General features: G+C 39.2%; 1 long non-coding RNA gene across 1 annotated transcript; it reads right to left on the bottom strand.

Annotated features, from left to right (window-relative positions):
* Window positions 1–48,239: 48,239 nt before the first annotated feature.
* On the bottom strand, window positions 48,240–63,923 carry LOC131276312 (uncharacterized). The gene is made up of 3 exons (XR_009183798.2): window positions 63,848–63,923; window positions 61,099–61,244; window positions 48,240–48,821 (listed from the first exon to the last, which is right to left on the bottom strand). It is a non-coding gene; the product is annotated as an uncharacterized lncRNA (long non-coding RNA).
* Between the last annotated feature and the right edge of the window lie 8,166 nt (window positions 63,924–72,089).

Below are 72,089 nucleotides of genomic sequence, written 5' to 3'. Positions count from 1 at the left end.
TATTCTGATGTGCCATGAAATTTTGCGCGTATTTTCAAATGCTGATGCAGAACTTAGCTAGCGGCCTGTTTGGAAAAGAGTCAGAATGTGCTAGTTTTCTGGGCAAGATATTTAACAAACCACCATTTTTTTAATATAAAGAAGTATGGTTGAATTGTTCTGCTTAATCTAATATTTCACAGAGAAACCACCACAAAAGAATTGCTGTGTGGACCCTATAAGCATTTTTTGCTAACAACAGATTGGACTGGAATGAGGAAAAATCATCTTTCAGCAGGTCTGAAACCCATAAAAGAATAGCTGTCAATTTCAGAAAAAAATTCATTTCTCTATGAACTTGCCTGTTGGTGAAAAACAAGGAATCCTTAACAATGAACCACATACTCCTTTTATTTTTTTTCTCCTTTAATTGTCCTTCAATAATTAGTTAGAGCTACTGAATATTTTATTCAGTTTGGGGGTCTGCCCCCTTCTTACCTCTTACTCTTTCTTAACTGCTTTTAGACAGCAAGTATCTATCACAATAAGACTGTAACATTTATTGCATCCTTAATGGGTATCAGGTACTGTGCTAAGCACTTCTCATGTATAGTACTTAATGCGCACAAACATCCTATGAAGTAGGCACTATCGTTAGTCCTGTTTTGCAAATTAGGAAAATGAAATAAACAAGAAAAGTAACTTGCCAATGCCACACATGATAATATGATCCCAGAGCTTGCACCACTTTAGCTCTGCCTACCCTTGTTTAGATCTGTATTCCTTGGCATTTAAAACTGTGCTTGGTATATAGAAGGTACTCAAGTTTGTTGAATAAACAAATGAATAGGTACTGGAGTTTGCCAGGTTTGCTATAACAAAGTACCACAGACTAGTTGGCATAAGCAACAGGAATTTATTATCTAACAGGTTTGGAGGCTAGAAGTTCAAAATCAAAGGGTCAGCAGGATTGTGCTTTCTCTAAAGTTTGCAGCATTCTGGTATGGCTTGCCCATAATCCAAGATTTAGTCTGCCTCCATCACATGGCCATCTGCACCCTTCTGTCTCTTTTACTCGCCTGTATTCATTGTATCCAAGCTTCCTCTGTGTATAAGGACTCCAGGCAGACTGGATTCAGCTTGGCCTCATCTGAACTAACAGAAGCTTCAAGATTCCATTTTTAAGAAGAGCTCATTCACAGGACTGGAGTTTAGGACTTGAGCATGTGTTTGCGGGGGATATGGCTCAATCTACAACAGTAAGTAAATATTTTGAAGGGATATGAATGTATAGTATACGTGGTATCTTCATTCAGGCACCGGTTTATGAGAGAGAAAGAAAGAGCACTAAATCAGGGATTTTTGCCAATGGGTTAGCAGAGAAATAAAGAAAATTTTAGACTCTATTATCCTCTGTCCTCCTTCCTCTACAATAGGGCTCTAGCTGAATGGGTATAATGCCACAACTCTGGTGGTCTCCTGTACAATTTGCAAAGCACTATTACTGTTTTATTTCATCGGAATGCCCAGCACCTAGAACCTGGAATATAGTAAGCCTTCAATAAATATATGTGGACAAATGAGCCTGCATCCTCTCATTCCATTCCTGAATTACCTGCTGAGGTAGGCCCAGGTAATATCATTCTTATTTGATAAATAAGGATGCAGATCATCAGATCGTTTGAGGGTTTGGTTAATTACAATTGAAAGTCGTAAAACTGGAACTATATCCCAAATCTTCAAACTCCTAATCCAGGGCTCTCCCACCAAACCAAGCTCCCTCACCTGGTCTGACCCCAGATGTATAGTCTTGTCAAAAACAGGATAGATGAACATAGGCTATGAAAGGAATTGACTAGATTTGAATAGCAATCAGCATTTATGTAACAAACTTAACTTTCCATTGTTTTAGTTCCTATTATCTCATTTTATCTTCATTGGGTCCCTACTTTCTCCAAGTCCCCATAATTATTTCATCCCAGCTCTTTCTTCCCTAGGACCAATGCATTATATTGATTGAACTTTTTACTCTGCCTCAGCAGCAAAAGAAAAAGAGTTTTACTATACCTCAAACTCTCAAGTTCCATCAACAAATTCCACTCAAGACACACACATACATGAATATATATATATATAGAGAGAGAGAGAGAGAGCACCTGTGAAGTCTTATGCTACATGTCATTAGAAGAATAAAAAATAAGGAATTTCTACAGTGAACAGTTTTAAATTTTCTTTGTGCCTTATTCCTGAGAACTAAGTCTGTTCAACAATAGAGCAAGAAAAGCTCACCTCTCGGAGATAGTGGAAGTGGCACGGTTCTTGGGGCTCTTGATTCTCCCAGATTCCTGACATAGAGTCTTCAGTAGATTTCTTTTCCACTGCAGGTCTTAGCCAGAAGTTAAGCCCAGGTGGTAAAAATATGGAGATCTAATTTTAAATACTCCTTGCATTTCTGTCTACAAATACCATGCTCTAATTAAGGACTATTCCTGGAGAACAGTTTGGACTGATCAGAAAACTCACAAAGAGAAACTGATTACTCCTTGGGTGGCAGCAACTGAACCTTATCAGGAACATAATGAGACCCAGGCAAATTAGATAAACTCCAAGGAAACTGGCAAGTTTGAGAGTATCAGGTGGTTCCCCGAAAAAACAAACTGTAATCCCAAGGGGCCCCAAATGCCTTCACAGTCCCCTGGTGAGGGGGAGCCACAGGAAGCCAGTGGTAAGCGTTTGGTCCCAATCTGCTTCACAGTGAGCATGGTGACTCCACAAGCACATCCTGTGGCTATTTTTCATTTCATGAGTGCATCGTTGCAATAAATTCGCTGGGCCACTGGCAAAATTCCCAGAGTCTTGCTGATCCTTGGAGAGACTTATTTCAGAGAGAGCCAGTGGAAGCCTCTGGAGTTTTCCTTTCTTACCACAATAAGCCAAATGTGAAATTTCATCTATCGAGTAATTTCAGAGATGAGTGTCATCATCAAAGGCTTGAAAGATACAGAGGGAGGGAGTTTTCTCGTGCCCACACATAACTTGTCTATTTGTACTGTGCAGAATAAATATGGGTGTTTGAAAATGACAGTGGAGTATCAAAAACGATCAAGTAGTGGCCCCAGTTGTGGCTGTTGTTGCTGATGTGGTCTTAGAGCAAATTAATGCACCTCCTGGCCTCGGCAAAGCAGCTGTTATTCCGGCACATGCTTTTCCTCTATCCCAATAATAGAAACACCAGAAACAGTTCATTGTCACTTGCCATGGTCAACAGTACAACTCTTGTCAACCCATGGGACATGATACTGGTCTACTATATTGGTGACATAATGCCCCTTGGCCCTAGATATGACACACACATTCCAGAGGATATGAGAAAAATTCCGTAAAACCCAGGGTCTGGACATGTCAGGATATCCCTTTTAAAGCACTCTCTGCCCCTAAAAAAGAGACTCTGGTTCTTGGGAATCTGGTTTGATGTATGTCATGACATCTCCTCCAAAGCAGTCACTTCCTCTAAGAAAAAGATACGCAGTGTGGCCCTCTATGAATTTTTGAGGTAATATATAGCAAAGTGGATTTACTGCTCCAAATTAACAAGCAATCCAGGCTGATGCTGCTGAGAGTGGGACCCACAGATGGTTGAGACTTCAGTACAAGCAGCTCTGCTACTTGACCCTTATGAGCCAGGGGATTCTATGGCTCTTCCTGGGTCTGCAGCTGATCAGGATACTGTATGGAGACCGTGGCGGTTCCAATTGGTATAATCAATTGGTAGCCTCAGTGGAGGCTCACAACGTTTTGAAATATAAATGGTTTTGACTGGATATCACATTCAGTTAGAGATCAAATGCTTGATCATGCGATATCAGGGGAGAATGCAACCTGAGTTGATTCATAAAGCAGGTGTTGGCTGAAACAACAATCTATAAAACAAGGTGTTCATCGGCCAAGTGTCACTGCAAGAAAAAGAAAATCACTCTAGTTATTTGATCTAGAACAGAACTTAACACAGGAAATTAGTTGCTCCAAAATCATTGGAAATGTTGGAAGGAAGAGTTCTAGTTTATGCCTCCAAAATTTACTTTCAAAATACTATGTAATTGAGTATTAAGATAACTTCCTCTTAGATTGCCACTTACAAAATTGAGTTCAAGAGCATAAAACAGTAAATGCAATGTAGGAATCAGAAGGCCAAAATCAGGATGGCCCCATCGCAGCTGCTACCACAAATGGCTTTAACACCCAGGCACTGAAGATTAAACTCTAGAATTCTCCTGGAAGGAGAAGTTTTATCTCCACCAAATTGATTCCTCAAAGAAAACAGCCAAAAAGCACTGCAGATGGCCTTTGCCTTCTCCTTTCCAACCCATGTGAGACTGCATTTGAAACATAGTCCTAAAGCAGTTTGGTATTTGTAGATTTTATCTTTACAGTTTCTGCAGATCAGAAAGTCATTCTCTGAGGAGGGTGAAATGGAATCTGAGTGAGCAAAAAAATTCAGCAGCATGCAATTACCAAGGGAAACAGCTACATATGCGATAAAGCTTGAAGGTTCTGAAGGTGTGACATTTGAGACTGGTTTATGAATTCCCAAAAGAGGAAGATTATGTTTGTAAACTGATCTATTCCTCTGGGTGTGATACCCTTTGATTGCATCAAATTCAGCTGAGGTGTCTTTGATTGGCTTACCTTTTAAGACCCAATTAGGGCTTTTATAATTCGAGGACATCAGTGAACGTAATTCAGGTTAAGTCCTCACTCCCTTGCTGGGTCTGATATAAATGAACATGCACAGGACAGAGAGCCACCAGAAGACACACGGGAAGAGAGAGAGCTCTGTTCTTTTTTAACCTGGGGCCCAGGGAGAGCTGAGCCTTTCACCTGGTAGTTGCAGTTGACCTTGGGAAGAGAACAGAACAGCTGAGACTGATATAGAAGGCCCAGAAAGAAACGAGTTCTATGCCAGGAGAGAGAGGACTGGAAACCCGGAGGGGAAGGAGAGACCATGCAGAGATCAGCCACCATCGTGCTTCAACACATGGCAGCTGACTTTGGTGAGAACGGACCTCTTATGATACCTTGAGCTCAGACTCTGCATGGTTTTGGGACTGGAAGCTTTTATCCTAAATAAATACCCTTTATAAAAGCCAACAGATTTCTGTTATTTGCATTGGCACCCCTTTGGCAGACAAATACAGAAGGCAAACTTATATTGCATGAGCAGGTGGTTTACACTCCCTGTGTACCAATCCATGCAGCACTGCTAGCCCTTCCTCAACCTATAACTATGGCTTCGTTAGGAGATCCCTTAAATGAAGACCCTTCACCACGAATCTGTAGGGATTAAAGTAGCAGCCATATGTAAATTCACTACATCTCTGGAGGAAGTTGGGCTAGACTTGAGAGATGGCTGCACTGAGATGAGCAAACTATACACTTTGCCTCACTAACAAAGGTATATGAAAACCTTTTATTATATCATAATGGTGTAAATGTGTCCACATGATTAGTATTTGAGCAGTACAATGGGTGAAGCCATTACAGGTTTACCAATAATTACTCATTGACTGATGTGTTGGTGATCAAACCTCTTTGATAAAGTGGCCACCAGAAAGCAGCTCTGCCACTTCATTCTTTTTTATTACCTCACTTTTATTATATAAATTATCCATACACAGAAATGACCAGGTGACTAATAAAATACATGTAGCATAAATTATTCATATACAGTATAAAGTAGAGTATGCCAATCTTGTTTTATCCATTTTCCTACCCTGGATTTTCCCTCTCCTGGGTGACAGTATCACTTCATCCATAAGTAGTTCATGTATTTTTAAAAGACATTATCTTTGTAAAATATAATCATAATTCCATTATAACTAACTTCTAAAAATCATATAATCTCTTAATATCATTAAATGTCCTCCAAGCATTCACATTTCTTTGATTGTCTCATAAATATTTTTTAGTATAGTCATTTAAATCAGGATCACAATAAAACCCACAAATCGTAATGAGTTGATATGTTTCTTTTTTAATCCTTAGGATTTCTCTCCCCTCACATTGAGGATACAATGTTTAATAAAAACAGACTTACTATATGCCCTCATGTACTTTTTTCTATATACATTCATAACTGTTTTTATTTCCTTACAATCTCTTTGTTGAAGAAACTGACTTATCTGTCTTGTAGAGTTTCCCAGTTTGGATTTTGCTGCTGTAAGCATTATCATGTTATATAAAACATTGCTTGACCTCATAATTTCTGTGAATTGATAGGTCTAGAAGATTGATCATATTTAGGTTAGAATTTTTGGCAATAATACTTCAAAAGCAATATTACCCATCTCTGCCATGTGGCACTTATTTTCCACTTGTCTCTCTTTCCGTGACATTAGCAATCATTGATGATCATTGCTTAGAACCGAACCATTAGTTCATGAGGCACTGCAAAATGTGATCTAATTCTATATTCCTTCTCCATTAATTTGTCTAAATACCCCTATAAAAAGAAACCTTTGCTCATCAACCTGAGGAACAGTTCTTATAGGAAATGCAGATAAATGCTTAATTCTTTCCCTTTATTATCATTTTTCAAAATAATGAATCTGTGTATGCTCATCTTTATTTTCCAGTTCTTTAAGGTGTCTGGCATGAATTGAATTGAGTTGCTTTCCTATTACTTTAATCAAAAATACTGTATTAAGAGAAATTCCAGGAAGATGTCAGAATTGTAACATCCAGGACTTGCTAGTCCTCCAAAATAGCTAGTGGACAGGCAGAAACCATCTGAAACAACTGTTCTGAGCTTAGAGTACTTATAGCACCTGGGAAAGAGTGGGAGGAAGAGGCTGAGAAACCGTGGTAAAGAACTGTGAGTAGCTCATTCCACATGGTTGCCAGAATCTATCCTATACTACTGAGGGTTTCATACCTGGCTGCTTGCTGAGGAGGGAGAAGGACATGAAGCCCTCTTCCTCAAGAACGGGTGGGGACATGGCCAGGCACTGATCACAGCTTGTGATTTGAATCACTGGGTCCTGGCTCTGAGCCACTGTTTCAACCTCCCACCCCTCAAAAAGGGATGGTACAGGGATGGAGACAATGGAGGTTTCATGACATAGTACCTTCTTATGGATGTGAGAAACACTTTGCTAAAGAGCACCATACATTTGACACATCAGGAGAGTGCAGTTTGGGAACTCATCAGAAAGATTTTGGTATCTTTCCTCACCCTCTCCCCAGGGCTTGTTGGAGCTGGCCTGCACCCCTTCGAGGGTCACTGGCCCTGTTTTGGCTCCAAAATACTAATTTGGGAAAATTCTTTCCAGGGTAACCCTCCTCTTAGAATTTGCCCTCCAGGCAAAAACAGCTAGAGGCATTGAAAAAATTATTAAAAAAAAAATCTGTAGATGGAAAACAAAAACATGCAGAACAGATCAATATTGCAGGAGAAGAAACAGAGGCAAGGAGGCTTTCTCCTGGGGTGAAACAATTGCACAAATAGAGCCATCTTTTAAAATGTACCACCTATTCAAGGCAAGGATAAAATGAAGAAGAAATGGGAAAATCTGATCAAACACAGAAAATTCTAAAAGCCTAGAATAAGTTGAACCAAGAGTCAAAGAAGAGTTTAATACAAAGCCAATCAACAATAAAGCCCCAGATGAGAGAGAAACTAGCCATCAGAATAAACTCATCAAGATAAGCAAATGCCAAGACATTAGCAAAAAATTACAAGCCACACTAAGAAACAGGAAAATAGGACCCAGTCCAAGGAATAAATTAAAACTTCAGAGGAGACACAGAATTTAAAACAACTAATCAATGTTGTTCAAACAAATCTCCTAAATCAAAGGATATGAAGGAAAATATAGCTAATGAGATCAATGATATGAAGAAGACACTAAGTGAGCATAAAGAAGAATTTGAAAGCATAAAAAGAAACCTAACAGGAAAGCAGCTGTGGCTCAATCAGTTGGGCTCCCATCTACTATATGGTAGGCCCTGGGTTCATGTCCCGGGGCCTCCTTGTGAAGGCAAGCTGGCCCATGTGCTGTGGAGAGCTGACAGCCCATGTGCCATGGAGAGCTGTCACAGCAAGATGACGCAATAAAGGGAGACAAGCAGATACAGAAAAAAAGCATAGTGAATGGACATAGAGAAGAGACTACAAAGAATGGAACAAGCTGCAAGGAGGAATTAAATAAATAAATCTTAAAAAAAAAAAAGAAACCTAATAGAAATTATGGGAATGAAGACACAATAGAAGAGATTAAAATACACTAGAGGTACACAATAGGAGAGTTGAACAGGCAGAAGAAAGAATCAGAGAACTAGAAGACAAGAAAATGGAAATCTTACAGACAAAAGAACACATAAAGAAAAGAATGGGGGAAAACTGATCCAAGGCTCAGGGATTTTAATGACAGCACACAAACATACACATCATGGGTGTACCAAAAGGAGTAGAAAAGGGAAAGGGGGCAGAAAGAATATTTAAGGAAATAATGGCCCAAAATTCCCCATCTCTTTTGGAAGATATAAATATACATGTCCAAGAAGAGCAGCACACTCCAAAAAGAATAAATCCTAACAGACCTAATCCAAGTCACATACTAGTCAGAATGTTAAATGCCAAAGATAAATAAAGAATCCTGAAAGCAGCAAGAGAAAAGCAACTCATCACATATAAGGGAACCACAGTAAGACTAAGTGCCAATTTCTTAGCAGAAACCATAATAAAGGTGAGAAGGCAGTGGTATGATGTTTAAGTTACTGAAAGAGAAAAACTACCTGCCAAGAATTCTTTATCTGGCAAAACTGTCCTTCAAAAATGAGGGAGAGTTTAAAATATTCACTGATAAACAGAAACTGAAAGAATTCATCAACAAGAGACCTGCTGTATAAGAAATACTAAAGGAAGTTCTGCAGGCTGAAAGGAAAATATAGGAAAGAGAGACTTGGAGAAGAGTGTAGAAGTGAAGATTATCAGCAGGGTTATTAAAAGTCTTAAAAATAAGATATGAGATATAAAAACAATGCATAAAATGGTTGAAGTAAGTACTGTCTTTACAATAATAACACTGAATGTTAATGGATTAAACTCCCCAATTAAAAGACACAGAATGTCAGAGTAGATTAAAAGTGTGGTCCAACTATATGCTACCTTAGACCCAAAGACACAAATAGGTTTAAAGTGAAAGGTTGTAAAAAAAGAATTCCGTGCAATTAGTAACCAAAAAAAAAAAAAAAAAAAGCTAGAGTAGTGATAAAAGCATCAGATAAAATAGACTTTAAGTCAAAAGCTGTTTTTAATAATAATAATAATGTCTATTTTTACAAATCCAAAAAACAATATTCTGTTATTCTGAAATATATAGACTTATCATGCTCTGAAATATACAAGAAAGAAAATAACTTTTACTAATGTGTCATAGAAAATTTTATATACCTAGTTATCAACACCCTTATATCTAACTCTGTTCTATTTGTAATATTTGCGTGATCCAAGGACAATCAAACCAGGTAATCTTTTGATTTTTTTTTATTGTATTTTTTTGAAGACACATAGATCACAAAAAAAGTTACATTAAAACATATAAAAGGTTCTCACATATCCCACACCCCACCCCACCCACTCCTCCCACATCAACAACCTCTTCCATCATTGTGGCACATTCATTGCATTTGGTGAATACATTTTGGAGCACTGCTGCACCACATGGATTATAGTTTACATTGTAGTTTACACTCTCCCCCAGTATTTAGTGGGTTATGGCAGGATATATAATGTCCAGCATCTGTCCCTGCAATATCATTTAGGACAACTCCAAGTCCCCATAATGCCCCCACATCACATCTCTACTTCCCTCTCCTTGCCCTCAGCAACTACCATGGCCACTTTCTCCAGATCAATGCTACAGTTTCTTCCATTACTAATTCTACAGCAGAATAAAAGTAAGTCCACTCTAATCCATATTTTATTCTTCCATCCTATGAACCCTGGGATGGTGATGTCCACTCCACCTCTATATTGAGAGGGGGCTTAGACCAACATGTTTGATGGATGCGATTCTCCTGCTTGGAGTTGTAGGCACTCTCGGTTCCCTGGTGTGATGATTGACCACCTTCACCTCCCTGTTAGCTGACCTGGGTAAGTCCAATGAACCAGAAAGTAGAAGTTGCAACTCTGCTGTGGCTCAGGGCCCAGCTGGCACATGGACAGTCCAGAGATTCAAGTCTCCTGGGCATATACCAACCCCAGCATCAACCACAGGTTCAGTAAAGGTGACAGAAGAGGCATGTGTAGAAAGGTCACATCTGAGTCCAACTCCATCTCACTCAGGAACACAAATTCCAAAGTTGGGCTCACTGACAAGGCACTGAACTCCAGAGCCAACTGCCATGACCGTAGAACCTGTGTGTCTCCACAGCCCTCAGGAGTACCAGGACCTGGTGTTGTATCTACTTTGGCTATCTCTGGGATCCTGCTGAAGTGTGCATAAGCACAACCCCTTTGATGACCTCCCAACTGTTTTTTGAAGACTCTTAGCCATATAAATTTACTTATCTTTACCATACCCCCCTTTTATTCAAGGTCTTTTTCTAGTTGTATCACCAGTTAGTGATTGGTAGTAATCCCTCGGCGCCAGGGAGGATCATCCCTCGGAGTCATGTCCCACACAGGGGGGAAGGTAATGCATTTACATGCTGAGTTTGGCTTAGAGAGTGGCCACATTTGAGCTACATGGAGGCTCTCAGGAGGTAACCCTTAGGCACCCAGCAGCTGTAGGCCTAGTTCAAATTTCAGGCACACAGGCAAGGACTCAAAAGCTGTTATAAGAGACAAAGAAGGACACCATATATTAATAAAAGGGAAAATCTACCAAGAAGAAATAATAGTTATAAATATTTATGCACCATTATGCATCAAAATATGCAAGGCAAACATTGGCAAAAGTGAAGGGAAAAATAGATGTCTCTACAGGAATAGTTGGAGACTTCAATAAGCCATGCTCATCAATAGAACATCTGGAAAGTGTATCAATAAGCAAACACAACACGTGAATAATATGATAAATGAACTATACCAAACATAGTTTGGAGCATTGCATTCCAAAAGAGGATGATATACATACTTCTCAAGTACTCACAATCATTTTCCAGGATAGACCATACATTGGGTCACAAAACAAGTCTCAATAAATTTTAAAAGATTGAAAGTATACAAAGCACTTTCTCTGACCATACTGGAATGAAGCTGGAAATAAATAACCCATGGAGAACTGGAAAATCCACAAATATATGGCAGTTAAACAACACACTCTTAAACAGTCAGTAGGTCAAAGAAGAAATTTCAAGAGAATTCAGTAAATATCTGGAGAAAAAAGAAAATGAGAAGCCAAAATATCAAAACATATGAGATGCAGCAAAAGTAGTGCTGACAGAGAAATTTACAGCCCTAAAAACCTACATTGAAAAAGAAGAAAAAGCTAAAATCAAAGACCTACCTGCACACCTGGAAGAACAAGAAAAAGAACAAATTAAACCCAAATCAAACAGAAGGAAAGAAATAACGAAGACTGGAGCAGAAATAAATGAAATTGAGAACAACAACAAAAACAGAATTAACAAAAGCAAAAGTTGGCTCTTTTTGAAGATCAATAAAATTGACAAATTCTTAGCTAGATGGAAAAAATTCAAAAAAGAGAAAAGATGAAAATAAATAAAATCAGAAATAGAGAGGGGCTTTTCTGCTGACCCCATAAAAATAAACAGGATCATAAGAAGATATCATGAACAACTGCATGCCAACAAATTAGACAACTTAGATGAAATGGACATATTCCTAGAAACACACGAACACCTACACTTACTCTAGAAGAAATAGAAAACCTCAACAGACAAGGTATAAATAAAGAGATTGAGTTGGTCATCAAAAACCTTCCAACAAAGAAAAGTCCAGGACCCCAGACGGCTTCACAAAGGAATTCTACTAATCATTCCAAGAAGATTTAATACAATCCTGCTCAAACTCTTCCAAAAAATTTAAGGGGAGGAAATACAGCCTACCTCATATAAAGCCAACAACCCTAATGCCAAAGCCAGATAGAGATACAAAAAAAAAGAAAAAGAAAATTTCAGACCAGTATCTCTTATGAATATTGGTACATAAATCATCAATGAAATAATTGCAGATCAAATGCAGCAGCACATTAAAAGAATTATACACCAAGGGGGATTTATCCCAGGTATGAAAGGCTGTTTCAACATAAGAAAATCATTAAATATAATATGCCATATAAACAAGTTGATGCAGAGAAACCACATGGTCATCTTGATTGATACAGAAAAGGCATTTGACAAAATCCCACATCCTTCTTTAATAAAAACTCTTAGAAAGATAGGAATAGAAAGATAGGAAACTTTCTTAACATGATAAAGGACATATATGAAAAACCCACAGCTAATATTGTATTCAGTGGTAAAAGACTGAAAGATTTTCCTGTAAAATTGGGAATAAGACTAGGAAACACAGAGTCACTATGGTTATTCAACATTGTGCTAAAAGTTCTAGCTGGAGCAGTTAGGCAAGAAAAAGAAATAATAGCCATCCAAATCGGAAAGGAAGAAGTAAATCTTTCACTATTTTCAGACAACATGATCCTACCTATAGAAAGTACCAAAGAGTTTACAATAAAGCTAGTAGTGCTAATAAACAAGTCCCACAAAATGGCAGAAAATAAGACCAAGACTCAAAAACCAGTAGTGGAAAACAGACTTGGCCCAGTGGTTAGGGTGTCCGTCTACCACATGGGAGGTCTGCGGTTCAAACCCCGGGCCTCCTTGACCCGTGTGGAGCTGGCCCATGCGCAGTGCTGATGCGCGCAAGGAGTGCCCTGCCACACGGGGGTGTCCCCCGCGTAGGGGAGCCCCACCCGCAAGGAGTGCACCCGTAAGGAGAGCTGCCCAGCGCGAAAGAAAGTGCAGCCTGCCCAGGAATGGCGCCGCCCACACTTCCCGTGCCGCTGACGACAACAGAAGCGGACAAAGAAACAAGACGCAGCAAAAAGACACAGAGAACAGACAACTGGGGGAGGGGAATTAAATAAATAAACAAATAAATTTTAAAAATCAGTAGTGTTCCTATACATTAGGAATGAGCAATCGGAAGAGAAATTCAAGAAAAAATTCCATTTACAAAAGCAATTTTAAAAATTAAGTATCTAGGAAAAATTTACCCAAGGTTGTAAAGGATTTGTATACAAAAAACTACAAAATATTGCTAAAAGTAAAAGAAGATCTAAACAAATGAAGGACATTCTGTGATCATGGATTGTAAGATTAAATATTGTTAAGATGTTTGATTTACAGATTTCTCAATCCCTATGAAATTTCCAACAGCCTATTTTGCAGAAATGGAAAAGCCAATTATTAAATTTATTTGGAAGGGTAAGGGGACCTGGATAATGAAAAACAGCTTGAAAAGAACAAAATTGGAGGGCTCACACCCCTGACTTTAAAGCATATTACAAAGTTACAGTGGTTAAAACAGCATGGTATTGGCACAAAGATAGATATATTGACCAATGGAATCAAGTTGAGAGTTTAGACACAGACCCGTACATCTATGGCCAATTGATACTTGACAAGGCTGCCAAGTCCAATCAACCAGGAAAGAATAGTTTCTTCAACAAATGGTGGTGGCAGAACTGGACATCCATATGTAAAATAATGAAAGAGGACTCCTACCTTACACCTTATACAATTATTAACTCAAAATGGATGAAAACCTTAAATATAAGAGCCAGGACCATAAAACTCCTAGAAGAAAATGTAGGGAAGCATTTTCAAGATCTTGTGTTAGGCAATTGTCTCTTAGACTTTACACCCAAAGCACAAGCAATGAAAGAAAAAATAGATAAATGGGTCCTCCTCAAAATTAAACAACTTTTGCACTTCAAAGGTTTTTGTGAAAAAAGTGAAAAAGCAAACTACTCAATGGGAGAAGAGAAACTATCTGGAAACCACATATCCAGTAAGGGTTTAATATCTAAAATACATAAAGAAATCCCATAACTCAACAACAAAAAGACAATCCAATTAAAAAATGGGCAAAAGAATTGAATAAATATTTTTCCAGAGGGAAAACAAATGGATAAAAGCACATGAAAAGGTGTTCAACATCACTACCTATTATGGAAATGCAAAGCAAAATCACAATGAGATATCATTTCACATCTACTAGAAGAGCCACTATTAAAAAAATATATAAAAACTACAAGTGTTGGAGAGGATGTGGGGAAATAGGAACACTCATTCATTGCTGGTGGGAATGTAAAATGGTGCATTCACTGTGGAAGACAGTTTAGCAGTTCCTCAGGAAGGTAAGTGTAGAATTGCTATATGATCCAGCAGCTCTGCTACTAGGCATATGCCCAGAAAAAGTGAAAGCAGGGACTCAAACAGACTTTTGTATACCAAGGTTCATAGCAGCATTAGTCACAATTGCCAAAAGATGGATGCAACCCTAGTGTCCATCAACTGATGAATAAACTAAATGTGATATATCCTTTCAATGGAATATCATTCAGCTGCAAGAAGGAGTGAAGACCTGATGTATATAACAACATGAATAAACCTTGAGGACAATATGTTGAGTGAAATAAGCCAGTCACAAAAAGACAAATATTGTTTGATCTCACTGATATGAACTAATTATAATAAGCAAACTCATAGTTAGAATCTAGAATATAGGCTACCTGGAGATAGAATGGGGGTTGAGAATGGAGAGCTGATGCTTAATTTGTGCAGAATTTCTATTTAAGATGATTGTAAATGTTTAGAAATGGATAGTGGTAATGGTAGTACATTATTGTAAGTGTAATTAACAGTGCTGAATTATGTTTGTTAATGTGGTTGAAAGAGGAAGTTTTGTGTCATTTATGTTACTAGAAGGAAAGTGAGATGATAAAAAAGTAGGAATGTATAACAGTGAACTCTATTGTAGATGATGAACTGTGATTAATAGTACAAATATAAGAATGTTCTTTCATGAATTATAACAAATGTACAACACTATTACAAGGTATTTATCAATATAATAGGGTGGTATATGGGAAATCTTACACTTAATGTAAACTATGGACTATAGTTAACAATATTTTATTATTCTTTCATCAATTGGAGCAGAGGTATCACACTCTGCTACAAAAGTAGCAAAGTGTCAACAATAGTGTGTATATGGGAACACTGTATTTTTACATGACTTTTCCATAAACTAACATCTCTAATTTTTTAAAAATTCAATAATTTAAAAAACAGTATGCTAAGTGAAATAAACCAGACACAGTATTATATGTTGTTTGATTTCATTTACATAAAATGTAAATACAAATACATTTTTAGAGATGGAATTAGATTAGTTGTTATGTAGGGCTGGGGAAGGATAGCGGGATCAAGAGGTGACTGCTAAGGGGTGTGGAGTTTTTCTTTCTGGAATAATGAAAATGTTCTAGAATGGATTATGGTAAGGAGTGCACAACTCTGATTATGCTAAAAGCCACTGATTGTACACTTTGAATGGATCGTATGATATTGTAAATATATTCTCAATGAAACTACTTTTAAAATACTACATTAAAAAATCAGTCATCGTGAGCAAAACATTTTCTAACTTTTCCGGCAGTTCTCAAATTCCAAAATGATTACAGTTAAAGAGTTCAATGGATAAGATCTATTCTTAAACCCTTAGAGCCAAGTTATCACATGATGATACCTGATGGAGATCTGAGGCCTCAACCCCTTATTCTTTTGAACAGTAGATCTCAAGGTGCATGTAAAGAGGAAATGCTCCAAAGCGTAGCCCTACAAGCTCTTCAGCATAATTGATCACCCCTCCGTCTGCCCTAGGATACAGCCCAAACTTTAAATTTTCATGCCGTAATGTAACATGTTCCCTTTACACATTGTAGAAACTAGGTCCAGCTTGGCTAAAAGTCAGGCAGGACATTAGCAGAGAGGCACCAGTGAGAAGAAGAGGAAAGCAGGGACCATATGTACAACAGCTCTAGCCTCAATTGAGGAAAAGTAACCCAGTAAAGAGGAGGTTCCCAGTGAAGACCACTAGGAGGTTAAAATCCAGTTGGGGGAAACCGACTTTGGCCCAGTGGTTAGGGCATCGGTCTACCACATGGGAGGCCCGCGGTTCAAACCCTGGGCCTCCTTGACCCGTGTGGAGCTGGCCCATGCACAGCGCTGATGCGCGCAAGGAGTGCCCTGCCACGCAGGGGTGTCCCCCGCGTAGGGGAGCCCCACGCGCAAGGAGTGCACCCATAGGGAGAGCTTCGCGCCTGCCGAGGAATGGTGCCGCCCACACTTCCCGTGCCACTGACGACAACAGAAGCGGACAAAGAAACAAGACGCAGCAAAAAGACACAGAAAACAGACAACCGGGGGAGGGGAGGGGAATTAAATAAAAATAAATCTTTAAAAAAAAAAAAAAATCCAGTTGGAAGTGAGGACCACCAGATCCTAGGGCTGAGAGCCAGCTATTAATCCCAAACCCCCTTCTCTACTCCCAGAATTTAAACACAGACACACACACACACTTACAACCCCATGCACACAACATGTTCAAGTATTTGCATATTCCCTGTAGTCTGAGGCTGCGAATAGATTTCCTACCTTTGCCAGAATTGGCACTGCCAGGAATTAAACCTAGGCCTGTGTGATTTATCACCACACTAGACTGCCCCACTGTTTGCTTTTTAATCTCAGCTTCTGCAAGCTACCTCAAACCCTTCCTCAAAAGGGAAGACATTTGAAAATATGAAAAACATATATATAATTTTCTATTCCTTGTCCAATCTCCTCAGTATCTATAAGCAACTTGAAGACTGGGGTAGTAGCTTCTTCACAATTGTAGCCAAGGATTAGATATAGAATAAATGTTTATTAAATGAATGAATCAGTTGAAGCAAATTGGCCTGAATGAATGAATGAACAAAGGAGTATAGGAATAGAAGAATGAAACTGTGATAGTCCATCTACTTTCAGAATTACTCACAAAAGATCTGTTTTAACAATTACATGCATTCCATAAATATTTTGATCAATATATAATAAATGAGTGATCCTACTGCATGACTAAAATGGCTTACTCTAGCTAAGAAATCACCTGAATATAAGACCATTCAAACACCTCCTGTAGAAAAAAAAAAAACATGTTTTATTAATGTTTGTGTTGTTTTGCTTTTGTTTTCCATTGAAAAAAGACAGAGAAGGTAAGTTAGGTAATATTCACCTGCTATGAGCCAATATTCACCTGCTATGAGCCAAACACAGTGTCAGGTGATTCCTTCCAAAATGACTCTGTCAATATGTGCTAATATAATCATTTTTAATTAAGAAAATTGAGACTCTGAGGTAGAGCACTTTGCTCAGGATTGTAAAGCAACTTAAGTGGTAAAACCAAGATTTGTATACAAGCCTGTGGCCTGCCAAGTCCCTGGCTTTCTTACACACCATTCAACACTGATTCTCAGCCCACAATCACATTTTCCCCTTAACAGATTTTGTACTTTAGAACAGTTTTAGATTTAGAGAAAAATTGAGAAGATAATACAGAGAGTTCCCATATAGCCCACATACAGTTTCCCCAATTATTAATACCTTATATTGGCATTTAGTTCTCTTGTATCCTTAGGCTCTTCTTGATTGTGACAGTTTCTTAGACTTTCCTTGTTGGTGAGGAGTACTGGTCAAGTTATTTGTAGGATGCCCCTCAAATGCAGTTTTTTTTTCTTTTTTTAAAAATTTATATTGTGGTAGCAACATAAACATGTTCAACATACATATACAAGGTAAAATTTCTCATTTTTAAGAGAAATAAATGTAATTAATTTTCATTATTAACTATAAATTAATTTTTCATGATTAATACCACTTGAAAAGTGGTATTACATTCACAATGCTGTGCTATCATCGCCACCATTAAATGTAGTATAACCCAGTAATCCCACTTCTTGGTATAGCCTAAAGAACTGAAAGCGGGGGCTCGAACAGATATTCACACCCCAGTGTCCACAACAGCATTATTCACAATAGCTAAAAGGTGGAAGCAACCAAATGTCCATCAGCAGACTGGATAAACAAAATGTGATGTATGCATAAAATGGAGTATTATTCAGCCATAAAAAGGCTACATGGATGAACATTGAAGACATTATTTTGAGTGAAATCATCCTGACAGAAAAGGACAAATATTATATGATTTCACTTACATGAAATAACTAAAACACACAACTACTTTTTATCTCCCTTTGAGAAGACTATCAACGGGCTCAGCGTTATCAGTTAGTATTTCATAACTGCCTCTCAGAGTTCAAATAGCACTGCGCAGATGCTTGATAAAATAGACAGGCAGCTCTGCTCCTTCTGTGAGCTTCCTAATGACACATAGGAGAAAATATGGATATGAAAATAGGACTAGAAATAATATGATACATAGTAAAGCTTATGGATGAGAAAATAGGTGTGTGGAGGCCACAAGGAAAGCAATTATGTTCAAAGATCATTGTTTATCTTTTCAAAGTACACAGGTTTGCATACATGTATTAAGACTGCTTTCTGATCACCTTAAATATGTAAGTGTTCAATTTCTGAAACAATCAACATGTGAATAGTAATGCTTTGGCAAAATCAGCATGCCAACCGTTTCAGAGTGTACTGGTCAGCCAAAGGAGTGCTGATGCAAAATACCAGAAATCAGTGGGTTTTTATAAAGTGTATTTATTGGGGGTAGAAGCTTACTGTTACCAGGCCATACAGTGCAAGTTACCTCCCTCACCAATGTCTATTGCCACATGTTAGAGCAAAATGGCTGCTGACACCTGCAAGGGTTCAGGCTTCCCGGGTTCCTCTCTGCCCAGGGCTCATTTCTTTCTGGGCTCAGCTGCTCTGCTTTCCCCACAAGGCCAGCTGTAGACTTTCAGGCAAATGGCTTGTTTCAGGCAAACTCTTCCCAGGGCCTCTGCAGTGTCTAATCAAGCCTTCTCTCTGCTCCTCTGTGTGTTTACTTCCCAGGCTCCAGCATTAAAACTCAGACTCTCTTCTCTGCTCTGCTGTTTTTCTGTGAGTCGCTGCCCACCAAGGGTGCGGGGACACAACGTCCTACTGAAATGACCCAATCAAAGCCTCAATCATTATTTAATCAAGTAAAAGTGAAACCTCTGAATTCAATATAATCTAATATGCCCAGAGGGACAGACCAGTTTACAAACATAATCCAATATCTATTTTCGGAATTCATAGACAATATCAAACTGCCACACAAGCAAAATTGCTTTATTATCAATGATATTCCCAGGGAAATAAGTTATTTTAACTGAATGGGTTTCCTATCACCTCTGTTTCTAAAATATCTCAATATAGAATACAGTTATCCCTACAATTATTCTTACCCAGTGATGACACTCGTTAATCATTCAGCATAGCTATGCAAGCTAAAGTGGGCTTTGTTGGTATTCAAAAAGCATTTGACTGACGGTGAAGCTTTAACTTTTTATCACTGAACATTGAAATGTAGATATATCTCTTTTCAAAACATTCAGCCTTAGTAAAGGAAATTTTTTATCTTTCATCTACCCCTAAAGAAGGTTCAACATTCATTCAGGCAACAGATTGTATTAAGATAGCTTATTTATGTCATTTATGGCTCTCACCACAATCTGCAGATTAGGTACGATCATTTCCATTTACCCAAAGTCACCCAGTCATTAAGTGGCAGGGTCAAGACCTGAATCCAATCTTGCTTAATACCAAACTACCACATTACCCACCTTTCCTAATAGCTTTGCCTAATATTGAAAAATTGTGCATGAGAATTTTTGAACTAGGAATAAAAAGGTAGAATCAATACCAATTAAGTAGCTGAAAAGATTTTTATAACTTTATGTAAATGAGGACCCAAAAGAACTTGTACAAAATCATTTTTTAAATGTACAAATTCTAATCCCTAATTGCCTTTGATTCCTTTTTTGGAAACATCCGCATTGTAGGTAGAGCTAATATAACCTTGGGCAGATTTTAGGGTGCTGAGTGCCTGAAAACTAATAATAGGAAGGAATGGACTACAGAAGACTCCAATATTCTTTAAGCCAATTCAGGAAAACAGCTCTCTAACAAATGCAAAATTATTTTTCCCCAACATGATTAAACCCTCCCATTATTTTCATCTCCCCACCAATATCTGAGAGAAGCGAAGCACTTCAATCCTCGTGGCTCTGGCTGCCAGGTGCAAGCGGGGACAGAGACCCAAAAGGAGGGGATCAAAGGAAACTCTTAGGTCATCCTGTGGATCTCAAACAGCAGACAACTGAGGGAAGCTGCCTGGAAGGCCGCGCTGGGGAGAATTCTGAGCTTTACTGGAGTTCACTGAGGAAGTGGCCCTGCCTGCCACGGGCCCCATGTGGGATCCTGACTGCATCTCTCTAACTTAAGGTCTGTCACAGTGAAAATACAAAAGAGCTGGGACTTGCTGGCTGGCCCCCTGGCTCTCGTAAAGTGATGTGCTGGCTTCCTATGGATTTCTCTATAAACTTCAGCTACCTTCTAACGGACAGCAGAGAACAGAATGGAGAGGAGGGCAGCAGAGCACCAGCCCTGGCAGGTGTGTGAACGTGGGGTGTCCTGGTACACCAACCAAAGGGCAGGGAAGAAATAGCTGCAGTCAAGAGCAAAAATTGGTTTAAAAAAAAAAGGGTCACACCTAAGCAAACATTAGAAAATTAAATATCAACCCAAAAACTTAGAGCCATTGCAGGGAGACAGCACAGCAGAGAGGTTACCTGCATAGGCTCTGGGTCCTCCGTCCTAGTGGTCTGACACTGGGAGAGCTGTTTAACCTTCCTGTCTCTGTTTCCTCGCCTGGAACATAGGCCTGAAAGAGCTATCTTAGGCCTTTTGTGAGGCTGAACTGAGATAACGCACAGGCAGCCTTCTGAAGGCGTCTGGCTCCAGGTTCACATTCAGCAGCGTCAGGAGTTGTCACCATTAGTGGTCTTATCAGCACTGCTTCCAGAACCATGATCCAGGGCGCCGGAAAGGAGCTCAAATAATAAGTACACAAGCCAGAGATAGAAATCTGCAGGGGGTGCCTCCAGCTGTCTCTTTTTTTAACTCCTAGCTATTTTATTTCTCTCCACCTGGCATTAAAAGGGCCAAACAGTTTCTGAAAATTTTGGCATGCCATTGGGAGAGACCTTTGTGCAGGCATTTCAGCAGACACCTGTGGTTGTCGTTGGTCGACCTGGAGGGGGATGGCGGCGTCTATCTAACGCTGGTGGTGCCCGCACACAGAGGAGCGGCCCCAGCGACCCGGGTGTGGAGACTCTGCCTTTTGTCCCCAGACAGCCCTCTAGGTCGTCATCTCCTTGAGCTCAGTTTAGCTGCCACAAAGATCATACAATGTCCAAGAACAAACCTGCCAACCCTCTCTCCCTGGCTACAGAGATGAAGATACCCAAGCCCAGGTAAGAATAAAACTTGCCAAAATTCCACATCTAATAACCACAAAACATGAAGGTTTTTCAGAAAGGGGTAGGAGAAAAACCTTCTCTGAAGAATTCTATCCACTCCCCTCTTCACTGTCAAGAGGGAAAGGTGACAGCAGCCTCACCTCTATGCAATCCAGCAAGGCTGCAGAATGCATCAACCTGAAAGAAAATTATTCCTAGGATGAAAATTATAGCAAACTATTCCAACTTAGATTGCTCTAGTGTAATGTTCACCAAATACCCAGATACTAATTATACTGTGAGCCTGAGCAGTAGGCAGGGGCCATGATCTTGAACAGCCACATAGGCCTTTAAAATATAGGATTTAATCTAAGAGGTAATGGGCAATAAAATTCAGCAAGGTGCAAAAAGTCAAGAGTGATGAGAATCAAAAGCAAGGACGGCAAATAACATCCTCTAGAGTCTTGCAAGTGAAAATTGGAAAGAAATATTGAGAGGGAACAGGAGTAAGTGAAATCACTCTTAAATAATTAAAAATATCAATAAAACAAAATGTCATAGGAGAGCACCTGCTGTTAGAGAAATGAGATAAAATTGGAGCACTTATCTTCATAGTAGGAAAATGTGTGCTGAAGTGCTAATATGATTTGTCTCACCAAGAGCCATTTGGAAATGCCTCATTGAAAATATGTGGCAGGACAACACTTTACTCTTAAGGACCAAACTGGCAGGAACTTTTTCCACCTACCCTTTAGGACAATAGCAGCTTTGATTTACAAAGGTCCAATTTACCTTCTTGTTGAATCCCAATAGTGTATTAAATCAATGTTTATTTGTAAATATAGGTGAAAAGACAGATTTCATAGCTTTTTTTCTTGCCCTTTCCACAAGTAGGTGGCATTTTATGAAAAGTTGGGGGAGAGGGGAACAAATAGTATAATCTAAATCACTGACGTAGTTATTAATATGTGAAATTAATATATAATAATTAATTCCAAATAAAATCCAAAACAATTCTCATTGTGTAAACTCATTCATGCTTCCTTCTTAGCAATTTGGTCCATTTTTCTGCCTTATTTCTCTCAAGTCACTCAAGCCAAGAAAGCCGGTATCAGTTGCCTTTCACTTATTTGACCAAATTAACAGAAGGAATTCTGTGCTTTTTCCATAATTCATGCCAAGACATACAGAGAGGAAGAAGAGATGAGCTTTAAAGTGAAGTGGATCCTCCTAAGCACACTGTCCTCTTTTCTAAGATTTCTAGTGGAAATGCAAAGACTAAAAAGTCCTTGACATTTGACAAAACCCAGCACCTCTATTTGATAAAAATAGTTAGAACACTAGGAATAAGAGGAAACTTCCTCAGCATGATAAAGGGCATTGTTTTAGTTTACTAAAAGCTGCTTGAGGGAAGTGGACATGGCTCAACTGATAGAATATCCATCTACCATATGGAGGGTCCAGGGTTTGATCCCCAGGGCCTCCTGACCCATGTGGTGAGCTGGCCCATGCGCAGTGCCGCCTTGCACAAAGAGTGCCGTGCCATACAGGGGCACCCCCGTGTTGGGGTGCCCCACACAAAAGGTGTGAGCCCCACAAGGAGAGCCGCCCCGTGTGAAAAAAGTGCAGCCCGCCCAGGAGCGGCGCCGCACAATGGAGAGCTGACGCAGCAAGATGACACAACAAAAAAGAGACGCAGATTCCCAGTGCTGCCTGATAATACAAGTGGATGCAGAAGAACACACAGTGAATGGACACAGAGTAGACAATGAGAGGGAAGGGAAGAGAAATAAATAAAATAAATCTTAAAAAAAAAAAAAAGCTGCTGGCGCAATATGCCAGAAACATGTTGGCTTTCATAATGACAATTTATTAGGTTAAAACCTGACAATTCTGAGGTTGTGAAAATGTCCAAATCAAGGTATCATGAGAGACACTGTCTTACTGAAGGTCAGCTGCAAGCAATTCTAGACTCCTCTCTCAGATGTCAAGGCACATGCTTCCCTTTGGGGTCTCATTGCTTCAGCCTCTGGCTGCTCTGTCTGTGGCTTCCTATCTCCCAAATTCCTCTCTGAGCTCCTGGGTTCCTTCTCTCCATCTCTGTGCTTTTTTCTCCTTGTGTCTGCTGCTTTTAGTCCTCTCAGCAAGAAGACCAAGAACTACTCTGGGTCACACATTACTAAAATAATCCAATCAAAGTCCCCCCAATTGAATCCAGACAATTAAAGGTCCCACAAGCACAGAAATGAATTTGCTTCAAGAATATGATCTTGGGAGCCACAAAAATCTTCAAACTGTCACAGGCATATATGAAAAGCCCATAGCAACCATCATTCTCAATGGTGAAAGACTGAAAGCTCTCCTTCTAAGATCTAGAAGAAGACAAGTATGCCCCCTGCCACCACTGTTATTCAACATTGTACTAGAAATTCTTACCAGAGCAATTAGACAAGAAAAAGAAATAAAAGGCATCCAAATTGGAAAGGAAGAAGTAAAACGTTCTCTATTTGCAGATGACATTACAGTATATACAGAAAATCCTGAAAAATCCACAATAAAACTCCTAGAACTAAATGAATTCAATAAAGTGATGAAGTACAAGATCAATACCCCAAAATCAGCAGTGTTTTTATACTCAAGCAATGAACAATCAGAAGAAGAAATCAAGAAAAGTATTCCATTCACAAAAACAACTAGAAGAATCAAGTATCTAGGAATAAATCTAACCAAGAATGTAAAGGATCTATACACAGAAAACTACAAGACCTAAATAAATGGCAAGACATTCTGAGTTCAAGACTGGAAGACTATATATTGTTAAGGTATCAATCCTACCCAAACTAATTTATAGATCCAAAGCAATCCCAATCAAAATTCCAACAAGCTTCTTTGCTGAAATGGAAAAAACAATCATCAAATTTATATGGAAGGGTAAGGGGCCCTGAATAGCTACAGCCATCTTGAAAAAAAGATTGATGTTGGAGGACTCATACTTCCTTATCTTAAAACTTATTACAGGGAAGTGGATGTGGCTCAGGCAGCTGGGCTCCCACCTAAAACATTGGAGGTCCTGGTTTCAGTTCCCAGTACCTCCTGGAGAAAAAGAGGAAGACAACAAGCTGATGTGATGGGCTGGTGCGGTGAGCTGATGCAACAAAATGATGCAATGATATGACACAACCAAGAGACACAGCTAGGAAACACAAGGAGAGATACTACAAACCAGGAGCAGAGGTGGCTCAAGTGATTAAGAGCCTCCCTTCCACATGGGAGGCCCTGGGTTCAGTTTCCGGTACCTCCTAAAAAAAGAAGATGAGCAGATGGTGAGCTCAAACAATCAGGAGGGGGAGAAATAAATAAATAAAAATAAATCTTTAAAAAAACTTATTACAAAGCTTCTGTAATCAAAACAGCACAGTACTGGCACAAAGATATATAAACCAATGGAATAAAATTGAGAGCTCAGAAATCAACCTTCACATTAATGACCAACTTATTTTTGACAGCGGAGCAAAACCCAGTCAACTGGGAAAGAAGAGTCTCGTTCAAAAATGGTGCTGGGGAAATTGTATCTTTATTTGCAAAAAAAAAAAAAAAATGAGGAGCCCTACCTCATGCCCTATACAAGAATCAATAAAAAATGGATCAAAGAAGGAAGCACTGGGCTCACATCCCAGGGCCTCCTTGTGAGGGCAAACTGGCCCGCTGACAGTCCATGCCCACGGACAGCTGATGACCCGTGGAGAGATGACACAACAAAGGGAGACAAGCAGACACAGAAGAATGCACAGCAAGTGGACATAGAGAGCCGACAGCAAAGCAAGTGGCAAGGAGGGGGCAGTTAAATAAATGTAATAAATCTTTGGGGAAAAAAAGGAACAAAGACCTAAATATAAGAGCCAGACCTATCAAACTCCTAGAAGAAAACACAGGGAAGTATCTTCATGACCTTGGATTAGGCAATAGTTTCTTAGACTTTACGCCCAAAGCACAAGGAACAAAGCATATTGGTAAATGGGTCTTCATAAAAACTAAAAACTTTTGCTCCTCAAAGGGCTTTATCATGAAAGTAAAACGGCAGTCTACACAATGGGAGAAAATATTTGGAAACCACATAACCAATAAAGGTTTAATAGCCAGAATATATTAAGAATTTCTTCAACTTAACAACAAAAGAAACCCAATAATGGGTAAAAGATGGACATCTCTCCAAAGAAGCTATATAAATGGCAAGGAAGCACATGAAAAGATGCTCAATATCATTAGCCATCAGGGAAAGGCAAATCAAAACAACAATGACATTCCATTTCACACCCAGTAGACTGGCTATTAAAATTTTAAAATTGGAAAAGAACAAGCGTTGGAAAGGATGCAGAGGAATGGGAACACTCATTCATGGTTGGTGAGAATGTAAAATGATACAGCTGCTGGGGAAGACAGCTCAGCAGTTCCTTAGAAAGCACAGTGTAGAACTATGACATTATTCAGCAATCCTACTTCTGGGTATATACCCCAAAGAAGTGAAAGCAAGGAATCAAACAAATATTTGCACACCAATATTCATAGCAACATTATTCACAATTGCCAAAAGATGAAAGTAACTCAAGTGTCCATCAACTGAAGAAGGGGTAATAAAATGTGGTATATACATACAACAGAATATTATTCAGGCAAAAAAAAGAATAAAGTTCTAATACATGCAACAACATGAATGAACCTTCAAGACTTCATGTTGAATGAAATAAGCAGATACAAAAGGAAAAATATTATACAATCTCATTAATTTGAAATAATTAGAATAAGCAAAGAGCCAAAAACTAAAATAAAGATTTCCAGGGATGGGGTGGGGATAGGGAATGGGATACTAAGTTTTAAGACGTACAGCATTCCTATATGGAATGATGGAAATGTTTTGGTAAAGAATGGCGGTAGCACAATATTGTGAACATAATTAATAGCCCTAAAATGTATATCTGATTATGATTAAAAGGGGAAATATTAGATTGTATGTATTGTAACATTTAAAAAATTTTTAATCCATGGAACTACATTACACAATAAGTGAACTCTAAGTTAAAGCATGGACTATAGTTAATAGAACAATTATTTAAAATGCACTATAATAAATCGCAACAAATATTCCACACAAATGCAAGGTGTTAATAATGTGGTATATGGAATTCCTATATTTTATGCATAATTGTTTGTAAACTCTCAACTTCTCTAATAAAGAAAAAAAATTTTTTTCAAACAAAAGATGGGGCCATCTTGTTTGAAGACTTTATTGTGGACAGGAATTCCTGCCACTACAGAGGACAACTTTCTAAAGGCAACCAGATTTTTCAAATACCTTCAGCCTTTATTATTTTATAGTTTAAAAATAGAGAAGATAAAAGGGCTATATCTTTTTAATCCTTTCTAATTTAAACATGGAGCTTTCCCAAATTACAGACACTAGTCCTAAGAGCCCTACAGTGAGAAACACTCAGATATATGCTCCTTTATTTTCCCAACTTCCCAAGATATTCAGGGTACCTACATTGGATTCAGAAAAAGACACAAGAGTCAAAGTCCTCTCAAGTTAAAGACATTTTGACCCTTATAAGAGAGTGAGTTATGGCCTCTGCCCTCTGTCTGTCATCTGGACTGAGGGTTGGGTTAATGCCTTTCTGAGAATTAAGCTGAGTCACTGCATTTCCTATTTCCCTGGCCCTGCCATACAAAAATGCTGCCATCTCTGCCCACGTTTCTGAGTTTAAGTCCAATTGTCCACTTTGAAAATGGGCTCATTTCAGTTAAACAAATAGGACAAGATAAAGCTTCATTTACTCCCTTATTTCATTCCTCTCTTAGTCTATTCCTGAGTGCATCTTCAGAAAGAGGCAGTAGACGTATGATGGTCATGGAGATGCACCAGTCAGACACCCTTCAGGAGAGCCCGCTGCAGGGAACGTGGTTGACTGACAGCCCCGAGCTGCTGCCCTGTGAACCCTGAAGCCATGCTTCTACCAAACTGCCCACAGTCCAAGAATGAGCACAGTATGGAAACAAGCTGTGTCTCATTCCTGCCCAACATGGTGCCCTTCTCATGAGCAGCTTTGGCTTGGGGACTCCCTCTCATTCTGGCTGATGCTTTCTAAGAACTGCTCCACAAGCTAAGGTTTTTCCTTTTTCTCCTTCCCTCTCCCTTTCCACAGGTATCAGACCCGGATCATGGTCCGAAGGCTCTTTCTGCCTACTTCTCCCCATCCCCTTGTATCCCTCATAGGAAACTTCCCCAATAAATTTCCTGTACATCTAATCCCAAGTAGACATTTGCATTTTTGAAGGATGTTGACAGTAAGTGACTTTGTTAGCATAATAAACTGTGTCTTAGCCTCCTAGGGCTGCCACAACAAAGTACCACAAACTAGGTGTCTTAAAACAACAAATGCATCGTCTCTCAGTTCTGGAGGCTATTGGTCCAAAATCAAGGCACTGGTGGCCATGGTCCCTCAGCCTCTCCTAGCTTCTGGTTCTTACCAGTGGTCCTTGGTGTTCTTTGGCTTTAAGCTGCAGCACTTCAGTCTCTGCCTCTGGAGACACAAGGTCTTCTCCCTCCTGCCTCTGTGACTCTTCTCCCCTTCTTACAGGGACACCCTACTCCAGCGTGACCTCATCTTAACCAATTCCATCTCTAATAACCCTATTTCCAAATTCTGAGGTAACAGGGGTTAGAACTTCAACATATGTTTTTGGGTGACTCAATTCAAATCATAATACCCATAAACAGTATATTATGATAAGGGGTCAATATTATCAAAAGAAAGATTTGCTTGTATTGTAGATATTTCACTTAGAAAACTGTAAAGGACCACAGCTTCACACAGTGCTTAAGAATGGAATATTGCCTCTTCAAAGACCTGGAAGAAGGAAGGGGGAGGAAGGGATAGAAAAATAAGGGGTAAGCATCCATGGAAAAGGAGTAAAAAAAGGAATTTCCATTATAAAGCCATGTTACTGTTAGAAAGGTAGGTCTGAAGTATAGGATGTGTGAGTAGGAGAAACAGTCTTTCCATGGACATAAGCACTAACCAGGTCCTTACTAAGCGATGTTTTCTATCACAAAGTTGGTCAAAAAATTGGTAAAAGGAAACCAATGAAAACATAAATGAATATGGTTTCATTTTTTAAAAGAAAAACTGTAGGCAATTCCTCGGTGTTCCTCAAAGGAAGTCACATAGCATAGATATTAAATAGATATTAAAAGAAGGATATTAAGGGCATAAGATGTAAGCAACTGACCTCTGTGTGATACATATTTCTCACTCACTTTGAGTACATTATTTAACTTTTCAGCTCCTCAGTGTCCCCATCTTTATAGGCTATTGTGAGGAGTCAGTGGATGGCATACAGAGAAAACAGCAAATAAAGTTAACATTTATTGAATGCTAACTATTCATCAGGTTTTGTGCTAAGGAATTTATATAGAATATCTAAATTAATTAACAGTGATTATTACTCTAAGTTATGTAGTGTCACAAAGGAGTTATTAATGTAAGTTATGAAACTAACTACACATATTTTTAAAAAATAAAATCTATGCACAATAAGACTACATCTCTATTTAAATAAATTTAAATCATAATATTCAAATGCTCCCTTCCATAAGAAGCCTTCCAGGATCGCATTCTTCTAGATTACAAATACCTTGTAGTTTGTATTGCATTAGCCAACCCCAAAGAGAATCTGACACATACAAGCATTCATTAAATAGTAAAATGACTACAAGGTTGAAAATGGCAACTTAAACTCTGCATTTTAGGCTTTTCTTCCTTGGAAACCATACAAGAACAATAGGAAGAATATGAAACAAAATCACTAACCCAACTTTTGTGAAAATAGGAAAAAAATCCGAAACCCCCAACAAAAAATAGGTATATAAGCTGAAAAAACAGTGACAATAAGGCAGAAATGTGAGTGGAAGAAAATAGAGAAAGAAAGTCATAACAACACAGAGCAAACTAGCAAAATAGGATTCTCAAAGCAGTGTCTCAGCTTCATTTATACTCTGAGGTATAAAGCCAACCCCTTACTTATGGTGAAGTAAACATGATGAACAACTGACTGTAGAAGTTTCCCTGGATCCATTAAGTTCCAAGATGCAAAGGAAATGAGACTACAAGAAAAATTTCTATAAACAAGCCACACATGTAGAAATCTGTCTGTTTCAGGGACAGAGATGGAGTACCAGACTTTGCATTGTGAAAACATCTTACAGATTATATAGCAATTGACAGGGAACAAAGGTCAAATAAACTCATATGCAAAATAGTGAATCATAAAAAAAATATTTCAACTAACACGATGCTTGCCCTCCCTGGTATGAGCTTTGGACAAATAGATAAAAGTTTACTTTTTCAAAAATGGGTAATCAAAAAGGAACCCAGCACAGGACGTACACAAACCTAACACAAGAAAAAGGGATAGAAATCAGAGGACAAATAAAGGTCAGATATAGAACACAAACCAGGAAAAATGTTATTATAAGAACAGTTAAAAATTTGACCATATTTTAACTAATAAAATTATATTCTTTATAAAGAATAAGTAAAACACCAAAATGCTAGTACTTGGAGGAAAAACAGGGCATAAGCAAAAAGAGATAAGAATTGAAAAAGCTCAGGAAAAAAATGGCAGGAAAAAAAATAAACCATAACAGAAATGAAGACAAACAAGGGAGTGGCACAGTGAAGCATATTATAGTCAATAATTAAAGCAATGTAGAAAACAGAGTACAGAAAAGAGGAAAGCAAGCAAAATAAATGTAAATGAAAAAATGTTGAATAGAATTAGACAGGAGATCCACTTCTATTTAGGATGTAAAAGGTTGCAAAAAACCAACATCTCTGTGATAAAAATGAGAAAGCACCAGATAAATGTGGGGAAACATATTTTTCTTAAAGCCTTTGAAGATCTGTGGAACCAAAGTCTGAATAAATTACATTATAAAAAGGAGCACACTTTTCTTTGTGAGCAGAGACCAATGGTTGCTTTTATCTCTTAGGGGGGGTAGTTGCTGGGTCCAGAAACATGAAAAAGTGGAGCAGCAATCTTACCATAGACAGTAGACTTTTGGTGAGACAAGTAGAAATCACTTGAACTTTCAATGATTGTATGGTGTTTAACATGGTGGGTTAGAATCTGGAGAAGCCACAAATAGAGGTAGTTTTTCCTATCCACCAAATTTCCTCCACAAGACTTTTGCTAAGTAATAGCATAGTATCAATCAGAAACACAGAGAGATGTCTTGTAGACATCCAAAACTTACATATCAAAGAAATATGAAATATATCACACCTACACATTCAAGCTTAATGAACCCTTTAACAGGTTAAATTAAGAAATCCACTCCTAAGCATATCATAGTGAAAATTAAAGATAAAAATAAAATCTTACAAGCAACCACAGAAAAGACAATAAAATCAGGGTAAGAAAAATGAGAATGACAGCTGATTTCTCATGAGAAATAATGGAAGTCTTAATAAAATGGAATTACATGTTTAAAATGCTGAAAGGAAAAAGCTGTCAATTAAAAATTATATACTTAGTGAATATATCTTTCAAAAATAGAGAAAAATAAAGACACTTTCAGATAAATAAAAGTTATGTAAAGGTGTCTTCAACACAACCACACTCCAAGAAACACTAAAGGAAATCCTTCAGACCATGATCCAAGATGGAAGTCCAGATCTGTGGGAAGGAACTAATAACACCACGCACGATAAACATATGGATAAATACAAAAGGCATTTATTTATACATTTTTAAAAAGAATATTGTTGATTTGAAGCAGAAATAACAGCATACTGTGGGGTTTTTTAACATATATGGAAATAAAACATATGACAAAAATACTACCATGGGGGAAGAAAGGTAAATGGCATAAAACTGATGTAGTATTCTTACATTGTTTGGGAAGTGGTATAATTTTAATTCAGTGTGTACTGTGCTAAGTTAAGGATGCATATCATAATCCCTAGAGTGACCACTAAAAAGAATAACAAATAGTTATTGCTTAAAAGCAAATAGACTAAGCAAGATGGAATAGTTAAATATATTCAATTACTCTAAAAAGAAAAGGAAAAACAAAAAAAAACAAATATAAGAGACAAATGGAAAACAAAACCAAGACAGATTGATATTTAAACATTTAAGTATTTAAATGTAAATAGATTATATACTTTAATATGAAGACACAGATTATAAGACTGTTTGAAAATATAATATTTATATGCATATAGTTTTAAAAAGAAATATACTTTAATTTGATTAAAGTAGATTGAAAGTAAAAAGATTAAAAATAAAAGGTGTTCCATGCTGACACTAAGTGTAAAAAATCAAAGGTTTCTATATTTAGAGCAAATTTGATTTCAGAACAAAGAGTAGTTGATAATAATATAGGATCACCTCACTATGAAAATGTAACTGCTAAATGTGTTTGTGAATCCAATAACAGCTTCAAAACACAGGAAGTGAAAATTGATAAAACTAAAAATATATATGCAAATCCACAGTCATAGTTTAAAATGTTAACATATCTCTCTCCATAATTAAGAGAACACACAAACAATATCAGTAAGGTTAAAGAAGATTTGAACAGCACTATTAACCAATTCAGCCTAATGAATATTTGAACAGCACTATTAACCAATTCAGCCTAATGAATATCTATAGAACACTATACTCCAAAACAATAGGATACACATTATTTCCCAATACACCTTGCACATTAACCAAAATGGATCATTTGCTGGGTAATAAAAAGTCTCAATGCATTCCAAAGTACTGAATTCATATGGAGCATGTACTCCAACCAAAATGGAATTAAACTAAAATTTTAAAACTATGTGTGTGTGTATATATATATACAAAATATTACATTTTAGGTATAAACCCAATGCTCTAAGTTTCTTTCCCAAGAAGCTAAAAAAATAAAAAATAAATTAAACCTAAAGAAATAGGACAAAATGAAATAATAAAAGATCAGAAAATGAGAAGAAAACAAGAAAAATAGGGAAATTCAATGAAGCCAGAAGTTTGTTCCATAAGAGAATGATAAAAGAATTAAAGATCCTTTAGAATGACACTGAAAAGGATTTGACAAAATATCACATCCTTTACTGATAAAAACACTCCTAAACATAGAAATAGAAGAAAACTTTCTCAACGTGATAAAATGCATATATGAAAAACCCACAGCTAACATTGTACTCAATGGTAAAAGATTGAAAGCTTTCCTGCTGAGCTCAAAAGCAAGACAAGGATGGCCACTGTCACCACTGCTATTCAACATTGTACTGGAAGTTCTAGAAAGAGCAACTAGACAAGAGGAGGAAATAAAAGACATCCAAACAAGAAAGATGTAAAATTTTCCCTATTTGCACACGACACAAAGCCCTATTGAGAAAATCCTGAAAAATTTACAACAAATTCAGCAAAGTGATGGGATACAAGACAAAGGAGCAAAAATCAGTGAAATTTCTATAAACTAGTAATGAATAATCCAAAGAGGAAATCAAGAAAAAACTTCCAATAGCACTAAAAGAAGCAAATATATAGGAATCAATCTAACCAAGGATATAAAGGAGTTATAAACACAGAAAGACATTGTTAAAAGAAATCAAAGAAGACCTAAATAAATAGAAAGACACTCAGCGCTCATGGTTTAGAAGACTAAATATCATTAAGATGTCAATTCTACCCAAAGCAATTTACAGACTCAATGCAAACCCAATCAAAATTCCAATAGGCTCCTGTGCAGAAATGGAAAAGCCAATCATCAAATTTATATGTAAGGTTAAGTGACTTCAAAGAGCCAAAGCCATTTTGAAAAAGAAGAACAAAGGTGGAAGACTCACACTTACTGATCTTAAAACTTATTACAAAGCCACAGTAATCAAAAAAGCATGGAACTGGCATAAGGACAGACATATAGACCAATGAAATCAAAGTGAGAGCTCAGAAATCAACCCTCACATATATGGCCAACTGACCTTTGATGAGTGTGCCCAGTCCATTCAATGGAGAAAGGATAGTCTCTTCAACAAATGGTGCTAGAAAAACTGGATGGTCATGTGCAAAAGATTGAAGGTGGACCCATGTTTCACATCTTATATGAAATAACCAATTCAAAATGGATCAAAGACCCAAACATAACAACCACAACTATAAAACTCCTAGCAATATGGATGCATCTTCAAGGCCTTGTGGTCAGCAAGGGTTTTCTAGGTTTTACGACCAAACCACAAGAAACAAAAGAAAAACATAAATGGGACGTCACCAAAATTAAAACCTTCTGCACCTCAAAGGACTTTATCATCAAAGTAAAAAGCCTGCTCAATGGGAGAAAATGTTTGGGAACCACATACCCAATAAATGTTTAAAATCCAGAATATATATAGAAACCTGACAACCACCACAAAAACAAAACAACCCATTTTAAAAATGGGCAAAAGACTTGGATAGACCTTTTCCAGAGAAGATATAAAAATGGCTAAAAAAGCACATGAAATAATGCGAAACATTATTTGCCATTCAGGAAATGCAATTCTTAATCACAGTGAAAGACCATTTCACACCCTGTAGAATGACTACTACTAAAAAAAAAAAAAAAAGAAAATTCCAAGTGTTGGAAAGGATGTAAAGAAGTAGGAACTTTCATTCATTGCTGGTGGGAATGTAAAATGGAACAGCTGCTGTGGAGGACAGTTGGGCAGTTCCTCAGAAAGTTAAGTACAGAATTACCATATGATCTGGCAATCCCATTTCTAGGTATATAGCCAAAGGAATTGAAAGCAGGGACTTGAACAGATATTTGCATACCATTGTTCACAGTAGCATTATTCACAACTGACAAAAACGGAGCGATTCAAGTCTCCATCAATCAAAGAATGGATAAATAAAATGTGATATATACATACAATGGAATGTTATTCAGTCAAAAAATGAATGAAGATCCAATCTATATGACACCATGTATAAAATTTGAAGACATCATCTGAGTGAAATAAGCCAGAAACAAAAGGACAAATATTGTATCATCTCACTGATATGAAGTTATTAGAATAAGCAAACTCACAGAGTTAAAATCTAGAATGTAAGTTACCAGGGGCGCGGGTGGGGAGGGAATGGGGAGTTAATGCTTTAATTGCATAGTTTCTATTTGGTTTGATCATAATGTTTCAGTATGGATGGTGGTGATGGTAGCACAACTTTGTGAAAGTGATGAAGAGCACTGTATTATATATTTGTGTGTGGTTAAAGGGGGAAATTTTAGCTTGAATATGTTACTAGAATAAAAAATTTTAAAAACAAACATAGTGCCGTGCAACAATTACAGTGAATCCTAATGTAAATAATGGATTTTGGTTAAAGGTACAATTATGAAAGTACTCTTTCATGTCAGGTAACAAATGTGCCACCCTAATGCAAGGTAATAATGAGAGTGTTGTATCATGGGAAAAAATAATTAAAGAGAACACAATAAATATGGAATATATGCAAAGGAGAATCAATAAATGCATAATTAGAGTCCATCAACAAGTGGATGGAAAAATAAATTGTAGTATATTCATACAATGGAACACTATTCAGCAACAGTTAGGAATGAAGTATATTTTCACTCATCATAATTTCAAACTAATTATACTGTAAGAAGCCAGGTCAAAAAAAGGAGAGGGGGAAGTAAACGCTGAATGATTCCATTTATATAAAATTCTAGACAATGCATGCTAATGTATAGAACAGAAAGCAGACAATGGTTGCTGAGGAGAGGAATACGAGAAAACTTGGGGGTGATGGATAGATGGATATGTTTGCTGTCTTGATTATAGTGATAGTTTCGCAGCTGTATATACATGTCAAAACTTTTCAAATTGTACACTTTGAATATGTGCAGTTTATCATATTCCAATTACCCCTCGATAAAATTGTTTAGAAAAAAAACCCAGCTCATTTCAATGACAGCAGCTCCCACTTTTTTGGGGGGAGAGTAGTGGGAGAGGGTTGTTTTTTTTAGCATTAAGAGACATAATCCAGGGAACCAGGGCTTACAAAATCATTAGGAGGGCTGGAGGAATGGGTTTCAGGAATGACTATCAGAACAAAACCAGTTAACTCCCTTTCAGAGCACCTGGCAACTCACCAATAAGAGGAAGGTGGGGAGTCCAGAGGATGCCATTGGAACAGCAGAGTTCGAGAAGATATTAATACTACTAGAGCTGCAATTTAGAGCGCAGGAAGGTACCATGCTCACCATACTGCCTCTAAACAGCCCCAAAATTGCTAGAACCAGAACACTGCTACTATTTTAAAAATTCTAATTCTCCTGTGACATGTCAGCTGTTTGTTGTGAACGTATTACTCCAACAACACTCTCTAATTCTTCCTTAGTAATTGGTCTGTTGCGGTTTATTAACTCTCCTGGAATCAGTTTTGATTAATTCAATTTGATCAATAAAAGATAGAGTTGATAAAGGGGACTTCATCAAAATTAAGCACTTTTGCTTTTTGAAAGACACCTTAAGAGTATAAAAAAATCAAACCAGAAACCAGGGGCAATTATTTACAAATTGCATTGCTGGTAAAGTATCTGTATCCAGAATATACATTTTTAAAAACTCTCAAACCTCAATAACAAGAAAACAAACAATCCAATATGAATTCCGAACAATTCTCAACATGATAAAAAATATCTCTCTCAACTCTAAGTCAAGTATTTTCTTAATAGGGAAATCTCAGGAACAGTCTCATTAAAGTCGGAAATGAGACAAGACTGTACTCTACCATCATTACTATTTAACAAGGCCTCAAAGTACTCTCCAATGCCAGGAGATAAGAGAAAAAAATTAGAGTTAAAAAAAAAACAAGAAAAAGGCTTAAAATAAGCATTGTTAGCACAGACATATTTGTATTGCTGAAAAACCCAAGATATGCAACCTGGAAAAATATTACAAGCAGTAGGAGAGGTTAATAAATTGGATAGTTTTAAAATTAATATACAAAACTAAATAGCCTTCCTACAGACAACACAGTTAAAATTATAATGGAAGAAAAGACTGCTTGTACAATATCAACAAAATATTTAATTTATTTCATAGGTGTTTAAGGTCTATATGAATAAAAAGGAATACATAAAGAGCCATGAACAAATGGGCAAGCACTTTGTTTCCTTGGATGGGAAGAAGACAACATCATAAAGTTACCAATTCTTTCTGAGTTAAACCACTAATTTGATGTGATCCCAGTTAAAACACAAATATGATTCTTTTTACCAGACAAGGTAAATCTAGAGCTTACATTGAATTATACGCTAGTAAGAATAGACAGGAAAATTATGGAAAAGACAAAGAATGAATGAAAATATCTCTACCAGAGGCAAAATTTAATCATTTAAAACATTGTGGTACTGGCATATGAATAAATAGGTCAATGGGATAAAAAAAAAAACAAACTAGAAATTCCAGAAATAAATACAAGTACATAAATTTTTCATATGATAAGAGCGGCATTCATATGATAAAAGAAAGATGAATTATTTAATAACTGGTATAGCAGCAGCTGGGTAGTCATCTAGAAAATAAGTTACATTTATTCTTCATGCCTTAGTATCAGTTCCAAATGGATAATAAAATATTACATCAAAAATGAAACCAAAAAGGACTAGAACAATCCTTGGGAAAGCATTTATCAATCTGAATATGAGAAAGACCTTTATCAGCTCCCTATGCCTGGAAGAGAAAATCTAAATTGCTCAGCAAACATCGCCCCTGGCTAAATTAATCATGGATGGGTGGCACACAGAACTCCCATTCAGGGCTATGGATAGGGCTGCTTACAAGTAACAGGAACCTCTAAAACAAGAAGGACAGAAATAAATTAAGCTGGCAGTGAGGGGATCACATATGGCTCTGCCTTTACAGTGGATGGACTATTGTAAGGTACAATTAGATGATACCAAGAATCAAACTCTTAAGTTGTATGCCTCAGTGTATTAGTTAGCTAATGCTGCATAAGAATATTATCACAAATTTAGGATCTATTTATTATCTCACAGTTCTGGGGGTCAGGAATCCGGGCACAGCTTAGCTGGGTCCTCTGCAAGGCTGCAGTGAAGGTGTTGGCCAGGCCTGGGTTTTCATTTGAGGCTCTACTGGGAAGGATCTGCCTCCCGGTTTGCATAGTTATGGGCATTAATCAATTCCTTGCAGGCACCCACCCCAAGGGGCTCAGTTTCTTGCTGGTTGCCACCTGGAGGCTGCCCTCAGTTCCTTGCCATGTGGCCCTCTCCACAGGGCAGTGCACTATGTGGGCAGCTTGCTTCTTTTCCAGCAAGGCAGAGTAAGTCTTCCTTACAAAATGGAAGTTACAATCTTAGGTAATATAATCACATACACATATCTGCATACATCCTGTTACTTTTGTCGCACACTGTTGGTTAGAAGCACATCACAGGTCCCCTCTACTATCAAAGGGAGGGGGTTACACAGAGGTGTGAAAACCAGGAGATGGAGACAGAAATGCTCTTGCTGCCAATTTCAAGTCTACGACACTCAGTAAACCATAGAAGATGAAGATCTAACATTCTGTAATCCCAAATCTTAATGCTGATCTTCAAGTAGTTATTTGACTCTTTTTAAAGATTCATCTCCTATTAGCCTGCTCTCTGTGGCTAGATGATGAGTACTCCCAGGGCAGGGATTATTTGGTTGGCTATTGGGTGGTTGGTTGAATCTTTGGCTTGTAACTAATCCAACACCCCATTTCCCATTCTACCTCTTTGCTTGCTTAATAAAGTGCATCTGAAAACTTAGATGAATGCATTTCTGCATTATCTCTATCTCCATCTGAGAACTGGGTTAAGTATTGAGGAAGTGTCTTGGAAAGAAATCTCTAGAAAGCAGACAGTGGGAAAAAGTTGGCACTCTACTTCAAATCAAGGAGGCTATATGTGGAGGGGCCAATGGCACTTACATCACATTCTAATTTCAACACCTCTCACTCTCATCTCCAGTGTCATTTTCAGGAATACAAATTAAAAAAAGAAAACATTTAAATTCACTATTTCAGTTGGCCAATGTAGAAACCGTTAAGAACCAGTTCTTAGAACTTTTAAAGATTCTACGCTCAGCTCCATCAAGGGCATTTCTTGGCACTTTATTCCTCCTTCTAAGAAAGTTATTTCAAGTTTTCTTCTGCAGAAATAGTGTATGCCAACTGTTTCCAGGAGTGTTTGTTGGTTTGCAGATATCAAAACTCACATTCTGTTTCACCATTCAACTGTAAAAAACAACACAGTAACACGAGTAAACCCCATCTCTAAAGTGACATCTACTCTATGCAGATGCGTTGCTTCTAACGAAAGGCCTTAGGCAGCTAAAGAAAGTGTTGGCTTTTAGTTGCCCACATATTCTACTCATTGTTTCTTGAACCCATTTACATAAAGATTTCTTTAGCCAAAAAGCAACTAGTTATTAAAAAAAATCACTAGCATGAAACATTTGTCCTTGAAGCACTCACATTGTAAATAAAAATCTGCCTGGACATATAGTACAGAACCAGAAAGATAAAGAGATAAACAATTGTTCAGTCATTCTCTTTATTAATGGTGATCTCTCCCACTCATTTTCTTTTCCTTCTTCATTTTCCCATCCGGGCAAAGTATTACTTTGTGTTCTCTCTGTCACTAACTCTAAATTAGCTTTTTAAATTGCTTCTACGAGCTGAACATACTAACACAGAAAAGTGTTCACAATAAGCAGAGGAGCAGAAAACAGAACAGGATAATAGTATGAGTCCAGTTTTTGCCTAGATATATATGTACATGGAGAGAGAGAGAATAGATAAAAAGGCTAGAAAATACATACCAAAAGAGGGATGCTGGGGAAAGGTGGAAATTGGGAAATGGGACAGCCGCTTGATATAAATTTCCCAGCTTTTTCAAAATAAATGTGCATTACTTTTATAAAATAAAAAGTAATATTTTCAAATTGCTTCTATTTATACAATATCCAGTTTTGCCAAATGCTGTCCGATCCTTCTCCTGCCTAGTATTGATATACTGCCGGATGATGACAACTGAGTTTGGTGGTGATTGTCTCCCCATTTATTACCATAAAATGCCATTACCTCAAAAAATTCTGCTTAAAATTCAGACCCTAAATGCATGCACCTTCCACTCAGACCTTCCCTGCTTGTATTTCTATGGCACCTCTCTGCATAGAGCCTCCCCCAGAGTTCCAGCTGATTCCCATAAATGCAAAGCTGCGGCTGCTGCTACTGTGCGTTGAACCTGCTCGCAACTGCCAGGTTTATGAATTCTGCTAGTAAACGATTCCTCCTGGGAGAGCTGACATGCTGTTTAAAAAATCAATTATGAAAGAAATCACCACACAAATGGGAGCCCAAAGAATAATTTCAAAAACAATAATAACCAAAATAATAAAACCTTGTACTTGGAGAGTACTTTATTCCTCTCCTTGTGCTCTTTTGGCCATTTTCTCTTTTGAGTCTCCCAATAACTCCAGGAGCTAAGAGAACCAAGTACAGAGAGTCGCTGATTTTTGTCACTTTGCATTTCACTAATCAGCTCTTACAACCCTACTAAAATCCTTACACTTCATTTTTTTTCAGATTAACTTGCGTAATCATCAGTTCACTTGCTATCTCCTAAAAAGCTCAGTGCTTTGCTATCGAGGGAATAGGGTTGAAATAAGCATTTTTTTTCTCCTGGGAGGAAACACAGTATAGAAAAAGCATGGAAGTTGGAGTTAGACTTCTGATCTAACCTTGGCTCTGCCATTTACTAGCTCAAGCAGCCATGATCAAACGACTTAACCCACTAGCCCTCACTTTTCCCATCTGTAAAACAGGGATCCTAAGTCTTGCTTCGTAGGGCTGAGGTGAGGATTCAGGGAGAAATTGCGATTAAGCAGTTGGCTCAGAGAAACCTCGCTCAGCCTTTCAGACCTGACAAAAGCCTTTCCCTGGCCCCATCTGCTGGAGATAAAGAGTAAAGTCAGATTTATAATTAAGCAAAATATCCATTCTGTGGTCTCACATCATTTACAGAAATTGATACTACTGAAAATTAGGAATTGATTGCCTTTACCTGTTTTATGCTGAGAGGAGCTAAGGGATCTAACTCAGGGTCACGCAGCTAACTAGGAACAGAACTTCTGACTTGGAGCCCACAAAACCAAAACAGAAGAGGTGTAGAATGAGCTGGGCTGTGCTCATTCAACATGTCAAGGGTCCCATCGCACCTGCATTTGAGATGCTAGGGGTGAAGGCAGCGGGAAGAGTTAGATTCAGAAGTCCTCTGAAAAGAAAGTCACGCTGTCCTTTGAGAGTTTCCATAAAGTTGATAAAAGCCCTCAAGGTGGGGGAAACCCAACATGTGCCCTGAGGTTTCAGCCCATTTCCAGGGCTTACGTTCTCTAGGTCTCTCCCAGGTTGACTCCTGGTTTTGGTGAGCTGTCTTTTCCCACCTCAGAACGCACGGCTGCTTTCTCTCTCTGAGCTTTTCCAACCCAGATGGAGGCAGCACAACACAGAACATTTTTGCGTTTATCAGTCGAACTCTGCCGAAGGGTTGGATCGTCATGCTTTACCTTGCTGCTGGGCCAGCCATCTGGATTGAAGGTTGGGCGTCTGGGCTCTGACGAGGTCTTCAGCAGCCTGCCACCAACAATTCTTCACTGGGGACCCTTCTCAGGACACTCCAGCATCCCACCATGCTGGCTGCATCGCTTTCTGCCTTTTCTGTTACCTCTCAGGCCTCACGCTTTACATTACGGTGAGGTTTCCACACCTTCTCAGCCCTGCACCTACATTTGCACAACCAAACACTCATTAAGAAGGTCTATTAAAATCACAGGCCGGCCGTTCTGGGCCTTACTCCTCCCTAGAGTCCATGACTGAAGTTTCAGTCGTTCATTTCTCTCCATCCTCAAAGCCTCTATAAATAAACGGGGGCAGTTTAGATATGTACGTTCCCCCTGGAACAAACAGTGCCAGCTCTCCCCACAGGTCCTTCTCAAAGTCATGCATAAACCTACAACGTCGAAGTAGCTACAGTTAGTTTTTACTTTAAATTGATTTTGTTATCCCACTACTCAAAGAACAAGAGATTGATACTGATGATCTATGAAGATTAAAAAAGAAAGAGAAGTTAATGATCGCAAGACTCAGGAAACTGGCGGGGGAGGCAACTGGGAAGTATGATGAGGATTTTAGTTTTGTATACACTGGGCCTGCAGTTCCTTTCAATCACCACAGAAATTTCCAGTAGAGAGCTGGACCTTCAGGCTTGGAGTGGAAGAAGGAAGTCAGAAGCTTGATGGCACAGAGATCAAGATAAAAGTGAAGACTGAAATCATGGGAAAGCTGTGCTCCTCAAAGAGAAAGGAATGAAAGGAAATGAGGAAAGAACAAAAGACTGAGCCTTTGGCAATGCCTGCAGATAGCAGTTGGTAGGAGGAAGAGAAAAAAAACAAAACACCGAAGGACCATGAGCATTGCAGAGACTGGAAGAGAATCAAAACAGTACAATGTACTGACACAAAAGTCACAGCAAGAGAGAATTTCAAAAAAGAGTCATCAGTAGTGTCAGGGGCCTAAGGTAGGTCAAAGATAAGGACCTCTAAAGACATTTGAGGTCTGGCAAAACACAGCAGTTTACTTTTTCAGTGTGTTGGGGATAAAATGCAGGTTGCAAGATGGCATTAGCAGCAGTAGTAGCATTGTCTACAATTAACCGAGCACTTAACATATGCTTAGGGTTACCAGAAAAATACAGGATGCTCAGTTAATTTTTAATTTCAGAAAAACAACGAATAGTTTTTAGCATAAATATGTCCTATTTAAGAAAAACAATCTGAAATTCAAATTTAACTGCGCATCCCAAATTTTTATTTGTTAACGCTGGCAACCCTACATATGCCAGGCACCGTGCTAAGCATTTTCTATACATAACCCATCTAATCTCTACAATATTCTACTCATTCAGGAAGTTAGTTGTGTTTTTTGTCCCCCTTTCCCCAGGAAACCTTAGAGAAAATACACTGCCCAGAGGGAAATAACTGTAGTTTTATACATTTGAATTGATTAATATGGCTGTTTATTAAGACACATTGGCGCTGGAAATACAACAGGGAACACAACAGACACTGTCCCTTCCCTCGTGGAGTTTATGAAATAGTCTTTCTCTTTTAGGCCCCCATTGAATAGAAGCCAATACAATCAATAAACCTGTGTGTGTGTGTGTGTGTATACAGTGCTTACTGTGTTATCACTAAAGAGTTTCAACGGCCACCCAAATCTACAATAAAATGCCCAGGGGAAGCGGATTTGGCCCAGTGGTTAGGGCGTCCGTCTACCACATGGGAGGTCCGCGGTTCAAACCCCGGGCCTCCTTGACCTGTGTGGAGCTGGCCCATGTGCAGCGCTGATGCATGCAAGGAGTGCCCTGCCATGCAGGGGTGTCCCCACGTAGGGGAGCCCCACGCGCAAGGAGCACGCCCTGTAAGGAGAGCCGCCCAGCACGAAAGGAAGTGCAGCCTGCCCAGGAATGGCACCGCACACACGGAGAGCTGATGCAGCAAGATGACACAACCAAAAGAAACACAGGTTCCCATGCCGCTGACAACAACAGAAGCGGACAAAGACGACGCAGCAAATAGACACAGAGAACAGACAACCGGGGGGGGGGGGGCCGGGAGGAAGGGGAGAGAAATAAATAAATCTTTTAAAAATAAATAAATAAAGATACTGTATTTAAAAATAAAATAAAATGCCCAGTGCCTAGCATCATACCATAAATGATCAGCATGGGCAAGGGTACTGGGAACATTTCAAATATGTTTTATGTCATAAGTAACCATCTAGAATACAAGTTTAGAGAATGCAGAATCTAGCATTACTATTTCAGTAATACCTTAGAAATATAAAACAGAAAAGAGTAGTATGGAATAATACAACTTAATATCTGAAGAGGTGATCTTATTTATTAATGTCTTGCATTTCACCCTGCATAGGTAAGGCATTATGAAGACTAGGTTGCTAAATTGGCACAACTTGATTGATTTGAGAACTGCTGAGCATATTAGAATTTTTAATTTATTATCTTAATAAGCTATATTATTAACAGAAATCACACAGCTTATATTATAACCCATTTAAGCAATGGACTTTGATGAACATTTTTACACAATTTTTATCAAGTCAATTCCTGACTATGGAGGTGCTTAGGGATATAGTTAAAAGAGCCTGGTGCTAAGTGTGTGGCAACCCAAGATATTTTTCCTACATTATCATTTATTAATATTCTATTTTGGGTAAGTCATTATTTCTCTCTGAGTCTAAATTTTCTTATCTGTAATAATCCCTGCCTAATGCACATAGTCATTGTGAGCTAGCACACATGAAAGTTCCCCATAAATTGTCAATTCTATACAAGTGTAAGGATATCTCATGGTTATTAATTACTTTCGAAAATAGAAGGAAATATTTCATGTAATCCAAATGAAACATTTTATTTTGATATTTAAATATTGATATTTCACATTTGATTTCGATATTCACCTGATACAGACTGATTTTTCATTTGCACTGTGATGTTATAAAGACCATAGTAAAGAGCAAAGAGTTTTAGACTCATTTTGGCCATTAAGTAGGTCTGTTAGCAGTTTCCCCTTCTAAGAAGTCCCTCTAAACTTTCTCCCATCTCTAAGGTGCTTGAATGCACAGTGACTGTAGGAGATGACATCTGAGCATCCTGGAGATGGTATAAAGTTAGCCTAAATTTGCTTTTTATTGCAGATGATTCATAAAGGAAATAATTCACATCTGCATAGTGAAATTAAAATTCTAATTTATAAAAGAAAGCAAAGGTTTGATTCCTCCTATCTCAGATTATCTTTTTTCTTTCTCTAGCAGAATTCTGTCAGATAACTCATTCATTCAACAAATACTTATGAAGCCAGTCAGTACTAAGTACTAAATTACGGTCAAGGGGAGCAGATGTGGCTGAAGTGGTTTAGCACATGCGAAGTCCCAGGTTCCATTCCCAGTGCCTCCTGAAAACAAAAAACAAAAAAATGAACTAACAACAAGCAAACAAATGAAAAAACCAACTCAGGGGAGCTGATATAGCTCAGTGATTGAGCGCCGGCTTCCAACACATGAGGTCTGGGGTTTAATCCCTGGCCCCAATACCTAAAAAAAAAAAAAAAAAAAAAGGCAAAATCTTTAAAATCAAGGAGTTATAGCCAGTAATAGAGACAGTCTACAAACTCCAAATTACAGTAGAGTATTACGAATGCTTACCATGGAGCTGAAGTAAGCATAGGGAAATGCTTCCACATAAGAGGGAACAGGAAACCAAGCTTAAATAGGTCAAAGAAAGGGACTTCGGAACAGGTGACATTTAAGATAACCCTTACAGCACAGGGAATAAGTAGATGAGTTAACTATGTGTTAGTGGGCTGAAGTGATATTTGGAAACAGTGGGCAAAGTATTTGTGATGGTTAGGCTAATATGTCAACCTGGCCAAGTGATGGTGCTCAATTGTTTGGTCAAGCAAGCACTGAGTTAATGGTAATACAAGGACATTTCATCGACTTTAATCATTAGTGAATTGATTGCATAGACGGCTGGTTAAATCTACAATAACTAAGAACAGTGCTATCAGTAATGAGTAACATCTCATCTAATCTGTTGACGGTCTTAAAAGGGGAAGTGATTTCAGCATTCAGAGAGAATTCCCATCTCTACTTCAGACAGCCAGAGTCTCCTGGGAACTCATCAAGGACCTTCATCAGAGCCCCTGGTTTGCTGCCTGCCCTGTGGAATTTGGACTTGCGCATCCCCATGGTTGCATGAGAGAATTTTATAAAATCTCATGCAAGTTACAGATATCTCCTGCTGGTTCTGTTTCCCTAGAGAACTCTGACTGCACAGTATTCCAAGCAGATGTCATAAAAGAAATAAAAGAGGGATGCCTCTGATAAAGTATGGTTGAATTTAGGAGACATGGTAAGAGTTGAAATTGGAGAGCTAAGGAAAGAAGTTTAAGAAGATTTGTAAGCAAATCTAGTGGGGTTATAGTTAATTCTGAGGGCAAAAGTTCATCATTTCACATTTTAATAAGGATAGTAATTCGATTACTATCACTAGTTTGGTTAATAATTGAGTGTCTAAAGTTTAGAAGAAAATAAAACTGGATTTTATAGATTTGAAGCATAGGTGGAGGAACTGTAAGAAAGAAAGTATCAAGGGAGATAACCAGATTTCTGACTTGCTGGTATATAACATCGCTGATAAGATATTGCATTAGTCAATATTCCCTACGGTATAGTATGGTAACTAACAACTTCAAAGTCTCAGTGTCTTATAGGGACAACAGTTTATTTCATGCTCACATTACATCGGCTGCAAGTCAGTTGAACTCTGCTCCAAATAGTAATGAGAAGACACTCATTATGGTACAACACTAAAATCAAAGAATTATAAAAGTAGGAAGTTCTTGCTAGAGCAATTAGGCAAGAAAAAGAAATAAAAGACATCCAAACTGGAAAGGAAGAAGTAAAACTTGCCTTATTTGAAGATCACATGACCTTATATAGAAAATTCTGAAAAATCCACAAAAAGCTACTAGAGATAATAAATGAATTCAGCAAAGTGGTGGGGTACAAGATCAACACTCCCAAATCAGCATGTTTCTATACACAAGCATTGACCAATCAGAAGATGAAATCAAGGAAAAAAAGCTACCAACAATAGCAACTAAAAGAATGAAATATATAGGAATATATCTAACCAAAGATGAAAAGCGCTTGTATGCAGAAAACTATAAAACATTGCTAAGTAAAATCAAAGACGACATAAATAAATGGAAGGACATTCCTTGTTAATGGGTTGGAAGACTAACTATCATTATGGTGTCAATACCACCCAAAGCAATTTACAGATTCAATGCAATCTCAGTCAAAATCCAACCATCTTTGCCAAAATGGAAAAGCCAAAAATCAAATGTATAAGGAAGTGTCAGAGGCACCAAATAGCTAAAACTATCTCAAAAAAGAAGAATGAAGTTGTAGGACTCACACTTCTTCATCTTAAAACTTATTTCAAATCCACAGTAAACAAAACAGCATAGTACCAGCACACAGACAGACATATAGACCAATGGAATAGAATTGAGACCGCAGAAATCAACCCCTGGAAGCAGATGTGGCTCAAGCAATTGGACTCCTGCCTACCATATGGGAAGTCCAGGATTCATTTCCCAGGGCCTCCTGGTGAAGGCAAGCTGGCCCACATGGCAATCTGACCCAAGTGCAGAGCTGAGTCACACAGAGAGCTGGCCTATGCAGGAGTGTTGGCCCATGTGGCAAGCTGGACTAAGTGGAGAGCTGGGGCAGCAAGATGATGCAACAGAAACAGACACAGTGGAGAGACAGTACAAGATGCAGCAGACCAGGGAGCTGAGGTGGCTCAAGAGATTGAGAACCTCTCTCCCACTCTGGAAGGTCCCAGGATCGGTTCCTAGTGCTGCCCAAAGAGAAGACAAGCAGACACACAGAAGAATGCACAGAGAATGGACACAGAAAGCAGACAACGGGGTGGGGGGGCAGGGAAGAGAAATAAATAAATAAATCTTTTTTAAAAATTAGGAAGATAAATCTTAAAAAAAAAAAAAAGAAATAAACCCTCACAGTAAAGGTCAATTGATCTTTTAAAGGGTGGCAAAGACCACTAAATTGGGAAAGAATAGTCTCTTCAACAAATGGTGCTGGGAAAATTGGATCTCTATTTGCAAAAAAAAAAAAAAAAAAAGGAGGATGGCTACCTCACACCATTATACAAAAATCAACTAAAAATGGATATGTGTCCTTAATATAAGAGCTAGAATTATCAAACTCCTAGAAGAAAGTGTAGGGAAGCATCTTGAGTCAGGCAACGGTTTCTTAGACTTTACACCCAAAGCACAAGCAACAAGATAAATTAGATAAATGGGACTTCATCAAAATTTAAACTTTTATTTCTCAAAAGACTTTATCATGAAAGTAAAACAACAACAATCTACGCAATGGGAGAAAATATTTGGAAACCACATATCTGATAAAGGTTTAATATCCAGAATATATAAAGAAATCCTTCAACTGAACAACAAAAAGACAAAAATCCAATTAAAAGTGAGCAGAAGACTTGAATAGACATCTCTCTAAAGAAGATATACAAAAGGTCAAAAAATCACATGAAAAGATGCTCAATATCACTAGCCATCAGCAAAATGCAAATCAAAACCACAAGGTATCATTTCACAGCCACTAGAATGTCTGCTATTTAAAAACACAGGGCATTACAAGTGTTGGAGAGGACGCAGAAAGATAGGAACACACATTCATAACTTGAGTTAATGCAAAATTGTACAGCTGCTGTGAAAGACAGCATGGCAATTCCTCAGAAAGTTAAGTATAGAAGAACCATATGACCCAGCAATTCCACTTTCAGGAAAAAAATTGAAAGCAAGAAATCAAACAGATAATTGATCACCAATGTTCATAGCGGCATTATTCACAATTGCCAAAAGAGAGAAGCAACTCAAGTGCCCATCAATCAATGAATGGATAAACAAAAGGCAGTATATACATACAATGGAATATTATTCAGCTGTAAAAAGGAATGAAGTCCTAATACATTCAACAGCATGGATGAACCTTGAATAGGTCATGTTGAGTAGAATAAGCCATACACAAAAGGACAAATATTATATGATCTCACTAATATGAATAATTAGAATAAGCAACTCATAGAGTCAGAATATAGAATATAAGTGTATTAGTCAGCCAAAGGGTGCAGAAATTTGTTGGTTTTTATAAAGGGCATTTATTTGGGGTAGAAGCTTACAGTTACCAGGCCATAAAGCACAAGTTCCTTCCCTCACCAAAGTCTACTTTCAGATGTCGAAGCAAAATGTCTGCCAATGTCCGCCAGGGTTCAGGCTTCCTGGGTTCCTCTCTTCCCAGGGCTCATTTGTCTCTAGGCTCAGCTCCTCTGTTTTCTCCACAAGGTCAGGTGTAGACTATGAGGCTCTCCAGGCTTTGCCTCGCTCCACAAGGTCAGCTGTAGACTGTCAGGGAACTGGCTCTGTCTTTCTCCCTGGGACTTGAGTCTCTCCGGGTTCAGCTACTGTGCTCTCTCTGTGTTCTTCTCCTGTGTGTTCACTTCCCAGGCTCCAGCTCAAAACTCCCAACTCTGTCTTTTGCCATGTCTTTTATCTGTGAGACCAATCAAAGCCCTAATCATAATTTAATTACGTAAAAGTGAAACTTTCAGAAAGACCAGTTTACAAACATAACCCAATATCTATTTTTGGAATTAATAAACAATATCAAACCGCTACAACAGGTTACTAGGAGATGGAGTAAAATAGTGAATAGGAAGTTAAGGCTTAGAATGTACACAGTTCCTATTTGGAAAAATGGAAATATTTTGGTAAAGGATGGTGGTGATGGTAGCACTAGATTGTGAATGTAATTAACAGCACTGAAATATATACATATATGAATGAGGTTAAAAGGTGAAATGTTATGTTGTATGTCTGGTAATAGGAGAAAAAGTTTTTTAAAAAAATCCATTAAACTGCACTACACAGCGAACCCTAATTTAAACTATGAACTGTAGTTAATAGTAACAATTACAAAAATGTGCTTTCATCAATGTAACAAATGTACCAAACCAATGTAAGGTGTTAATAATAGGGTGACATATGGGAATCCTGTATTTTATGCATGATTGTTCTACAAACCCTTACCTTCTGTAATAATAATTCAAAAAGTTCTCTCTCTTCCACCTGCAACAGATCATGGTGGAATGGGAACAAGACAGCTATGGTAATTATTATCATTTTAGAAAGGGAGAGAATGGAAGGCACAGCAGTACCTGGTTAACAAAAATGCTGCAAATATTTCAATAAGGGTATGAAAAATTGTGCAATTAGGAACAGGTTTTTCTACTGGGGAGTACCTCCATCATCTATTGTTTTCCATGACACTTGGCTCCACCTCCCGGGATGTACTCCCTTTCCATTATCCTCCTTGGCCATATATGAAGAGGGCAATGGAGAATGTGCAGTCCTTGAGACTGGGCAGGTTTCTCAGCCTACATTCTTTCCAGAGAAGCTTTGGGGAGAAACAGTCTCATTTAAACCAGGCCAGGGAAGTGAATGTGGCTCAAGCATTTGGACACCCACCTACCACATAGGAGGTCCCAGTTGGGTTCCCGGTGCCTCCTAAAGAAAAGGACAAGATAGCAAGCTGACATGATGGACTGGTGGAACAGGCTGGTGTGGCAAGTTGATGCAACAAGACACCAGAATGAAGAGACACAACGAGACAACACAACAAGAAACACAACAAGCGGGAGGTGGAGGTGGCTTCCTCCCATGTGGGAGGTCCTGGCTTTGGTTGCCAGTGCCTGCTAAAAAAAGAAAAGAAGACAAGCAGACATGGAGAGCAAACAGCAAGTGCAAACAAACAATGGGGAGAGGGGAACAGGGGATAAATAAACCCTTAAAAATAAACAAACAAACCAGGCCAGCGACTCTTTTGGCAAGTCTCTTAAACACTTGTCAACTTTTTACTTAATTGCAATCAGCTCCATGTGTCAGTAATCAGGCCCACTGTTCTTTTGGTGGCATATTTCTATATTACTAACAGATACTTTTAGTTTATCAGGCTTCTATAGGACCATACAAAAAGAACTTATTAGTACTCTCCCCACATATTAATCATTATGAAGGTTTTAACAAAGGGCAAGATGATCACACATTTGTTTTGGTTTTTGTCCTACATTGTCTCTTAATCAACCCTATGGCTTCAAGCATTTCTCAGTTTTACTTTTTTATTTTTTAAGCAAGTTGGAGATAAAGCACAGTTGTATTTTTTTATCTTCCAAGTCACAGAATTTGGGGATTCTTACTTTTCCTTTCATCCCTACTTGCAAACAGATCAGTTCTTCTCTAAGCTCATGCCTTTCTAGTATTAATAGTACCTAGGCTAAATGAAGCTACTAAGAACCAAGGCATATGAGTAACAAACTCTGTTTCCTAACCGCTTCACCTAAAGCCACAAGCACATTGATTACATTATCTGCTTCTAGGTTATCACAATTTGAAAATGTTTTATCAAAATTTTTCTTTGGTGTAGAACATGAGCCACCAACTTTCAAGCCTCCAAATATGAGTTTCTTTTGCTGCCCATTGCCTGACCCCAAAGCCAATTCCACATATTTCTTTTGTAGGTACCCCACTTCTACGTACCAATTTTTATATTATTTAGTTTTGATGCAGTTTCAACCCCAAATCTCAGTAGTTTATAAAAAGAATGTTTTGTTTTGTTTTGTTTTTTATCTATCTCACATTATGTGTTAGGAGTAGTGGCTTCAGCAACAGGTTGGCTGTAGTCTGCTCCATGTGGTTTCTTCATTAAGAACATTGCCTTAGTTTTCCAAAGTTACCATAGCAAAGTATCAGAAATCAGTTGGCCTAACAACAGGAGGTATTATCTTACAGTTTTGGAGTCTAGAAGTCCAAACTCAAGATACTGGCAAGATCATTCTTTCTCTGAAGTCTGAAGAATTCTTACTGTGGCTTGCCAACAGAACTCAGTTTCTAAGTTCCACCCTGATTCACTTGGTCTCACCATGACTAATACTATCTTCAAAGATCCTATTTACATATGAGTTCTCACTCGTAGGACAAGGAGTGGGGATTTGAACATGTCTTTATGGGGATCGATTCAATCTATAGCAAACATAAGGACTTATAGCAAGGGAAAAAGCTGTAACCCTGGCAGAGGCACACAATGGCACTTAAAGCTTCTGCTGGGATGCAGGATACAACATATCTGCTCAAATACCATTAGCCAAAACAAATGACATGGACAAGTCCAGTGTCAATAGGATGGGAATGTATAATCTACATAGTGAGAGGCATCAATTATTCAGGTACAAAAATACAATCTACCACAGTTAGGAAACACAGTAAGAGGAGGAACTATGAGAGAAAAAAACAACATGTTCAGTTTCTGAATTGTTAGATTTTACATGTGAGAGATCTAAGTGTATATTTCTATTTGAGCATTGGCTATATGGGACTAGACAATTCAAAAAATGGTCCATATTTGATATGTTAATTTAGGAGATATCATATAAAGATGGAATTGAAACCTTAGGAGTGGATGAAATTTCCTAAGGAAACCTAAGATTTGGAGTTAAAACAGAGCCAGGGTCACAAGTCCATAGGATGTCCTTGTGTAAGTTGCCTGAGATCACCAAGTCTTGGTTTCTTCATCTGTAAGATAGGAGTAATAATGGTAGATGCTTCCTTAACTTATTATGAAGATTAAATGAGATCATTTTGTGATAGAATTCCCAGTGGGAGTCTGATTATGTGCATCCAGAAAAGGAAGAATTTCTGCATCTATCAGCCCTGATATATGCATTTCCATGGATAGCCATAGAATGATATATCAGCATGACCTCCTGACTCACTTTGAAATCTCTTAGCTATCAAAGCTCAATTGTATTTAATATTTCTCCATTTTAGTAAAGGTCTTTTTCCAAATGCATCACTAATTGGTGCTTGGTAATAATCCTTCAGTGCCAGAGGCTCATCCCTAGGAGTCATGTCCCAAGCTGGAGAGAAAGCAATGAGTTTATATGTTTATTGGCTTAGATAGAGGTCACATTAGAGCAACAATGAGACTTTCAGGAGGTGACTCCTAGGAAATATATAATACTAAGCTAAGTTTCAATTGCAAAAGAACAAGGTAGATAAGTACAAGCATCAATATCAAGGGCTTGCCTAAAGGTCTGTTCTCTTTTGCCAGGCACTGCCCATGTACTCTAGGGATTCTTGCCACTCTATTAGAGAATGTAGCAGGATGGGAATTCAATATCCTTTTGATTATTGTGTGGGACTCTACCCACTGAGACAATACCACATGACCACTTGAACACATTCGTATTCCATCAAGGCATACCCCAGCTGCACCCCTCCTCACACATCCCCTCACCACCGACACCCTGTATCAGTGATCTTCCCCTGCCAAAGATGGAACACTTCTTCAATTCCAAACCTCCCCCAAAACAAGCCAAAATAATAATGGTAATAAATAAAAATTTTAAAAATAAGAAATAAAACAAAAAATTTTTTAAATAATTTTTTGCATTGTATCTTTCATTCCATATGATCTGTTAACTTTTATGTACAGTGACAATTTCTTCTTTATATCCTCCCAGTATCTTATTTTTTTTCACTTTATTTTCAAAGAAGTTTTAGGTAACAGAAAAGTCACATAGAAAATACACAGGATTGCCATATACCCTACTCCCTCCCCACTTACACTTTCCTCTATTAACAACATCTTTCATGAGTATGGTACATTTGTTACAATTGACTAACAAATATTGAAGCATTGGCATGAACAATGGTCAATGTTTTACATTACAGTTCACATCCTGTACTGTACATTTTTATAAGTTTTAACAAAATGCATAATGGCCCTGTATTAGTCAGCCAAAAGGGTGCTGATGCAAAATACCAGAAATGGGTTGGTTTTTATAAAGGGTATTTATTTGGGGTAGGAGCTTACAAATACCAGGCCATAAAGTATAAGTTACTTCCCTCACCAAAGTCTATTTTCACATGTTGGAGCAAGATGGCTGCGAACATCTGAGAGGGTTCAGGCTTCCTGGGTTCCTCCTTCCAGGGTCTTGCTTCTCTCTGAGTACAGGGTTCCTCTCTTCCCAGGGCTTGCCTCTTCCTGGGAGCAGGGTTCCTCTCTTCTTGGGGCATGCTCCTCCTTCCTCTGTGTGCTTACTTCCTGGTGTTCCAGCTTAAAGCTTCAGCATCAAACTCTAACATCAAGAACCCCTCATTTCCGGCCTTTGCCATGTCTTTTATCTATGCCCTACTGGCACAAGAGGTTTACCTGATTACTTAATCAAGTAAACTTCTGAATCCAATATAATCTAATATGCCCAGAGGAAAAGATCAATTTACAAACATAATCCAATATTTCTTTTTGGAATTCATCAATAATATCAAACTGCTACTCTCCACCCTCTGAATTCCAAAAAGACATTACAATATTAAAAAAAAAACAAAAACACCTTAAATCAGTAACAATGCAAGTACTAAATCATATCACTATCAACTTAAAAGAAATACAGTTTGCCTTGGGGCAAAGTCCTATCTGCTATAGACCTCTGAAACTTACAAAACTATTCATCTGCTTCTAATATACAAATGGAAAGATAAAGGATAAACATTTTCATTACAATAAGGAGAAAATGGGAGGGAAACTTGAGTCACCATTTCTCTACAGGTTCAGTAGACCTGCAGGGCATCCTCTATTTGATTTCAAAGTCTGAGAGTCATTCTAAAGATGATGGTTTCTTCTCTTTGGGGCCTTATGGGAACCCATCCTTTCCACAGGCTTGCCCAACAGCCATTTTCTTGGTTCCACCGTCATCAAGCATCTGGGTGTTGACCAAGCTCCAGACCTCTCCCTCCAAGAGTGTTGGGGTGATTGACACACCTTACATAATCTTTGTGTTACAGTCTTAACCCCTGTAGTACAGTGATGTGAAGACAGCATTCCCCCTAATTTTTGGCATAAATGCTCAACCCTCTCAGAGCAATGAATTGACTACCTGGCCTTCCCTAACATTTGGGGGACAGGTCCACCCCTCTCAGACCTGTGGAGTGCTGACCTTAACTGCGCTAATCCTTGGGGAATATGCTCTACCTTCTCTGTACCCAGGGGCAGCAAAACTCCCCCAGAACATTGGTCAGGAACATCCACCCTCTTCTACTGCTGGGGCAAACTCACCCTCTCTGTACACATGGGTGGGGTTCCTCTCTTGGCCCAAGGTGATGTCCTAATTCCAAATCTCAGCTTCCATGGTTTTCCTCTTGAAGTTGTTTCCCCTTCAATCTCTCCTTTCCATGTCCCTTTAATTCCAGGTGACAGTGGTTTTGTTCATATAGCTCTCTCAAAAAGTCTGTTGGTTTAGCATGCAGGAAGAAGGGGTCCAAGCCATCAGACAGTAAGACTTTCCATAAGTCTTTCTGACATAACTGCCTCTTCAATCCTGATTTACAAGTCCCAAGTTTAGTTAAGTCCTCCAGTGGGACACGTTCATCTGAGAGCTTGATTTCCAGAGGCTTGGAATTTCCAGAATCCGTTTGTGTTTTCTTTGTGCCCAACAGTTCAGTCTATCTCTCTTGTCTAGCATTTTGTTATAAGCTGCAAGCAGAAGCCAAGCCACCTTCTTTGGGTTTACTTCGGAAATTTCTTCAGCTAAATGCCCAGGCTCATCATTTTCAAATTCTGCCTTCCATAAAACACCAGGAGTTAACCTTGCTAAGTTCTCTGCAACTATAAAATATGGATCACCTTTCCTCCAGTTTCCAATAATAGTTTCACCGTTTACTTCTAAGGCATCATGAAAAGTCTCTTTTAGCATCCATATTGCTATCAACCATTTCTTCAAAGCAATCTAGGCCTTTTCCCTCAAGCATTTCACAATTCCTCCAAAAAATTCCCGTTACCCAATTTATAAAACCATTCTAGCATTTCAGTAATTGCAAAAGCGCTACCCCACTCCTAGTACCAAATTCTGTATTAGTCAGTCAAAGGGGTGCTGATGCAAAATACCAGGAATTGGTTAGTTTCTATAAAGCACATTTATGTGGGGTAGAAGCTTACAGATACCAAGCCATAAAGCATAAGTTACTTCCCTCACCTAAGTCTATTTGAGGTATCCATCTCTATCTATGAAAGGAAATATATATATATATTTAGACAGATATATATTGAATGTACATATTGAAGAGAAGAAGTAGACATTCATATATTTCTATTTAGAACATTATCCTCAATGTATCCTAAATATATCATTTTAAATAGTTTAATAAATGGCATTTTTGTTAAAAGTTACTGCAACAGGGAAACGGACTTGGCCCAGTGGTTAGGGCATCCATCTACCACATGGGAGGTCCGCAGTTCAAACCCCGGGCCTCCTTGACCCATGTGGAGCTGGCCCACGCGCAGTGCTGATGCGCGCAAGGAGTGCCCTGCCACGCAGGGGTGTCCCCCGCGTAGGGGAGCCCCACACGCAAGGAGTGCACCCGTAAGGAGAGCCGCCCAGCACGAAAGTGCAGCCTGCCCAGGAATGGCGCTGCCCACACTTCCCGTGCTGCTGACGACAACTGAAGCGGACAAAGAAACAAGACGCAGCAAATAGACACAGAGAACAGACAACCGGGGGAGGGGGGGGGGGGGATTAAATAAATAAAAATAAATCTTTAAAAAAAAAAAAAGTTACTTCAATGGAAAGTGCCTTTCCCTATATAAAATTGAAGCATATAAAATTTCTCCCTTGATAGGAGGTTCTCAATAGTTGGTGTATAGACTGCTCCATTCATCATGGCAGTTTTCATTAAAAATTATAAATAAGGATATAAACTCTCTTAAAAGCATCACTGGATAATAGAATTCAGAAAAACTGCCACGAGGTCAGCTGCTGTGGTTTTCACACTGAAAAACAGACAGTCATTTCACACAGTTCTCAGCAGAGCATTGGCCCCAAGTACCCACTGGTTCCCTTCCTCACCCTCTTTCTGTGGCCAAGATGCCACAACATTCCTCAGCTGCAAAATCAGAACTTTTCCTAATTCTGACACCTATGTTCCTCTCTTCCAGCAATAATCTCGCATGTGGCTAAGATTCAATTAAAACATTAACCAAACTTGTTCTCTTTACAAATCCTAATATTGGTTCAAAAAGCACATTTTAATCTGCAGGACTGGGCTGAAGCCACTTCATGGCACAGTGAGCAATGGCTGCACACTGCAGCTAACAGTCTGGGCTATGCAAATGAAGCTGTAACAGCTGTAATTAGAAGGGATTGCACTGTAAATCAATTGACATGAATAAGCATCCTCATTGCACTTCAGGAAGGGCTTTTTAATTAACAAGGTCTAATAATTTTAAAGGCTTAATGAGCAATTATACTAAGAGCAATGATAACATAAAGATGATTCATCATTATTTATTGTTTTATCTCAGATGTGATTTCTAATTATAGTGTTGGCTGGCTCATGATTGAGGGTCTACCCTTATCAATATACCATTTTCATTATGAATCTACTCACTGTCTAATACTATGCATTCTACTAGAAAAGAGAAAGGAGGAGGAGACTGGCAGTTATTAAGCATCATTACAATAGGAGTTTTCTTATACATTAACTCATCTAATACATATCTAAATAGCTCTATGAGATAGCTATGGCAATTCATGTTTTTTCAGATGAGAAAACTTAGACTCAGGTATGTTCAGGAATGTCTGCAAAGATTAAAGTGTAAGAATTTATGTTTAGCCCAGATTTAACAGACTTTAAATCTAATATCCTTTCTGCTGTAAGTCACTGCCTCTTTTTTTTATACCATTGTAGCTGTATATTGTTATTAATTCAGTGTCGTCCAAACTAGTATACCTATTCCTACATTATGATAAATAATGATAAGTTAATCAACATCTCATATTTTTATTTGTATTTGCTGTGATTTTGTCTGTGTACAATGTACCATGTCTTTGTAAGTTAATCATATTATGTCTTTCTGATGTCCAGCTAATTTATAGATGGAAAGTATCTGTAGATAGCTCCCCATGTGTATTAGTCTGCCAAAGGGGTGCTGATGCAAAGTAGCAGAAATCTTTTGGCTTTTATACAGGGTATATATTTGGGATAAAAGCTTACAAGGCCGCGGAAAGTCCAACCCAAAGTACCACGAGAGGTACTTTTTCACCAAAGTCAGCTGCCACGTGTTGAAGCAAGATGGCAGGTGACCTCTGCCTGGCCTCTCAGGGCTTCCTATATCAGTCTCTGGCATAGGGCTCATTTCTTTCTGAGCCATCTCAGCTGCTCAGCTGCTCTGTTCTCTTCAGCTGCAAACTATCAGGCGAATGTCTCATCATTCCCCAGCGCCCCAAGATCAAATATGGCAGAGCTCGCTCTCTCCCTGTATGTCTTCTTGAGTGAGTGTCTGTTTATATCAGCCCACCTAGGGGTCGAGATTCAACCTGAGTCATGCTCAACTGTCATGGTTGAATTAAAAGCCCTAAATCGGTTTTATCAAGTAAACTTAAAACCTTTGAATTTAATACAAACAAAGGGTATCACACCCAGAGAAGTAGATTAGTTCAGAAAAATAATCTTTCTCTTTTGGGGATTCATAAATAATCTCAGACTGCCACACCATGCTACCCATCTACTTCAGTTACAGTTACTGCTCCCTTTATTGCATCCATGACTTCTGCTCATTGGCTTAACAAACGGGGAAAGATGGGCTTTCCTAAGTCCCATAATAATATCCACCAGTGTACAGTGTTCCTCTGAAATCTCTGAACTCACTTTTCTTTCTTCCATAAACTCTCAAGCCAGTTCTTGAGCATATCCTAAAGGCAAACAGGTTTTGGCATTTCAGTAATTTTCTAAACACAATGCAAACATATAGACATAGTATACAATGAACAATACTAATTAATACCCTTTTATACTCCTTGGAACCCAAGAGCAGAATTTAGTAATAATTCTTAGCTCTGAATAGCCAATGTCTTTGGTTTTTCCCACGATTCCTTGTCTATTTTGTTCAACGTTTTATTCACAGCCATCTACACAACACCTGGCCCACAGAGGGTGGCTCAATTAATATATGTTGAAGGAATTGAATGAATGATGCATAACCTGAAGGTTCGCATCTCTTCTTGTCCTTCTGCTTGACAGTACTATAGTATAAAACCAAACTATCATTAATCCCAAAATGCCCATTGATAGTAATAATGACCTATGAAAATTATATTCTAGAATTCATCCCTATCCTAATTTAGGTCTCCTAAACCATGACCATCTGAGTAATAGCCAAGTATGTAACATTGCTATTGTTTATTCTGCCCGTGAGGGGAACTTACATGATGTCAGTGAAATCAGATCTGAACCTGCAAGGCAATAACAAAATAACCAGACAATAAACATTCACTTCCAAACACATTCACTTCCCCTATGCTGAGCACAAATGTATCAGCTAGGGAAACTTAACCTTGCCAGAGGACTTAGGTCACCTAATGTGTGGGCTCCATGAAAAATATCACCATTTTATTTTAAATTGACCCATTGCCCCATCAAGTTAAAACTGCACAGCTCATATACAAGTACAATTTAACTCAGGTTCTTATTAAACTGACTCATAAGATTTTAAAAATGAAAACAATCATTCTGAAAGAAATTAGAAAATGTGCTCTGGAAATGAGAATGGTAAAATAAAAACATTGGATTTAATATTTCCAAGAGGTATGAGAATGAATCCAAAAGGAAAGCTGCCAAAGGCTCAGGGGAGAACAACAACCGTAACGCCTTTATTTAGCAGCTCCCCAACCAGGGAGGGCTAATCACAAAACAGTCATTTCATATTTCCATGAAACAAACACATGGTCAGTGTAATTGCAGGAGAGATAGTTAAGGCCTCTTCATCCAGCACCATAATAAAACAAAAGGAAACTCCTCCTTCACTATTTAAAAATGTGCCAAGATGCCATGTTAATAGCCACAGCTATTCAAGGATAGTGACTCTCAGAAAGGAAAGTTAGATCCTGGACCCTGTGTCCACAGTCAAAGGACGGCGACAGGGACTCCGTCTCTTTTCAGGCCTGTCACTTTGACTGCCGTTGTTCCTCCTTAGTTTATTGGATGTGTTAGGGAGGAGACAAGCACTATGCCAGGTAATACAAACAAAATAAAAGGGAACAAGACATGGTGGCTTTCATGGAATTCATAGTCTGTAAGTGGAGGACAAAAGGGAAGGAAAGTAAACTAGCATTTATCCTTGGCAAGAAGCAGTATTGCATAGTAAACATGGGTTCAAGTCCCAACACTACACCTACTAGCTCTGCCACCTTGAGTAAATTACTTAACTGTGCCCCAGGTTCCTAAGCTGTAGAATGGGGTGATAGTAAGACTACTCATTCCCTTGGGTCAATGAGAGAAATAATCAAGTTAAAACAAAAAGTAAGTTCTCAATAAATATTAACTACTAATTTTAGATGCTACATGTGCGCCAAGTACCATACTAGGCGCCTTTTGATACCTTAATTTTTGGCTTTCACAGCACCCAATGTGGTAGTTACCCAATCAAACAGAAGCGAAAACTGACATGTATAAAATTCAAATTCAGGAAGCGGATTTGGCTCAATTGATAGAGTGTCAGCCTACCACATTGGAGGTACAGGGTTCAAACTCAGGGCCTCCTGACCCGTGTGGTGAACTGGCCCATGTGCAGTGCTGATGCACGCAAGGAGTGCCGTGCCGTGCAGGGGAGCCCCATGCGCAAGGAGTGCACCGCATAAGGAGAACCGTCCCACATGAAAAGAGTGCAGCATGCCCAGGAGTGGTGCCATACACATGGAGAGCTGACACAGCAAGATGACACAATGAAAAGAGACAGAGATTCCTGGTGCCACTGACAAGAATGTAAGCGAACAAAGAAGAACACACAGTGAATGGACAAAGAGAGCAGACAATGGGGGAGGGGGGAAGGGGAGAGAAATAAATAAAAAATAAATCTTTAAAAAAAAATTCAAATTCATTGCCCAATGATAAGCAGTACATGTGGAGCTAAGATTGGAACTCAGATCTAATGGCAAAGCTTGCATAGTTCTACTACATGTTCTTACTTGACTTATAAACATCTACGAGGCATTTTACTAGATGTCAGCCTTAGTCATTTTTAAAAGGGCTATAGGGGTCCATCCAATCAATACTTCCACACTTCCAAAAGCAAACTCAAGCTGGTACCTTTATAACTTGCCAAGATGAGCCCAATCATGGACTAATTAACTATAATTAAAGTTAAGCTGCAAATTGATTTTATTTTCTCTATATTGATCTTGTTCCTCTCTTATGACCAAGAATACCTTTTTCGAATGATCACAATTTACCACAAAGATATTTCCAGAAATTGGGTTTTCAAAATTCTGCCAGAGGGAAGCGGACTTGGCCCAATGGATAAGGCATCTGCCTGCCACCTGAGAGGTCGGTGGTTTAAACTCCAGGCCTCCTTGACCCATGAGGAGCTGGCCCAATCGCAGTGCTGATGCGCGCAAGGAGTGCCGTGCCACACAGGGGTGTCCCCACATAGGGGAGCCCCACGCGCAAGGAGTGCGCCCCGCAAGGAGAGCCCCCCAGCGCGAAAGAAAGTGCAGCCTGCCCAGGAATGGCGCCGCACACATGGAGAGCTGACACAGCAAGATGACGCAACAAAAAGAAACAGATTCCCAGTGTCACTGATAAGGACAGAAGTGGTCATAGAAGAACACATAGCAAATGGACAGAGAGCAGACAACTGGGGGTGGGGGGAGGGGAGAGAAATAAATAAATAAATAAAAATTTTTAAAAAATTTCTGCCAGAGTGAAAAAATTGTGTGACTCACCTTGTCCAATAAGGTCATTGATACTACAGAGCACCTGGTCTTCTGCTTTTGGCACCTAAACCCAGACTGAATTCCAGATCTAGCTCTTGATTCACATTGTGTCAGTTGCTCCATTCCTACTCTTCTCAACTGCAGACCCTAGAGATCTGAAGATTCTGACATGTGCAGCTTCTAAATCCATTATTCACTCATATATATATAAGAAGCTAATATATATATATATATGTTATATATATGTTATATATATATATATATATATAGAGGGCGTTTTTTATGTCCCAGGCACAGTTCTAGTCTCTAGGGAGATAGCAGTGAACCAAAAAATGCCCTTGTCTGTGCAGACATTTACATTCTAGTGGGAGAAGAGAAGAAATCAATCAAATAGAATGCCCAGAGATAAGAAATGCAATGGAGAAAAAACAACCGGGCAAAGAGAAAGCGTACGCAGTGGAGGGAAAGTTTCAATTTTAAACAAAATGACTAGGGAATCTTCACTGAAAAAGTTAGTTTGAGTAAAGACCTACAAGAAGGGAAGGAGCATGCCGTGATACCTGCAAGGGGAATATTCCAAACAGAGACAACAATTGCAAAGACCCTAAAGATGGATGATTCCTAACACATTTGAGGAATTGCAAGTCAGTCATGGTGGCAGGAGTTTGGTGGGCAGGGGAGAAAGTTGTATGAGATGAAGTCAAAGAAGGAATAAAGGACCAGATGGTATAGTACATAGTAGGACAGATTAATGACTTTAACTTTTATTCTGAGGGAGTTGAGAAGACGTTAGAGGTTTTGGAGCAGAGAACTGGCATAATCTTAAATATTAACAAGGTGCCTCTTGTTGCTATTTTGAGAACAGATTGTATGGGGTTAATGGCAATAATTGATATAGCAAGAAAAATTTTGCATCACCAGAAGAAACTAATTGTGTTTAATAGAAAGTAGGAAAGAAGTAAAAATAAATTTAAAAAAAAAGAGCATAGCAAATGTAAAATATGGAATGAGATGGCAGAAATAAGTTATACTATTTTACAATGTACGTAATACAAATAAATATAAATGGATTGAATTTACCAATTAAAATACAGAGGTCTCAGATTGGCAAAAAAAATAGCTATTGTTAGATTGTGTACAAGAAACTATTAAGAGAAAACAACTTAGAAGATTATAAAGGTTGAATATAAAAAGATAAAAAATATTTATCAGGCAAACATGAAACAAAGGAGAAGAAATATTAATACTTGACAAAATATAAGGCAAAAAATGCACAAAGTAATATTATATAATCGTAAAAGGAACAATTGAACAAGGTGCCATCCTATTAACTTCACTGCACCTAAGAATGGTGCTTCAAAATATTTCAGGTAGCAACGGACATAACTACAGGAATAAATATATAAATGAGTAATAGTAATCTCAGAAAAAGAGATACCAAGGATTTGAACAATATCATAAATATGCTGAAACTACATACTACATACATGGGAGGGGGGAGGAGAAGGGAGGGAGGCAGAGAAATCTATACCCAATAAACCGGGGCACTCACAGAACATTTACAAAAGTAAACAACACGTTAAGACAAAAAGGAACAATAAAAGCTAAAGTGGTCACACTTTATGTACACGGACCATAATGCAAGAAAATCAGAAAATAAAAAAACTTTTTAAATGCATACACTTGAAAACTAAATAACATATTTCTAAAAAAGAAAATCATACTGCAAAGTCAATATTTTGAAGTAAGTGATTATGAAAACATTGTATATGAAATTTTGTGGGATATAGCCAAAAAAGAGTAAGAGTTTTTTCAGCCCCTCCCCAAGAACCAATTTTCACCCTTTAGGGGGTAATATCACCCTAGTTGAGAATGAATGCCCCAGATCTATCTACCAATTTACAGGAGTTGCAAGGCATAGAGGAGCACATTAAACACCACCACAGGGATGCAATCAACAAGTGCCAGCGTGCACTTTGTTAAAAACTGGAGGATAAAACAAGACATTTTAATGGTTACCTTTGGGCAAGGGAAACTAGCAAGATGGAGAAGACAGATATAAAAGCTAACTTCTCAATATATCTTTGTTTTGTAGAATTGACTTTGAAAGTACTCTTTTTCATAACTATACGAGCTCTAGATGTTACCAGAACTCATTCGAAGGAGAAGAAAAAAGGCAAGAGATAAAACAATGCGTCCAATCCCAGCAGCTGTGAGTGTGGTAACACAGATGTAAAGATCCACCCATCTGGTATGACCAAGAACATGCTGATACCTAACACACTGATTTCGCTAAGAAAGGAGACAGATGTCACTGCTCATAAACAGCCATAAAATTCAGTGCAGTTTACAGAAGAGCAATCTATGCTGATCATTGTTTAACTATCATAATGAACTTAAAACTTTGTCTAGTGCAGAAGAATCGAGGATGTGATTTTCCTGATACTGATGTTAAATGGGGCAGACGGCAGGGAAGGTCAGAGTACAGAGTAAAAATCTGTAGAAGAGTGCCAGGAGCTCCTGTTACATGTAGCCAGTTCAGAATAGGTTCGGCTACATATAAAGGAACCCCAAATCAATGTTGGCTAAATTAAATTTTATAAAACTCCAAATCTGAGCTGGTCTAGAGAGCAGGAGAAAGGAAATGCTGGAGACAGGCACACCATGAAAACTGACTGTTAAATGGCCCTCTGAGTAAGCACTCAAGAATATTTTCCGGGGAAGCGGACTTGGCTCAACAGATAGAGCATCTGCCTACCACACAGGAGATCCAAGGTTCAGCACTTTGTGGGGACATGGAGGCCAGTGACATTTGCCCCTCTGGCTGTAACTGCTCTATGTGGCATCTGCATGTTGAGTTACATCCTTTACATATGTTAAAGGAACTTGTATCTTTTACCAAATCTCTTGGAATCTTTCTATTAATTGCATCACAATTCTATTATGACAACAACATAAGAAGGCTGCAAGATATCAAAGGTGCATAACTTTTATTAGATTTTGACATTTTCACTGATAGTTAGCTCCTAGAACTTCTAACTCTTTCTATAATGTCATTGTATTAAAAGATTAAGTGTCTGCTGGAGAAGAACAGCTATGATATAAAGGAAAGGAGGTTTGCCTATTCACTGACTACCATCTATGCTACACAATTCATATATGTTGTTTCTAACCCTTATAGCAAACCGCTTTATAGAAAACAAAGCTATGCAATGGGAGGTAATATATGTTAAAGACTTGGTTAGACTGCTGGTTGCTTACCACAACATCTATTCCCCATCTTTTATTATAGGGATAAATATATAAACGAGTGTTGCCATGCATGTGGTTTAAAGACCACATTTTCCTGACACATTTTCAGCTAGATATGGCCATGAAACTATGTGCTAGCCAATGAAATATACACGAAAATGTTGTATGAACTTACAAGAAGTTTCCTTAAAAGTAAGGGGTCATGCCATTCTTTGCTTCCTCTATTCTGTTAGTGGATGTGACGGCTGGAACTCCAGCAGCCATTCTGGTTCATGAAGACAAAGGCCACACCTTAGAATGGAAGAGAACAGAGCTGGTCCCTGCTCTAAATGATACCTTTTGTCTTCTCTATGAGAAAGATTTAAAAATACAATTTAGCCAGAAATAATTTTGGCCTTTTATTATATGCAACTGAACCTAATCTGAACTTGTACAGCAACACAACTCTAAATTCCAAGTTCAGAGATCTGGAAAGTGATAAAGACAGGATTTAAACGTGCTCCAAGCCCAGGTTTGTCTAATGCCAAAGTGCAAGCACTTTAGAATATGACCCAGTGAAAAGGCAGGTGTTTTATATTGCTTCTCCAGGAAACAAGATTCTGAGTTGGAAGATGGAGATTTGCACAGAAGAAATTCATTTGGGAATTCCTTTGGTAACAACATCCATGAGGACTTGGCAGAGGGAGAAGTTGAACTGTGATGCATTGCAGTAGAGTCCCCAGCTGATCCCATGGGGAGTTTCAAAGCTGGGATGGCATGTCAGAGATGCCTTACACGGAGGCAAGGGGGCACATCAACCCCAACTCACCCAGTTATCGGATGCTGGTTTTTGTCCCCAGGTATGAGTCAGTCTTAAAAGATTTATTTTTTATTTATTTCTCTCCCCTTCCCCACCCCCTCTTTGTCTGCTCTCTGTGTCCAATCACTGTGTGTTCTTCTGTGTCCGCCTGTATTCTTGTCAGTGGCACCCGGAATCTGTGTCTCTTTTTGTTGCGTCATCTTGCTGCATCAGCTCTCTGTGTGTGCGGTGCCACTCCTGGGCAGGCTGCACTTTTTTCATGCTGGGCGGCTCTCCTTATGGGGCGCACTCCTTGCATGTGGGGCTTCCCTACATGGGGGACACCCCTTCATGGCATGGTGCTCCTTGCGTGCATCAGTACTGAGCGTGGGCCAGCTCATCACACAGGTCAGGAGGCCCTGGGTTTGAACCCTGGGCCTCCCATGTGGTAGGCGGACGCTCTATCCATTAAGCCAAATCAGCTTCCCTGAGTTATTGTCTTAGGTGAAGCAGTCCCTCAGCAGGGGCTCAGCTGTGAGCCATAAGCAGCCAAAACCTTCAAATGAAGGAACGAGTGCCTTGGTTCTAAGGGCCCTAAGTTGCACCAGAGTTGCCACTATTGATGAGATATCTAAAGGACCGAAATCTGTTTCAGGTATAGTCTGGGAGCACCGGTTCCCAGCCACACATTCTTTTCAGGGTGGCCCATTCTTAAGGAGCCCCTAGGTTCAAGGTGCTCTGCTGGGCACGATGAGGATCACGAAGACCAGTTAGCTCTATTCCTGTCCTCAAGAGGACAGGAGGAACGACGGTGACCTCAGTAGCAAATGGGGCTGGAAATGACATCTGTAGTGGGAGTTACAGACACATGCTCCAGGAATTCAGAGGAAGGAGCAGTTGTTTCCATCTGGGAAATTAGCAACATTTTCATGGAAATGCCCGCACTTGAGCTGGACCTGCAACACGAGTAAGATCTGGACATGTCAAGATAGGAGTGTGAGTAAGACGGATATTCCAAGGTGAGGAAATAACGAGAACACATATGAGCATGGAGAAAAAAACAAGTTCCAACTGGTTAAAATATAAAAGTAATAAAGAGCAGTAGTAAAACCTCACACAACAAAGGGAGCTTGAGGGACATTTTGCTTAGACTTGCAAATGCCCGGAATCAATTTCATAAGTAATAGGGACTTAGTGAAGTACTTTGAGCTGGAAAATTACATGCCAGAAGATTTACTTCAGGAGGATTAATCTGGATTAGAAGAGAGACTGGACCAAAAAAAAAAAAAATCACTGTCCCCAGCCCATCAGTGAGGAGAAACATGGCCACTCTCCCTGCCATGCAGTTAATTCATGTGCTGGACCAAGCAGTCGGTGTCAGGGCTTCTCGTTACCCAGTCAGGAGTCTTCCCATTTTAATCTTTCCCCACAGCAGCATTGCTTCTAATCAAACTGCTTTCTCCAGTAATTAGTCTGATCATTCATTTTAACAAGTAACAAGAGTTAAGGGATCCCGGTCGCTTCAGATCTAACCAGAGCCAAGGATAAAGTGCAGGTCTCAAGGCTTTGTCCCAGTGAGGACAAAAACGAGCATCCCCTGGGCAGGGAGTGGCAAGGCCACCAGGGAGGGAGACGTGCACCCCGACGCCCCCAAGCGTCACAGAGGAAGCACTGCTGTTAGAGGGCTGCTGGGGACAGAAATCCACTCTTTGGAGTATGTCACTCTTCCGTTATTTAGGTAACAGGGAAAAATTAAAAATAGACCAAAGGGAAACAAAAAAAGGCCATTTAGCCTAACCCAGGGATGATGCAGCCTCTGGAACCCGAATCGAGGCTCTGCTCTTCGCGACCTGTTACTCATCCACACCACAGGGCAACTCTGGGCCTCGTTTTCTCATTCGCAGATAGGGCCACTCGTTGTACCTGCCTGAAGGGGGTTGTAACTATTAAGTGAGTTATTACATGGGAAGCAACTTGGCCCAACGGATGAGGCGTCTGTCTACCACAGGGGAGGTCCAAGGTTCAAACCCTGGGCCTCCTTGACCTGGGTGGAGCTGGCCCATGCGCAGCGCTGATGCACACAAAGAGTGCCGTGCCACGCAGGGGTGTACCCTGCGTAGGGGAGCCCCACACGCAAGGAGTGCACCCCATAAGGATTGCCGCTCAGCGCAAAAGAAAGTGCAGCCTGCCCAGGAATGGCGCCGCACACATGGAGAGCTGACACAACAAGATGACGCAACAAAAAGAAACACAGATTCCTGGTGCCACTGATAAGGATAGAAGCAGTCACAGAAGAACACACAGTGAATGAACACAGAGAGCAGACAACTGAGGGGCAAGGAAGGCAGAGAAATAAATAAAAAATAAATCTTTAAAAAAAAAAGTGAGTTATTACATGTAAGACTCTTAGAAGAGTGTCTGGGACAGAGAAAGCACCCAGTAAAGGTTGTTGATGAGGACGATGATGACAACCTTGTGATTGGTGTCATGTATGCACAAAAATTTCCACCACGAAGATGATTTGCACAACTTTGCATAGCTTGGTATATGTAGTTCTTACATTTAGTTATTCAATATTATTGTCTTAGTCAACTGCCTTTTCTTGATAACTCAGATTATTTTAAAACAATATCCAAATAAATTGTCTTTGTAACCTGGAAAGTTTCTCAGTAATTGTACTTTTCGAGCAGCATCTTTCCTTCTCCGTCCCCCTCTCCCTTCTACCTCCCTCCCCCACACTTTGTTCAGAATTAATGGGATAGATGAGGAAGAAATCATCCAGGTCTGAGCAGCCTGGAAGCTGCTGGCTCATGGTGCAGCACTGCTCGGGACCTCAAACCCGCTGGCGGCAGCTCTACAGACCCCACAGCCCCCTTCCGTCATTTGCTCAAGTGAGGTATGTGTCACCATAACAGGGGTGGAGTTGAGAAGGAGAAAAGAGAAGTAGAGACCTTCTTCTTGTGCTTCCATCTAAAGTTGGGGTTGTTGTCAAAAGGCCCAGACAAGCATTCATAGGAATGGTATGAAATACCATGTGATTAAGAAGCAAGAGAGGGAAGCAGATGTGGCTCAACTGATAGAGCGTCCGCCTACCACATGGGAGGTCCAGGGTTCAAACCCAGGGTCTCCTTGACCCGTGTGATGAGCTGGCCCATGTGCAGTGCTTATGTGTGCAAGGAGTGCCGTACCACACAGGGGTGTCCCTCACGTAGGGGAGCCCCATACACAAGGAGTGCACCCCACATTGTGCTACCCTGAGCAAAAAAAATGCAGCCTGCCCAGGAGTGGCGTCACACACAAGGAGAGCTGACATAGCAAGATGATGCAATAAAAAGAGACACAGATTCCCTTTGCCACCGAGAATGCAAGCGGACACAGAACACACAGCAAATGGACACAGAGAGCAGACAACAGGGGCGGGGGGAAGGGGAGAGAAATGAATTTTTAAAAAAAGAATTTTAACTTCAAATTTGGCTTTCCCAGCCATAGCGAGGATAGGACGAAGGTAGGAAGATAGAACATATTTTATTTAACACTGTGCTAGTTTGATCAACATTTTTCCCCCCAAGATGGCTCCCTCGTCTGTTTGCTCATTGTTTTTGTTCATTGTCTGCTCATTGTTTTGGGTTGTTTTTTTTTTTGCTCATTGTCTGCTTTTTTTTTTCTTTAGAAGGCACTGGGAACCAAACCTGGGACCTTCTATGTGAGAGGCAGGTGCTTAACTGCTTGAGCCGTATCTACTCCCTGCTTGTTTTTTGGAATTGTTTTTTTGCCCACTGGCTGCTTGTTGTCTTGCTCATTGTTTTTACTCATTGTTTGTCTTCTTTAGGAGGCACCAGGAACCAAACCCAGGACCTCCCACATGGGAGGTGGGTGCTCAACTGCTTGAGCCACATCAGCTCCCTCGATTAGTAACTTTTTCACATTCATACATGTGAGTCCCCATTTGTACTCTTGTGCCACATCATAATAGAATGAGTGTTTGCCCAGAGCACTCTCTATTGTCTACCTTTAAGAACCAGGTGGGCAGTGAGAATCAGCAGCTTACAAGGATTTGGTATCACTGATCGGGGCAAGTTGATCCCAGTGAACAGCACTAGAACCAGTAGGCATAGGCACTTTAAAGTGTCTAGATGACTCAAGCCAATAAGTCTGAAACTCAGGCCTTAGCACAGAGAACAGCAAATATTTGTTGAACGAGAAAATAAAGGAATGAATGAACTCAGGAACCTTCCCAAAGACTCAGGCAACTTGGGAAACTTGGATATAGCCTTCCATTTGGCTGCATATACTGCTAATATATGCAGGTGCCTTGTGCATGGAAGCTATAAAGCTGATGAACAATAGTAAAAGCTTTGAAATTTGCATAAAATGCATATTGAAAGAACTATTTTCTGCTTTTTAACAACACATTGAGGTACCCGCATGTATAAACCAGAGATGCTAACTTGGAAATAAGGGCTACTTATGCTCAGCGCCTTGATTACATATTCAAATAAATGTACACAGTTTATTTGAATGTGCAATCCTTTGTGAATGGGAACATTCAAATAAACTCATTTGGTCCATTTATTTAGATCTCCGATGGCACAGTCTAAGAAAAATGCATGCACTTTCCCCAATTTTCTTTCTAAACTATTAACTGAAAGAAACATAATTTAAAGCATTTTGTTAACCCCCCCACGCCCTTTATTTCTATCTGGTGCTCTTACATTGAACCGTGAGACAGAGAAATGTATTTATCTCCACAAAAATGAATATACATTAAGTACAGGCTCAATAATATTCTACTAAGTAAAATGTCCTCATGTATAGCAATGGATTTTTTATTATAAAGGGAAAAAAATGGATTCTGCTAGAACCAAAGTGAGAAGAGAGGTTTTCTTACTTCTGCTGCTTCAACTATCGTGGACTGCAGGACGGGATGGGGGGGACAGAAAGCAGGCCCTGGGTATCATATAAAGGCTTAGCCTGTCATCGGGGGGAAGTAACACGTAGGAAATTAGAAAAGTGCTTTTCTGTGAGGCCGATAGGCTTTCCAGTCCTTATAAGTGCACCCCAGAGCCGCTGATCTCGGGAGTAATAAGACTGAGCTGAGATTCCAGAAGGCTGACTTGAGAGCAGTGGGTGAAAGGTAAAGGGGAAGAGAGACTGGGCAGGAGAGATTCGCCTGGAACGCGAGCCTGGAACGGTCACGGGACAGGCAGAGGGAGATGGGGACGTGGCCAGCTGGTGTTGATCATGGGGGGAGCCACGGGGCGGGCGAGCAAAAGGCGGGTACTACTGTGCGCCCACCCCCGAGCCATAGGCCACTAAGGGGCTTAACACACGTGGGTGTCCTTCAGAATCTCAAAATGGTACGATCAACCCCTCCCTTACCCTTCTCTCCTATCTTCTCAGTCCCTCCACAGTGCATGGAGGTGTTACCATCTTCCCCATCCTAACATAGCTTCCTGGTGACCTCTGGGTCTCTTTCCTTACCAAACCTTCCCCTTTGCTCCTCCCCGTTTAACCACAAGCACTTTCCCTCTGGCCTCATGCTTACATTGGGTCATGGACACAGAGGCCAAGTGAGCCTTTGATGGGAATGGCCAGGGGACTGTGGACATCTGCCCACCTGCCTCTGGGGTTTCTTCTCCCTGGCCCTTTTCAGATGATAAGAGGAGGAATGAAATGACTGAGAGGCACATTTACCTCCAGGGTTTGACTGGGGTCAGTGTATGCCCAGGAGATCAGTTTAGACCAACTCAGACCCCACCCAGCGCATTAGAACAAAAGAGGAAGAATTTGAGCCAAGCCTTTCTGGAAATGTTTGGCTGGAGCACCAATGTGCCTTATTTCTGAGTAAAGCCAGGCACGCTAACATCTGACAGGGTGGGGAGAAGGCAACCCCGGGTGCCAGGAGGCCCATCTACCGACCCCTTTGCCCAGTGCACTGTAACTTCCTTCCCGTTACTTGATGGAAGCAGCCCTGGGAAATGGCCTTCTCTTCCCCTTCCCTGTGGCCGCTCCAGCTCACGCTGCCTGGCTCCAGCACTCTGCCTGGCTCCAGCCCTCGGGCTCCCCACTGTCGGGGCAGTGTCTGCTCCTGTCCAACCCCCCGACTGCTCCTGTGCAGCCTGCCCCTCAAGCTCTTCTTCCTCTTCCTCCATCTTACCCAATGGTCTGCCTTTGTCCCTCTTCTTTATTGTGTATTTTCTCCTTTGGAAATCTCAATTCATCATATGACTTATACATCCACATTCACACAGATGATTCTTAACTCTCTCTCTCAAGATCCAAAATCTCACCTAAGCTCCAGCCTCACAATATCAACTGTCTGGCTTCTCCAAATTAGTGCACCCAAAACGAAATTCACCAGCTTTCTTCCCAAGCCTGCTTTTTCTTCTAAATTTCCCTAAACATAATGCTGCCAGACACTCATATGCCAAGTCTTATTATTATTTATTCATTCATTCACTGAAACAAATGTTAACTAAGCCCCTGGTATAGGGCATGTACCAAGTACTGCTCTCGCCACAGCCCCCTTTAGCTTATCTTTTCCTTATCAAATCCATTACAAAGGTCTAACAACTCTATTTTGACAGTATCTTTCAAATCCATCCTGTTCTAGGCATCCCAGCTTCTCCTATTCAAACTCAGACCTTCGTGATTTCTTAGATGGGTCACTGCCATGGCCTTCTCCCAGGCGTCCTTTCCACCAGCATCTCCTACCTTTCTACGGTATTTTAAAAGCCCATCACCCGACTGATTTTCACCAAGCACAGTTCTGATCGTGTCACCAGTAGAAGCCAGCATAGAGAAGTGGAAGGACAGCCCCATATCACCTAGTTGTGCAGCCCTGGACAAATCACTTATCTTTCCTGAGTCCGTCACTTCCTTTATGGAATGGGACTAATGATACCATCTTCATCAGAGATGTCGTCAGGATTCAGGAAAAAATAACATCGTCACTCTAAGCATCCTGGCA

Source organism: Dasypus novemcinctus, chromosome 27, assembly GCF_030445035.2.
Source record: "Dasypus novemcinctus isolate mDasNov1 chromosome 27, mDasNov1.1.hap2, whole genome shotgun sequence".
Lineage (NCBI taxonomy): Eukaryota > Metazoa > Chordata > Mammalia > Cingulata > Dasypodidae > Dasypus > Dasypus novemcinctus.
The sequence above is the reverse complement of the archived record's forward strand: the minus strand, read 5'-3'. Positions and strand labels throughout refer to the sequence as shown.